The sequence below is a fragment of the Theropithecus gelada genome, chromosome 16 (genome assembly GCF_003255815.1).
Source record: "Theropithecus gelada isolate Dixy chromosome 16, Tgel_1.0, whole genome shotgun sequence".
In the NCBI taxonomy this organism is placed as follows: Eukaryota; Metazoa; Chordata; class Mammalia; order Primates; family Cercopithecidae; genus Theropithecus; species Theropithecus gelada.
In genome coordinates, this window is record NC_037684.1 from 66975522 (window position 1) to 67044985 (window position 69464).

Here is a 69464-nt window from a genome sequence, read left to right on the forward strand (position 1 = left end):
CAATTTTTCAGTAAGGTTTATTGAGGTATATATATTACAATTCACCCTTTTAAAGTGCACAGTTGAGTGAGTTTTCACAAATGCACACAGTTTTGCAGCCACCACTACCAAAACACAGATCATTTCCACCACTTCCCAAAATCCCCTCCTGACCCTGGCAATCATTTGCCATCGCAATATTATTAAGCCTGTGTTGAAGACTGAAGTTATGAGAAAACTGACATATTTACGTTGAGTCTTCTCACCAAGGAACAAACTATTTTCTTAATTAGCATCTCAACATTTTTTTCAAAATTTTTATAATTTTCTTCCCCTGGATCTGAGTCATTATTACATTGATTCTATTTATTATAGATTCTATGTGGCTATTGTGACTTTAATACTGTTTAAATACAGTAGGCATTGATTTTTGCATATTTACAACTGGATGCTGAGTAGATACATAAAACACTCAAAAGACAGTTGAAGTTTAGGTGCACTCGTTGACACTTTGCTTGGGGCGTCGTGTCTAAAAGCTGCCCTACTCTTTTTTTTTTTTTTTTTTTTTTGAGACAGAGTCTCGCTCTGTCACCAGGCTGGAGTAGAGTGGCACGATTTCAGCTCACTGCAATCTCCACCTCCCAGGTACAAGCGACTCTACTGCCTCAGCCTCCTGAGTAGCTGGGACTACAGGCGCGTGCCACCACGCCCAGCTAATTTTTGTATTTTTAGTAGAGACAGGGTTTCACCATGTTGGCCAGGATGATCTCCATCTCTTGATCTCGCGATCCGCCTTTTCTTTATCTTGTCTGGTGATTTGCATCCCAGAGGCACTCTCCAGGGTCTAATTTTTGTATCCCTCGTACTCAGCCTCACATAGGTACTCGGCAATGTTGACGTCATCAGTCAATCGGTGAATGACTGTTTTGTGCTGTGATCCCGCACGTTCCCTAAAGGGTTTTCTGAATGTACAGGGCTGAGGCTGGTAGAGGGAAAAGTGAGCCATCCAAAGGCCCGCCCTGCTTCGGGCACTGAACGCTTACCTGTCTCCATTAGGAGTGGAATTTAATTCTTGCAGGGCTCTCTGGCCCCACCTTCGTCTGTAACTAAGATCGCCTTAGCAGAACCTGGGCTGACAGGGAGACAAGCAGTTAGTCTCTTTCAGTCTGTTACATGGGCGGTTCTCAGCAGCCTGCTGCACTAAGGCCCACAGAGATCAAATGATCCTCAATCAGGTTTCAGCTGAGTATTTGAGAATGACTACATGGAAAGACTGCATTGAGCCCCGATAAGGTCCCACCGGGTAACCAAGCAGCATCTCTGCTTTTTGATCATATTACATCAACTCAGTGGAGAAACACGTGGTGTGCTGTGCTGAATAGAAGTTCTGACAGGGAGTGAGTCGTCTTGGATGAAAATTTAAAAAGTGGGGCAATTAAATAATTATCAGAAAATGGAATTTGTTGACTTGAGAGACTCTTCATATTGCATTTCATGGGAGCAAAATTAAATAAAGAGCTTCCCGGAGGGGGAAAGATTACTTAATTCGTTATTCTTTCTTGACTTTTTTCCCCTTCCCTATTGGGTAAAAATTAATAGACTCTGTGGTATTGGGGGTGGGGGAGAACCCATGTGCGTAACACCGAGGTGGGGATCTTGTTAAAATACAGACTGTGGGCCAGGCGCGGTGGCTCACGCCTGTAATCCCCAGCACTTTGGGAGGCCGAGGCGGGTGGATCACCTGAGGTCAGGAGTTCAAGACAAGCCTGGCCAACATGGCGAGATCCTGTCTCTACTAAAAATAGAAAAATTAGCTGGGCATGGTGGCAGGCGCCTATAATCCCAGCTACTCAGGAGGTTGAGGCAGGAGAATCGCTTGAACCAGGGAGGTGGAGGTTACAGTGAGCCAAGATCGTGCCACTGTACTCCAGCCTAGGCAATAAGGGAGAAACTCCATCTCAAAAAAAAAAAAAAAAAAAAAAGAAAAGAAAAAACAGACTGTGATTGAGGAGAGCTGGAATGGAGCCTGAGACGCTGCATTTCTGGTAAGTTCCCCGGTGGTGTGACACCGCCGGACCATGGACTACACTGAGTAGCAAGGCTGTAGAGGGAGTCCAAGTATTAGCTTTGCTACAAACTTGTAGGTAAGTCACCACTTGGGCCCTTCTTCCTCTGTCCAGTGAGGACATCCCAGATGGTGTGTGACACGTCTGACATTGTGATGGCCAAACCACCTCAAGGTCCTCACGAAACCTTGGTGGCCAAGGCTCTCGGTATGACCTCTTGAGACCAGGAGACTCTCACAGGCATCTACAGAGCTCAGTCTTGGCCCCTTACCTTTACGTCATCCTTGAATGGAAAAAGGATCATGGGTTGCCAACTGCAGACCCACCCAGGAATACTTCAGATGGCTCAAGCACAGTGGTAATGTCCCTGGCTTACTCCATCAAAATGCAGCGAATATCATTGGAGCAGTCCGGAACTTGACTGACAGGGACCAGCTGCTGCTCACCACGGCAGCCAACAAGGAATGTGCCCACTCTCTCCTTCAATTTGCTCCTCCTCAGTGTCGGGGTCCCAGGGCCCTAGAAGCCTCTAAAAGCCTCTGAGCAAACTTCTTTGCCTCTCAAAGCAGTGACAACTTTAGGTCCCGTCCTCCAGCTTGGGGGTCACTAGAGTTATTGATTTCCTGTCCCTTCAAGCGAGGATGAGAAGACGCTGTCTCTGGGGCTTAAGTGTGGCTACCCTGCTCCGTCCACACCACACCCCAGGTCCACTCTCCTCCTATCTGCCCCCTGATTTTGCTGAAGCTTGCTGACACTTCCTCCACGCTGTCTTCTTTCAGGCCTTCTCTCTCCTGGGCAACCTGATGTTGGCATTAGCTTTTATCACTGCCCAAGCTACAGCAAGTTGCTGAGAGCTGTCCAATGCATTCTCCACATCACAGACTTGCTTTCTTTCAAGGCTGCCTTTTGCAGGGATTCTTTTTCCCCTCCACTTTTCTTTTGGAGTTATAGGGTGCAAACAGTAAAAGGCATACATCTTGAGTTCAAAGTTTAATACGTTTTTATGTATGTAAGTCATCACCCAGCTCAAGCTACTGAACATTTCAGTCGCTCTGGAAGCTTTCCTGGCACCGCCCTCTGAATTACTAACCATCCCAGCTCCTGCCGGGGGTAAGCACTATTCTGACTTCTATCACCATGGGTTAGTGTTCCCTGTTCTCATAGCATCATACTTCATCCTAACCAATTATACCTGTTTTATACATTTAAAGAAAAAAAACCCCCAACAACGAGGATAAGTGGGTCAGTCTTTCCAATCTGGTCCAACCTGAATACCGCCACCCTGTGTTTGAGAATGGGAAGAGAGGCTTGGCGGGGAGGGCTGTCTTCCCCTAGGGTTGTCTCTTCCTTGAATTGGGTGCAAACATGGGCAAAGTCACATGTATCACATGGAGACAACACATCTCCACAACGAACCGCGTCGTAGCTCCTTGAAATCAAAGGACCAAATTATAAATGAGTTTACACTGACTGGATATTTGATGATATTAAGCAAAAACCAAACAACAACAAAATCCAAGAGCAAAATCAAAAACCTTTTTGCTGCGCTGGTGAAACTGTCGTTCTTTCCCTTCCCCTTCCTCTTTCTTTTCTTTTCTTTTTCTTTCTCTTTCTCTTTCTTTTTCTCTTTCTCTTTCTTTCCTTCCTTCCTTTCTTTTCTTTCTCTTTCCTTTCTTTTCTTTCCTCTTTCTTTTCTTTCCTTCCTTTTTCTTTCTTTCTTTCTCTTTTTCTTTCTTTCCTTTCTCTCTCCCTCCCTCCCTCCCTCTCTTTTCTTTTGAGACAAGAGTTTTGCTCTTGTTGCCCAGGCTGGAGTGCAGGAGTGCAGTCACGTGATCTCGCCTCACTGCAACCTCCGCCTCCCAGATCCAAGTGATTCTCCTGCCTCAGCCTCCTGAGTAGCTGGGATTACAGGCGTCTGCCACCATGCCCGGCTAATTCTTGTATTTTTAGTAGAGATGGGGTTTCTCCATGTTGGTCAGGCTGGTTTCGAACTCCCAACCTCAGGTGATCCGCCCGCCTTGGCCTCCCAAAGTACTGGGATTACAGGCATGAGCCACCGTGCCCAGCCAACTGTGGTTGTTTCAAAAAGACAAAGTTGGTCTCTTTCAGAGGCACATGCTGGGAATGGGCTGGGGTGGCAATGGGTGGGGGTGCAGACAAAGTTAAATGTTGGTAATTACTGAAGCTTGCTGATGGGTACATCAAGTTAATTAGTTAACTCTTCTTCTTTTTGAATAAGTTTCAAATTTTCCACAATAAAAAGGAAAAAAAAGAAAACTCAAGTTTTCTTTCAGTTAAACACCCACATAAATGTTCTCATGAAATAGTACACAGAGTGAGTGACTTTAAGCCCCTTATGAAGGGGGACATTAGCATCCTCATGTTGAAGATTGAAAAGAAATACCTCCAAGTATTATTTCTTGGTAGTGGAACAAAAGTGATTTAAAAATTTCTTCCTTCAACTTTTCCGTATACCAAACTTTCTTTACTGAGGATATAGTATAATTATGGAAGAAGAGCTAACAAACTTTCAAATACATTGGAAAAGTGTATAGAAAATAATTACCCCCATAAAGTCTAAAGGTGTTACTAAGGAGTATGTGGCTAAAGAGGCTATTACTTGCATCTTATTAATGAATAGAAATAACCATCCATTTTGTTACAGAGTAATATCACCCCTAACTGGTAAGTAAAAAGCACAAACTAGGCTGGGCGCGGTGGCTCACGCCTGTAATCCCAGCACTTTGGGAGGCCAAGGCGGGCAGATCACCTGAGGTTGGGAGTTTGAAACCAGCCTGGCCAACATGGAGAAACCCCGTCTCTACTAAAAATACAAGCCGGGCGTGGTGGCACACGCCTGTAGTCCCAGCTACTCGGGAGACTGAGGCTGGAGAATCGCTTGAACCTAGGAGGCAGAGGTTGCAGTGAGCCAAGATTATGCCATTATTGCATTCCAGCCTGGGTGAGAAGAGCGAGACTCCATTTCAAAAAAAAAAAAAAAAAAAAGTACAAACTAAATGGGTAAAAAATGCTTGTATGGGTGACTGCTTTTTTTAAAGGTAGCTTATATACACATACACAAAGATTTAAATTGTGCTAAATATAAAACCAAGAAAGGTCTGGGAGATTATAGATGATTTGAAAATATTAATGTAAATTTTTTTTTTTTTTTTTTGAGACGGAGTCTCGCTCTGTCGCCCAGGCTGGAGTGCAGTGGCGTGATCTCAGCTCACTGCAAGCTCCGCCTCCCGGGTTTATGCCATTCTCTTGCCTCAGCCTCCCGAGTAGCTGGGACTACAGGCGCCCACCACCTCGCCCGGCTAGTTTTTTGTATTGTTTAGTAGAGACGGGGTTTCACCATGTTCGCCAGGATGGTCTCGATCTCCTGACCTCGTGATCCACCCGTCTTGGCCTCCCAAAGTGCTGGGATTACAGGCTTGAGCCACCGCACCTGGCGTTAATTTCTTTTAAGCATAAATTTAAGAACAATAAAAGCTATTTTAAAGGATCTTATGCAGATGCATTTACAACTTAAAATCATTTCACTTGGTACACATTAGCCTCCCAACTCGCATGTTTTACTGGTAGTCAGTAAATCTCACCTCTTACACTGAAGATATCAGCTGCTTCATGAACAGCCGGACACATGAAGTACATTCATGCCTACTGCATTGATAGGATTCTTATAATTTTCAAATAAACAAGTGGCATTTTTTTTTTTTTTTTTTTTTTTTTTTTTTTTTTTTTTTTTTTGAGACGGAGTCTCGCTCTGTAGCCCAGGCTGGAGTGCAGTGGCCGGAACTCAGCTCACTGCAAGCTCCGCCTCCCGGGTTCCCGCCATTCTCCTGCCTCAGCCTCCCGAGTAGCTGGGACTGCAGGCGCCCGCCACCGCGCCCGGCTAGTTTTTTGTATTTTTTAGTAGAGACGGGGTTTCACCGTGTTAGCCAGGATGGTCTCGATCTCCTGACCTCGTGATCCGCCCGTCTCGGCCTCCCAAAGTGCTGGGATTACAGGCTTGAGCCACCGCGCCCGGCCCGGCATTTCTTAAAATATGAATTCGATTGAAGAGTCTAGTGAAAACACTGTAACCCACCCAGGTAAAGATTTGCAAGTGATAATTCATTGAAAGACAGCCTTGCAGCCAGGTGTGGGGGCTCACACCTGTAATCCCAGCACTTTAGGAGGCCAAGGTGGCGGATCATCTGAGGTTGGGGGTTCAAGACCAGCCTGACCAACATAAAGAAACCCAGTCTCTATTAAAAATGCAAAATTAGCCAGGCGTAGTTGCACATGCCTGTAATTCTAGCTACTTGGGAGGCTGAGGCAGGAGAATGGCTTGAACCTGGGAGGTGGAGGTTGCAGTGAGCTGAGATTCCACCATTGCACTCCAGCCTGGGCAACAAGAGTGAAACTCCATCTCAGAAAAGAAAAGAAAAAAGAAAAAAAAAAAAAGACAGCCTTTTGATTTCCCAAGATTCGCAGTTGAAAGAGGTTTCCCCACTGGCATGGCACCTTTGTTTTGGTTGGATTCACACAGTCACCATAAGTGCACGATAGCAGCAGAAGAAACAGGAACCTACCCTAGAAATTGGGACCTGAGATTTGCACCCTAATTCTCTGAGATTGTCCCCTTGTGCATAAACAGGAACATCTGGAAGACATCAACTCTAAGGTCGCCTTCCCCACTTCTAACATTCTGACTTCAAGCCTTTAAACTTGACATTAGAATGAAGAACAAATAAAAGTTTTCTCCAAAAGCTGCTGTTCCCTTTCTGGATCATTGCACAAGTCTTAACGTGCAACAGCTGAGAATGAAGACGGAATTTTATCTAAGAGCAAACGGAGCCACACAAATGTTTTCTGGCTTAAAACCGTTAATCTTTTTAAAGATTTGGCCTTTGAGATATTTAATATCTCTCTTGTTAAATGAGAATAGTCTTTTAGTAAGTTCCTTTCTTGACCAAATTCCTAGGAAAGTCATTCCAATCTTGCAGTTGTTTATTAAGGAACAGGCTATTATATTAGCTTGCTAGGGCTGCCTTACCAGGTTTGGTGGCTAAAACAAAGACATTTATTTCCTCACAGTTCTGGAGCTTGGAAGGCAAAAATCAAGGAGTCAGCAGGGTTTGTTTTGCTTTTTTTTTTTTTTTTTTCTCGCAACCTCTCTCTTGGCTTGTAAGACGGCTGTTTTCTCTGGCTTCTCATGGTCATCTCACTGTGTCTCCTACTCTTTTTGAGACAGCGTGTTGCTCTGTCGCCCCGGCTAGAGTACAATGGCGCAATCTTGGCTCACTGCAACCTCCGCCTCCTGGGTTCAAGCGATTCTCCTGCCTCAGCCTCCCGAGTAGCTGGGATTACAGGCGTATGCCACCATACCCGGCTAATTTTTGCATTTTTTAGTAGAGACGGGGTTTCACCATGTTGGTCAGGCTGGTCTCAAACTCCTGACCTCAGGTGCTCCGCCCGCCTCGGCCTCCCAAAGTGTTGAGATTACAGGCATCAGCCACCGCACCCGGCCCTTTTTTTCATGTTTTTTTGAGATGGAGACTCACTCTTGTTGCCCAGGCTGGAGTGCAAGGACACAATCTCGGCTCACAGCAACCTCTGCCTCCCAGCGATTCTCCCGTCTCAGCCTCCCGAGTAACTGGGATTACAGGCATCCGCTACCATGCCCAGCTAATTTTTGTATTTTTAGGAGACAAGGTTTCACCATGTTGGTCAGGCTGGTCTCAAACTCCTGGCCTTAGGTGATCTGCCTGCCTCGGCCTCCCAAAGTGCTGGGATTACAGGCGTGAGCCACTGTGCCCGACTAATCTATTATTTTAAGAACACCATTTAGAACTAGGGCCAACCTAGCAGCCTCATTTTAACTATCTCTTTAAAGACTCTATCTCCAATTACAATCACATTCGTAAGTACTGAGATTAGGGCTTCAATGTATAAAATTCGGGGGACATTATTAAACCTATAACTGGCATAGTTTTTTTTTTTCTTCATATACTTTTACTTTGATATAAATACTTAGGTTTCAGTATTGAGTACTTAAAAACCAAAAGGCCTCTACCATGTGCCTGTAGAAACATATCGTGTAAAAACAATCTGTTGTCTGTATCTGTTGCATCTTAGGATTTACTGAAAAACTTTCAGAGAACTTTGCCCCTAGGGCAGCAGCTTCTGGCGGAAAAAGACCAAACCTGGGCATCCAGAGCAGTTAAATTTAGAAACAAAAGCCAAGATTCACTCTATCATTCAATAATCATTTTCTTCAATGGCTGTCACACCAAAAGAAGGGTCAAATTTGTTTATTTGTAAATTCATTTTAATTAATTTACATATCTCTACATAGATATATATAGAGAGGGCCTCACTCTGTCACCCAGGCTGGAATGCAGTGGCATGATTATAGCTCACTGAAGCCTTGAATTCCTGGACTCAACTTTCATTTCAGTCTCCTGAGTAGCTGGGACTACAGGCATGTGCCACCATGCCAAAAAATTTTTTGTAGCGATGGGGAGGGGTCTCACTATGTTGCCCAGGCTTGTCTTGAACACCTAACCTCAAGCAATCCTCAGGCCCTGGCCTCCCAAAGTGTTGGGATTATAGGCATTAGCCATTGTGCCAGGCAAGTTATTTCCCCAAAAAAACACTTTCTTAAGGGATGGTCCCAGTCCGCCAGCATCTGAGTCACCTGGGATATCTGTTACGGAAGCCGGTCTCTGCCTCATACTGCGGATTCAGTGAATTCAGCTCTGGGTCTGGGAACCTGCACTTCAGCAAGCGTTGCACCCACCTGCCCGCTGGGGCCTGCGGGTCTCTTCCCTGAGAGCTGTGTGCAGCCATCTATGCACCCACTCATCACCCATGAAAAAGATCACGCTTGTCTGAACAGCAGAATCGAGTATGTTTATTTTACACAAAGTACAATTCAGTATATGCAGAGAGGTACTCAGCGTCACACCCATGATCAATATCCTCTTTATTTTCATTGGGTATGTCATGGAAACCCTGGCACACCACTTAGCTAAAAATCACACAAAAGACCCCCTGGAGACATCAAACTGATGTTTTTTTCCCCCAAATGATAGATTTCCTCTTCATTAGTCAAATCCGATAGTGATATTCATTAATAAGGAAAACTAAAGTTTTCAAGTATCAACTCTGAATGGCAGAGACCGTAATCTGTTATTAGCCACCAAGAGCTCAGAAGAGCAGAGAACTCAAGAAGAGGCAAGCAAGAGCACTACGAAAATTATATTCTTTTCCATGAAATTCAGTCCCACAGCTCTCTGAGCAAGGGTCCAAGACAATGGAGAGGCAGGAAAGCTGCTGGAAGGGCCTGTTTGCAGGCAGAAATGCACTGGCTGTGCCTCGCCCCGCCGTGTCCTTTCCGCAGGTGGGTTCTTTACTGGCTTCACTTTAACTTGGTCCTCTGACTTTGGGTTGTAAACTTTACAGTTCCAAGAATCAATTTTGGTTGAACGCAAGCATCCCCATCCAAAACAGAAGTGTTCTCATGATATGAAGGCCTTTCTGTAGACTGCATGTATATATGTTTATATTTATATAAGCTCCTAGGCGAGACAAAGTTTCCTTCCTCTTAGCAAGAGAATACTGCATCCAGCAACACTGCTTTGGCTAGCTCTTTTTCCTGTAAGGCCTCATGTGTGCGACAATTGAAGCAGCTATTTCTCCCTTCCTCTTGTTCTGGCCAAAATAATCTAGGAACTCACCATCTGGTCCAACCAAGTACATTATTATTGTGTGATCCACCTGCAGAGAAAAGCGGGGAGAGTGTGACAAAGATTACCAAAATAAGCTGCTTATTTTACTGAATGTATCCTGCAAGATAAGAGAACTTTACATTCATGCTTAAATAACCTTTGTAGCATCTATTATTCATGGAATAGGCTTAAGCCTATTATAGCAAATTCCTAACAAAAATTGTCTAAAATCTTTTGTGTCCTAAACATCTGCACTGGTTATTGCTTGTCACAGCTAGAACCTGAAATTCTTTTGGTTTAATCCTTAACACATTTACTCACACACTCTCTGAGAAAAGAATTCACCTTCTAAGAAATAGCTGCTGCAGGCTTTCATAAAGCAGTCAATATTTGTGGAATAGCAATGCTGTTGAAAAGTACCTTCATTTTTGAGTAAGGTATCTCCTCAGACCCTAAACATGTTACAGACATCACATGGAATTAAGTGTTGGTGAAAAACTGCTTTCTTTCGTAAGTTCTTGGGTTTATTCCTTTATGTTTTAGAAAGAACTGGTTGTCGTTCATTACCGCCAAAATTCTGCTTACCATGCTTTATGAGAAGAAATCAGAAAACTAATCACAAGTTTAAATAATCTATAAAGTTGAACAATATTTAGTTTTGATATCAGTAATTCAAACAGAAACAGGAAAAGAAACATTTTTCTCCCCAAGGCAATTTTTGTCTCCTCCACTGAATAATCCTGTCTGAAATCAATCCATCACCTGGAAAGCAAACCTTCAGAAGCCATAAATGCTGCCCTTCCCCAGCCCCCCAGCCCCCACCGCCAACTCACGGAGTCATCTTAAAAATCACCTGGAAAGCAAATCCTCGGGAGCGTAAATGCTGCTCCCCCCAACCACAGAGTCATCTGAAACTCAGCATCCATTTTCCCAGCAAAGTCCTAAAACGGTCCCAGCTCTAACTTTAACTAAGATTAGTCACCAGTTTTTTTAGTTAGACACTTCCATAAAACCCAATTTCAAGTGAGATTTGGCACTTAAGAGTCCTTGGAATTTATTGCAGGCTTGATTGCTATTTGGCAAGACAAAGAAAGACAGGAATGTGATTACAAATACCAAACTGGAGACACTGCCCAAATATACCCCAGCATGCATCATATGTCTGTGAGGGTATTATCTTTTATACACGCATTCTTCAGACAGCAAATGGAAAGAGCACCTGCTCCCCGCATAAGGAAAGAATGTGCACCAAAAGAGCGCCAACAACTGGATCTCAAGTGCTGCGGGGCAGTTCACTGTCGGAGCAACACGGGGAGCTCTATTTCTCCACACAATTGACACAGAAATCAGAAGTCAGTCTCCAGTTCTCTCTTCAAGCCTTACTCTGTAGCTTACATCACTCTTTCTCCCTATTTCTTCCTTTCCTCTATTCTCTGTTAAAAAAACAAATTACAGTATGTGGGACTTATTTTCTGAGTGTTCTCAATATAAATTACCTTGTAGTACACAACAAAAACATCGTTTTATCTGTATCTGTTCAACTTGTCAGGTCACTCCTCAATATTCCTTTGGGTTGTGACAGAGCAAATTGACATTTATTCTAATATAGAGGTCTTCCAAGTTCTAGTACTTCCTTGTATAGAAAAAGGACACTAGCATTAACTGACAGATTCTTTCACATGTCATCTTAAGCCATGAAACAGGTATTCTCCTCCTCTACAAATGGCATCACAGGCTGGAGAGAGTAAATTATATAATTGCTAAGTGCCAGGCCTAACTTTAAAAGCTAGAATCTGTCCAGTTTTAAAGTCCACCAACTTTTATCACTGTGTTGCCTCTAGCTCCAATTCTAGTGGAGGGCAGTAACTCAGTTTTTTTAGCGTGCAAGTTACGTTTTAGTGTGAGTTACGTTTTGAAAAGGTAATATATGCACATAGAAAAGGAATATCTAGTAAATTTATACAATGAAAATGTCCCTCCCCATCCTCACACCCAGAGTGCCTCAGTTCCCTTTAAAGGGAACCAATGTCACCAGTTCCTTCTGTATCCTTCCAGAGAAATTCTCTGCATCTACTATGTGTATATATCCACTTCCACTTATTTTTTTAATACACAAGTAACAATATATTATAGAGTACCTGCTTTCTCATTTAACAATATATTGGACATTGTTCTATATCAGATTATACACAGTGGTTAAAAAATGGTTACTGGATTTTCAGTCTTTTCTCTTTACAATGCCATAGGGTATATTTGTAGGATAAAGTCCAAAAGGTAGAATCTCTGGGCTAAAAAGTGTATCACTTTAAATGTGAGAGACACTGTTAAATTGCCCTCTAAGAGGGTGTATGAGTTTAATTCCTATCAACAATGCATGGGAGAGCCTGCTGTTCCAAATTCACTCCTCCAGTGTATTTCCTGTTTCTCCAATGTTGACAATGTTTTCAAATTTCCTGACCACTGCTGAGCTAAAAGAAAAATGTTACCTCATTATACAATTCACATTTTTTTAATTAGGAAACTGAACATTTAGGTTTGAAAGCCATTTGTATTCTTTTTTCAACAGTACTTTCTAACTAATACCTATATAATAATTATTATATATAAAAAATACAATAATGTGCAGATCCAGCTTTCTATGGAATCCCAAATATTTGGTATACCCAGTTCGATCAGTCTGAAGAGTGCACTCAAAAGCCAGAAGCTTACCTTTTGTTGCTGTTGTTTCAGATTAAGAAAATTTCATTCCATTACATCTCAACGTTAACCTTAAAGGTACCCCCTTACTTTCTGCAGGTCCTTAAATGTTAATAGAAGTTTCCCAAACTGTCTTATGGATGAAAATCTGTGACCTCAAGGGACTGAAGTCACACTAATGAAAAGCCTAAGAAGCTGGAGAGTGTCTCCCCCTATTGGATGTTTAGCAAATGTACAGCAATGAATTCCCCATCGAATTTCATCAGAAGTCAAATTCTTATAGCAGTAGGCCAGTATTTCTAAAAATGGGGCCAAAGATACATTCTACAAGGTCCAAGAAGTCTCCATAAGACTTACATATTTTCGTTTTCATTTGTAATTAAAAAAATGAATATCCATATTCTGGATTATCTGTGTTGTGAGTATAAATTTCAGTGCCCAGGCTTGTATTTGCTTCATGATCTCACTGGCACCTAGCTGTCCACTGCTGTTACAGGCAGACATGAATATGATACATTCTTGCCACATCAATACTAAACAGGCAAGGCAGGCTACACAATGAAAGGTTTCAAAGTATTTTAAGTAGAAAATGCAGAGGGGCAGTTGAGTAGCGCTGGGTATGTGACAGCAGTCTGACCGTAACCCCCTTCCTGCCGTGAGCAGCACTTTGGTTTCAGCAAAATCTCTTGTCACTGTAACTGAATGTTTTCAGTTTAAGTTTTGCAGGCTGTTTGGGTTTACTTGTACAACTTCTTTCTGATTTATGACTTTCTGACTCTGAGTTATGAGTTCTAAGCATAAGACTATGGAGTGTTACCTAGTTTAGGACTGTCTACATTTAAACAACTTAATATAACTCATTTAATGCTGGAAATCAGACTGATGAGCTCATGTATTCCTGCTGTCATCATCAGATAAACTCCAAACCAGTTAACACAACTCTCTGTAAAAAAGAAGTCTGGAAAGTCCTTTTCCTATGGTTTCCTCTCTCGGTCACTGTGGCTCTCTGCACTTCTCTTATTCTGCTAGAGCAGCAAGAGGAAAACAGAGGAGGGTCCCTCTACTTTCCTTACAATTAAGGCTTAAGGAAAAATGCTCATGTTTCTCATCTTTTGCTCCAAGGAATCCAAGTTTCCCTAATTCTACAAGGCAGCACAACTGGAAGACAAGATTACTGTGTAGGCTGAATTAAGGCAAACGGGCCAGAAGCTTGCTTTTAATTTCGGCTGTAGGCTCCAGGGGCACACGTGTTCCAGGTTCAAAGGGACAGAGGAACCACGGCTGGCTGTCGAGACAAAGCACTGCACTGAGACATCCCACCCGCTCTGCGTCTCACTCTTCGGACGGGCCATGGGGAGCTGCTGGATCAGTGATTCAGGGTCTTGGCCATCTTTCTTTCTAGAGAGACAGCTTCACAGCTAGAAAGATCTTACGATTACCCTGCCCAAACAACATTATAGAAAAACCAGAGTGTGACAACTAAGAAAACAACTGAAATAATGCTAAAATACAATGCCGACTCTTAATGTGACAGGAGAAAAATGTCCAAATTGAGAAGAAAATTGGTGGATCATGGTGGTGCTAATGCCCGTTTTTGGTGCTTCCCTGTGAAACCACTGACAAGAAAAGAAACACAGTAACTCGGGCATGACCCTAAGGCTTCTGGGGCAGTGCTGATGAGTATGAGGATAGTTCATATAAGAGCGACACCAGTACAACAGAATTTCTGTTCCTTGTCATTAAAAAGCACACATTTAACACCTAACTGTCCAACGCATATAGTCAATGGGCAAATAAACCTTTTATCTTTTGCTTTTCAGAATTCTCATTCAACCTAAAAATGCAGTTCTCCATGGCCTAAAACTGGTTCTCCAAAAGAACAATTTCTGATACCTCTATACTGGGGACACAGTGAGAACCAATACAATCTCTTCGAAATAAGTGTTGTTCCAAATGACGGCTTCTCTTTATTTACAACATGGCACCCAAGTATCTGGTTTTAAATTGCCCTAAAATTCTATATGTCACTATAAGAGAAAAACAGGCAACTGAATTATCAGAATAGTGAATACAAATCAAACAATCATCTTTTAAAAAGCGTGCTTCTGGCTGGGCGCAGCGGCTCAGGCCTGTCATCTCAGCACTTTGGGAAGCTGAGGTGAGCAGCGCAGATCACCTGAGGTCAGGAATTCCAGACCTCTTGGCCTCGCCTGGCCAACATGACAAAACTCCTTCCCTACTAAAATTACAAGAATCAGCTGGGCATGGGTGGGCGCACGCCGGTAATCACAGGGTAATCTCAGCTACGCGAGAGACTGAGGGAGGAGAACTGCTTGAATCCGGGAGGCGGAGGTCGAAGTGAGCCGAGATCATACCACTGCACTCCAGCCTGGGTGATGGAGTGAGACTCCATCTCAAAAATAAATAAAAAGTAAAAAACATGCTTATATTATCCTTTCAAATATTCAAAATTCCTAAGGAGGCTGGGGGCAGTGGCTCCCGCCTGTAATCTCAGCAGTTTGGGAGGCTGAGGTGGGAAAGGCCAGGAGTTCGAGATCAGCCTGGCCAACATGGTGAAACCTCGTCTCTCCCAAAAAATATAAAAAAGTAGCCAGGTGTGGTGACACGCACCTGTAATCCCAGCTACTCGGGAGGCTGAGGTAGGAGAATTGTTTTAATCTGGGAGGCGAGGTTGCAGTGAGCCAAGATCGTGCCACTGCACTCCAGCCTGGACAACAGAGTGAGACTCTGTCTCAAAAAAAAAAAAAAAATTCCTAAGGACTCTGCAATAATCTTAGGTTTTCTCTCTTCTCAGAAGCCAGTCAGTCATTGAAAGTCTTATGACTATTTGGGATCTGGGAGCTGATCCATGGGTTAAAACTGGAGCATTTACTCACTATGTAGTCTTCATCTTCATCCTTGGGGCCAGGGCTGTAATACACTCTGTATGCTCTGGCCACTTGATCGACTTCTTCTCTCGTGCCAGTCAAGCCAACCAGTTTGGGAGAAAATTCTAAATAAAAAATGAGACAGACAGTGAAACTGACAGGGGTTAAAAAGGGCAAAGGAAAACTTTTGAGGGTAACAGGTATATTCATTTTCTTGACTGTGGGATGGTTTCAGTTACAAAAGGCAACTAATTATATACTTCAAATACCTATACTTTATTGCATGTCAATTATACTTTAATAAATGTGTTAGAAGTAATTATACATACAGCAGATCCTTCATAAAACATATTTTTAAATAACCTCAAAGTTTTAGAAGACATGTATTTGAATGTGTCATATAATAAATATAAATATAAAACTATTCTTTAGTGCTTTTAACCAGTTATTAAATCAATGTTAACATAATTAAAATTCAGATTCCTGATTTTTAAGCACATATGCTGAACTTGAGTCTAGAGAAATTAAACTTGCCCACTCTCACAGCTGAATTAGACCCTAAGCATCCACTCTCAATTCTACTATAATTTGTAGTCTTTAAAAGTGCCTAACAGCTTTTAAACAGCATACAGAGATGTTTGATTGAAATTCCTCCATTGAAAGTAATACCTTCCTTAGAAGCAGAAAAAACAATCCTAAAATTCCTATAAAACCACAACAGACCCCTAATAGCCAAGGCAATCTTAATAAAAAAGAACAAAGCTGGCAGGATCACACTACCTGACTTCAAAACATAGTACAAAGCCATAGTAAACAAAACAGCAGGGTACTGGCATAAAAACAGACACACAGACCGATGGGAACAGAATAGAGAACCGAGAAATTAAGCCAACTGATTTCTGACACAGACACCAAAAACATACACTGGGAAAGGACAGTCTCTTCAAGACACGGTGCTGAAACTACATCCCTATTTTTATCATATACAAAAATCAAATATAAATGTTGGAAAGACAAATGTAAGACCTGAAACTATAAAGTTAGTAGAAGAAAACATAGGGGAAACACTTCAGGACATTAATCTGGGAAAAAATTTTGTAGACAAGGCAAAATTTTATAGAGCACAGGCAACAAAAGCAAAAATAGGCAAATGGGATTATATCAAAACAAAAAGCTTCTGCGCAGCAAAGGAAACAATAAACAGAAGGAAGAGACAACCTGAAGAATGGGAGAAAATATGTGCACACTATTCATCTGACTAGGGAGTAATATCCAGAATGTACAAGGAACTCAATCAACTCAAAAGCAAAAACAAAAATAACATTTTTTAAAAGGGCAAATGATCTAAATAGGCATTTCTCAAAAGAAGGCATACAAATGGCCAACAAGTATATGAAAAAATGCTCAACATCACCAAACACCAGGGAAACGCAAACCAAAACCACAATTAGGTATCATCCCAATTTGAATGACTATCACCAAAAATACAAAAAAATAACCAATGCTGACAATGATTCAGAACAAAGATACCTCATACACACTGTTGATGGAAATGTAAATTAGTATAACCATTGTGGACAGCAGTATGGAGGTTCCTCAAGAAACTAAAAACAGAACTGCAATACAATCCAGGAATCTCCCTATTGGGTATATATCCAAAGGAGATGAAAACAGTATATTGAAGAAACGTCTGCATTCCCATGTTTACTACAGCACTAATCACAATAGCCAAGATATGAAATCCAACAGTACTCATCAACAGGTGAATGGATAAAGAAAATGCGGTATACATACATCATGGAATACTACCCAGCCATATGAAAGAATGAAATCCTGTCATTTGTGGCAATGGAGATGAGCCTGGAGGATACTACTAATATGTTAAATGAAAAAAGTCAGGCACAGAAAGATAAATACTGCATGTTCATATTCATATGCAGAAGCTAAAAAAGTTGATCTCATAGAAGTAGAGAGAAGAACTGTGGACACTAGAGGCTGGAAAGGATAGGGGAGGAGAGGGACTCTGTACCCCATAAATACGTACAACTGTTATGCGTCAATTAAACAATAGTTACGTGTTTGTCATAGTAAATGTTTTATTTATTTTTAAGACAGAGTCTAGTTCTGTTGCCCAGGCTGGAGTTCAGTGGCGTTATGTCCGCTCACTGCGACCTCCGCCTCCCGGGTTCACACAATTCTCCTGCCTCAGCCTCCCAAGTAGCTGGGATTATAGGCGCGCAGCACCACGCCTGGCTAATTTTTGTATTTTCTAGAGACGGGGTTTCACCATGTTGGCCAGGCTGGTCTCAAACTCCTGACTTAAGGTGATCTGCCCACCTTGGTCTCCCAAAGTGCTGGGATTACAGGCATAAGCCACCATGCCTGGCCTGTCACAGCAAATGTTTTAAATTTATAAAACATGTGCTGAGTTCAAAATATGTTTATATTTAATTATTCATCTTTAATCTCCCAATGAACATACTTCCAGAATATATGTTTGTCCTAATTTTACCAAGAAGAGAATGAGTTACAGCGCTGGAATTAGAAGCAATGTGTCCTTACTCTCAACTCAAGGCTTGATTAACTTAGTTGATACATGAAGGCCAAGTTCAAATCCTTTCTCTGTGACAAAACATAAAGAGCACTGCATCAGGAATTGAGAAACCCGTTTCTTACTTATGCCCTGACTATCCACAGTAATAATTCCTAGCTTCATCTTTTTATTTGCCCATAAAATTGGTGATAATACCATTTGTCCTATTTCACAAGGCACTGTAAGGTTCAAATGAACTGATATTCCAAAAACTTTAAAGCTAAATAAATGTAAAGTATGATTTAAAAAACATACCTTTCACATACTTTGCGATGGCTTCTTTTGTGTCCCTCTCTGGGTCAATGCTGATGAAAAGTGGAGTTAGATCTGGCAGAGTTGTAATGCTATCTGAAAGAGAGTTCCAATTAGTCCGTATTCACACCCTAAGGGGAAAGACAAAGAAAACCAGCAATAACAGTAGAGTAGAGGACGTGCTGGACAGCTAGGTGTTTCGAAAACAGACGGACATCTTAACATTCAGGTGAAGAGGAAGACGACGGGGAAGGGAATGGGGATGGGATGGCCTTTAGGAGGAGCAGACTCATACACAGTAGTATTGTCTGTGGTGGATAATACAAGGTTACATATCCTGTCAACTGCCTGCGCCAGCGCGTAAGTGTTCTTCCCCTGGATAATATCATGTGGCTATCTTATCTCTTAATCCACTCCAGTATCTGTAGTTTTTTTCACTCCCACCATGTCTCAAGGGCAAGAAGGTAAACTGTTAATAAGAACTGAATATCCTGAAATGATACACTTTATGGAGGCACCCTTCCTTCTTACTGGTATCAGTAAAATGCCACAGACTGCAAACCATTGCAAAGATTTCCTAATTTAATTGTCACAATCAGTGGGGAAGAGGCAATGGCGGCCTCACTGATGCAATAAAAGAAGGAAAACAAAAGCCGAGTTAAGGGAGACACACTGACATTTTTAAGTGATCTAACATTTCACATCAAAACAAGCTTCCTTCAGTGGAGAATAAGGTCACAAGACTCAAAGCAACAAACAAGCCAAATGCTGAGATTTTATGTTCTTACAAATCACATAAATGCAAAACCCCACCTAACAATAATACGAGAATGTGAAAAACCTAGTAACATTAAGTAAACATATACTTTGTATAGTTAGTGACGGCTTTCTTACCTATTTCATCCACGACTTGAATCATCTTTTCTAGTTCTTCTGGACAGACATCAGGGCAATGAGTGAAGCCAAAATAAATCAATAACCACTGACCCAAGTAGTCCTTGTCAGTTTTATGCTCCCCAGTATGAGTTGTGAGGGAAAAGGGTCCGCCAAGTAAAGGCTTGCCGATCTGTCGCTGCCGTTCCTTCTCTAACTCTTAAGGAGACACAAACATACACACCAAAAAAAAGTCAGTTTAATCAGAGGTACTCAAATACCTGACATATGGCCAGTACTATGTTACTCCCGGTGGGGGCACAAAATGTGGAAAAACTAGTTTGTTTTCAAGAAGCTAAAAAAATCTTTTGAGAAAAATAAGCACGAAACATTAAAACAAAATCAAATGAACTACTATGGTATGTTGTAAAAAAGGAAACAATATTTCTTCTTTTTCAGGAACAATTCAGTCCTAAGCCATTAGGTGTGTCCATGCTGGGGGCAGGGAGGGGCTGCAGTGGCCTACAGCTGCATGTCTGAACCCAAGTGGGGTACGGTGGGTGGCCTGGCATATGGAGTCTGATCCTGCGTGGCGAGGTGAGAGTGGCGATGGGACCTTAGTTACACACAGGAAATTGATGAAATAAATGAATATATTAAAGACAAGAGAGTTACAATAGGAAATGGAATCAACTATGGAGAGGAAGAAAGCTAGGCTGAACCCTGTAGTACTGGAAACACACTGGAGGTACTAGTGTGAGCTTCTATCTATATAGATAAAAAATAAATATAGATATACATAAATACATCTATTTTCTCACCATGTCCACTGAGAGGACCAGGGAGCAGACACACTCCAAGAACGATGAGCCCAGAACCTGACTTCTAAATATCATTCCTGACTAAAAGGAAACAGCTTTTTGGAGAAATGGCTGATACCAGGGTTGCGGCAAAGAAAGTGGAAAATGAGGCTGGAACCTCTTGTTGTGGCAGAAGGAAAGCGGAACTCAGAGAACATGTCAAAGCCACAGAAGCCTGCTGCAAGGGGGCCACGGCTGATCAATCTGGGACAACTTGGGCATCAAAATAAAGAGACTATGGATTGAAACTGAATGAATATACAGCAAACAAGTCCACAGATATAAAGAAACGAATGCATTGATAGTGTGATGGGGAACAGAATATTTAAGTATACATATGCTAATACAAATCACGAAAGACCATTAATTACATGAGTAACTTTTCAGTAGAAAACCTGTTAGACACACATTAATCAAGTGATCAAACTGGACACTATCAGTAATGGGACAACTGGTACTATGTGGTATCTGACCAGATGCAAGGAGAACACAGCATCACTTTTGTGATATTCCTGCCAAAGTTGAACAACCCGAATGACCTGAATGAGGAAACATCAGACAAATCCAAGCTCAGAGGCAGTCTGCAAAATAACTCTCCTGTAACTGTCAAAGCTGTCAAGATCGTGGGGGTCAGGTGAAGTCTGGGAAATTGTTACAGATGAAGGAGGCTAAGGTGAACAACTAGGTACAAGGTGGTGTGGTTCTGAAACGGATGAAACGGATGTCTTTTGCTATGAAAAACGTCAAGTAGCAAAACTTGGAAGACTGAACTGTAATCCAGCCTGGGCAACAGGAGCAAAACTCTGTCTCAAAAACCAACCAAACAAACAAAACCCTGTCTGAAGACTGAACAGTAGCAAAACATCAGTGTTAATTTTCTAATTTTGATGGTTGTATCGTGGTTACGTTCGAGAAGGTCCTTGTTTGTAGGAAATACACCAAAAAGTGTTTGGAGCTGATGAGGCAACATGTCGGCAAATAAATACTCTCAAATTATTTAGGAAGAGTTTTAAGATTATTTCATAACACATTTTTTAAAATAAAACAAACGTTAGAATTGCACTTGAAATTCCAAACTAAAGTCAAAAAAAGCCTCCATATTCTAGAATTTTCCTGCCACAACTTTCCTAGCTTTTCTTTGTGAAACTAAAGGAACTTACTGCTTATTAGACTATGAAAATCTTACCAATACTACTTATTATGCCAAAAAGTCTGAGAGAGAGATATATATATATACACGTATATCAGTACAAAACTTACACTGCTAAGTTCCCAAAGCCTATGAATTCCCAGATTTAATCATTGGCCTTTGTCTATAATGTTATCAAAAGAGACTCCAAAGAATGGGAAAGATTTAAGCAATACTTTAAAGATTTACCTAAAACCTCTAAACCAAATCTTAGAGAAGTCCTAGGATATTCACTAAAATACAAAGTTCTTATAAACAATTTCTAAATATTTCAAGATGCTAATCCAGAGTAGTTCCTGGCATTTCCTGACCAGGCTCTCTTCACCACTCCCTCATCCACAGAGGGCATGCAATATCTACTCGCACCATGCTCCTTGCCTGATCCCTGGGAAGCCTTCTCAAATCCCAAGGCTGGGCCTCGCTTTTGCTCTCAGAACATGCTAAGCTTCCTTCTGGCCTGGCAGAACCGCATCTAGTAAAATCCTTTACTTCTGTGTCAGTTTCCCTGCCGTGTGCACCTCAAAGGCTGGAGTGCATCTTAGTCATCTTTGTACCCTCCAGATTTCATCTTGCCCAGTCAAATCTATCCACAGTATATCTTTTAACACTCTTATGCAGTGGTATCCTAGCTTGGGTCCTGGAACAGATAAAAGACACTGATAGAAAAACAAGTGAAATCCAAATAGAAGCTGTAATTTAATAGTTGTGTGCCATTTTAAATTTCTTAGTTATGAAAAATGTGCCATGGTTATATAAGATGTTAACATTAGGGGAAGCTGGGTGAAAGGTATATAGAACCTATGCTATCTTTGCAATTTTTTTGGTAAATCTAAAGTTGTTTCAAAACAAAAAGCTTAAAAACAACGAAAAAGGTGTTAGTCCATAGCCAGGAAGAACTTTATTTAGGGCTGAGCAGATGACAGCTACTTACTCTCTGCCTTTTCTTTCTTCATGTACCTCATTCCAGCCAGTAAAGCTCCTCCAATAGCAAATGTGATTGCTAAAGACTTCCAGGAAACAGGCTACTAGGGCAGGGATTTCAAACATAAAAATTCTAGTAAGATGCAAATATTTAACCATATAAACTTATGACAGTAGTTTTTAATAAATATACACACAGGCCATGATGTTGTTAAATGTGCAAAATGTTTCAGGGATGAGAAAATGCTCAAAGTTTCTGTGGATGCAGTTAGGTCTGGGATCTGAATTACAAAGACAGTCATCTCCAAGGGAAAGTTCCCTAAGTCAGTTTCTCTTCATGTTTAAAAACCAAACAAACAAAAATACAACCTCAAGTACCATGATTGTTACAATGTGTGACCCTGGCTCCAATCCTGACTTAAAAACCAATTATGGCCCGGCGTCGTGGGTCACACCTGTAATCCCAGCACTTTGGGAGGCCGAGGCGGGTGGATCACCTGAGGTCTGGAGTTTGAGACCAGCATGGCCAACATGGTGAAATCCCATCTCCGCTAAAAATACAAAAATTAGCCGGGCGTGGTAGCGGGTCCCTCTAAACCCAGCTACGTGGGAGGCTGAGGCAGGAGAATCGCTTGAACCGGGGAGGCGGAGGTTGCAGTGGGCCGAGATCGGGCCACTGCACTCCAGCCTGGGCAACAGAGCAAAACTCCGTCTCAAAACAAAATAAAAACCAAAAATCCAAACACACACACACAAAAAACCATTATCTGTTTATGCTGATACTGAGAATATAAACAAACCAAACGAAATTTGGGAGGTTAACCTAACTCTAGCTTCCAGAAGTAACAAAGCCAAAGTACAAGAGGCATCTAAAAGTGGAGCTTCCCGCAAATTACTGCCATTATTTCTTTGTACCCTTATTCAACTCCCCAAATGAGGAAGAAGCTGGCCAACTAGGCCTAACTCATTAACCTTCCCGCAGCTCCGAAAACCCACTTCTTTTACCACAGAATAGTGGCTCTCAAGTTCTTTCTGGGTCAGAACCGGAACTCGAGAGAACCCCAAGAAAAAGCACATCCACACATAACTAAGTTCCATTTTTTGTTTCAATTTCAACGTATACATGGAACTCTCGATGAGGCTCAAGTGACAAATTATAAAAGTCCTCTGACTCCTCAATCACAGTCAACTTTAGGTTCACACCCTTAAGAAAATCTGAAACTGGCCGGGCGCGGTGGCTCAAGCCTGTAATCCCAGCACTTTGGGAGGCCGAGGCGGGCGGATCACGAGGTCAGGAGATCGAGACCATCCTGGCTAACACGGTGAAACCCCGTCTCTACTTAAAAAATACAAAAAACTAGCCGGGCGTGGTGGCGGCGCCTGTAGTCCCAGCTACTCGGGAGGCTGAGGCAGGAGAATGGCGTGAACCCGGGAGGCGGAGCTTGCAGTGAGCTGAGATCCGGCCACTGCACTCCAGCCCGGGTGACAGAGCGAGACTCCGTCTCAAAAAAAAAAAAAAAGAAAAGAAAAAAAAAGAAAATCTGAAACTTATTTATTTTTTTTTTTTGGTGGAAACGCTAACATAAAATCCAAGTCCGGGCATCCAGCCACGTGGAGAGGGTGTAAGTAAGGTCTCAAGTTCTCTCTGGAGAACTGGGACTACCGGCAAAGCACGGGAAATGCAGGATGAAATTCCATGACGCAGGTAAGGCGCCCAAGCTGAGGACAACTTTAAGGGAGGCGGAGTAGTTAGTGTTTGAGTTTAGTTACGATCAAGTGGGATGTGGCGGCTGGGCTGGCCGACAGCAGCGACGAGCACCAGAAGGGTTCCAGATGTGCACTCACCCCGGGCTTCGAGGGGCGCGTGGAGTCTCTGGGGCCCTTCTCCGACCACGGGGGTGGGGGTGGCGGCCTCGCCGTGCTGAGGGGCCGGGTTCCTAAGCAGTAGCCAAGGAGCCCCGAGGCACGCCACACATCCCCTTGCTGCGCGCAGAACTGCCTCAGCAAGACTCTCGCAGTCCCCTCGGCTGGGCCCCAAAGCTCGAGTCCGCGAGGCAAGAAGCGCCAAAGTTGGCCACCCAGAGGCCGCATAACTCGTCCGGGTACTAGCACCAGCATCGCCATGAACTTCGGAGACCCGGTATCCTTTGACCCTCCCCGCGATTTCCGGTAACGTTTCGCTTCCTCCGGAAGTCTGAAGGAGCCGCTCTGTCCGTCCCGCTCGTTGGTGGCGCGGTTGCTTATCCCGTAGTCAGGATCCTTTCAGCTCAGGGGCCGGCGCACGGTAGGTAGTTCCTTGCGGCTGGAGGCGGGTCCGGCGCGGGCTGGGCGGTGCCACGGGACCGCGGTGCCACGGGACCGCGGTGCCACGGGACCGCGGAGCCACGAAAGGGGGATACCTTAGGGGTCCAGGTGGGCGGCTGGGCCGAGGCAAGGCGGCCCCAAGCGCTGGGGGCGCGCCGCCTTGGTCGGGGGCTTAGGTGACCACAGCCAGCTCCTCGCCCCGGGGACACCCCAACCTCGGAAGAGAGAACACACTGCCTAGAAACCCACAGGACTAGGCAGCCCCCGTAACCCTTCCTTGTCTGGCCGACTTTGTCAACGTCGTCTTGCCGGCCAAGAGGAAGTGCAAGATTGTTGACTCTTTTACATCTTTGAAATAGAAACCGACCCATTGCAATTGAAATAATCTGTAACTTAAAAAAAAAAAATTGCTAATTAGGATAATTTGAGTGGTTTGGGTGGTCTGGAAGAACTTTAAATGCCCAGCGCTTCTAGTTATTTAATATTATATTGTACCCTAATTAATAAAGCATAGCAGTGTATAAAGAAGTGTAGATGGCATGATATCCCGTCCCTTAACTTAGTCTTTCTGGGCCCCAGTTTCTTAAAATACTCTCACGGACTCCCTTGCTTCCTAAAGTTTCGTGATTTGAAGTTTGTTACGGGTTCCTCGTCTGGAACTGCTTATGTTCCTTACCAATGAGGCCAAGAGTATCCGTATGTTTTTCGTTCCTTGTGCAAGTCTAACTTCATTCCATCTGCCTTATAATCTTTAAGATCCGCAATATTAACCACTTCCTCCCCGCCCCTACCTCGGTGGTTGCTTTGCAAAAACCTCTAATGACTTAACTACAGATCTCGCTCCTGTGTGGCTTTTTTTTTTCCCCCCAAGGGACCGACACCGAGTAGGAGAAACTCGTGCTCTGGTGAGTGCTGGACCAGAGCATGGTTGGTTTGCTTGTTTTCTATGAATTGGCCATACTAGCCAACTGTGCTGCTCTCTAACCCAGTAACGGAGCATCCTGTTACCTGTGTTTTTTGATTGTTGGTTGGACTAGGATTTTCAGAAATTTCTGCCAGAGTTCTTAAATGTTTGTTCAGCACTTCAAGTCGTTAATCAAACTATTTTTTTTCTATCTTAAAGTTGCCCGTGGGTAAGATTTTTACTCTTTTATCTTTGTGTATTTGTTTGCCCAGGGATAATTTTTTCCTGTAATTGACAAAAAGACATAAAAGTACCTTGTGTAGTCAGGCAAATAGCATACAAAAAGTATTGTTCATCTCTAATTGCCCAATTGTAGGTTACCTGATCAGACACCCAAATTAAGATTGAAGTCAGTGTTTCTAGCTCATCTATTAAATTTTATTTGCTAAAGTGCTTCTTTTAGTAGCAACTTCTTCATATTAATTTTATAATATTAAATAAAATACTATCATTGAAAACAGTTCTTGGGGCCAGATGTGGTGGCTCCCGCCTGTAATGCCATCATTTTGGGAGGCGGAGGTGAGTGGATCGCTGGAGCCTAGGAGTTTGAAACTGCAGTGAGCTGTGATCAGGCCACTGCATTCCAGTCTAGGCAACAAAGCAAGATTATGCCTCTAAAAAATAAATAAAATAAAAATAAAATAGTTCCTGACTCAAAGTAGGTGTTTTATAACTGCATTTTGGATGAATTGCTAGTAACACCTGAGCCTGATGGCAAGGACCCATGAAACCTTAGTGTCAGAAGGTGCCTACAGTGTTATCGTGTATATCCTTATCACTTTTATTACTGCTGTGAAACCACCAAAGTTAACAAATGAGGTTTATGTTTTGTTTTCCAAGTTAGATATTTTTCTTTTTTCTTTTCTTTCTTTTTGTTTTTTGAGACGTAGTCTCCCTCTGTCACCCAGGCTGGAGTGTGCAGTGGTGCGATCTCAGCTCACTGCAACCTCTGCCTCCTGGGTTCAAGTGATTCTCCTCCTTCATCCTCCCAAGTAGCTGGGACTACAGGCGCGTGCCACCAGCCTGGCTAATTTTTTTTTTTTTAATGTATTTTTGGTAGAGACAGTGTTTCATCGTGTTAGCCAGGACAGTCTCAGTTTCCTGATGTGATCCGCCCACCTCAGCCTCCCAAAGTGCTAGATTACAGGCGTGAGCCACTGTACCCGGCCCCAATTTAGATATTTTTCTTGAGAGAAGCAGGGCATGGATTAGTATCATCTGATATTGGTTCTATCAATAGTGATCAGATTTTGTTCTTGACATAACTTTAGGCTGGTTTGACTGGGACAGCTAGGCCCTAACTTTTTGTGAACTTCCCAGCACCCTAATGTGTTTACTGCATTTTTGTTCCAGACCCCTGCCCCTTGGGCCTAACTCCTAACCACAAACATTTCCTGCCCCGACTTAAGTTTCCTTTTGGTATGCTCTCTGCATAGAAAACGTCTGCTGCACCCTTAGGCTAGGAGCCTCTGTTAACAGTAGTTTCTCTTAACAGAGTCTCCTTTATTAATCTCTAGACTTCCCCTGCTGCCCCCTTCACCTTTGACAATAGAGTGAAGGAAACATACTTTTTTCAGGATAGAGCTACTTCTTTTACAAGTTCATTATTGATGCTTGAAGGCTTTCCACAAGGAACTTCAGCCTTCTGCCGATCTTAAGTATTGGAGAAGTTTTATTAGTATGATCTTGTAGCAACTTTTCAGTAATTAAGCATCCTTGGATATGGGAGGCCTGAGGCAGGTGGATCACTTGAGCTCAGGAGCTTGAGACCAGCCTGGACAACATGGCAAAACCCTATCTCTACAAAAACAAAAGAAAAAAGCCCCCCAAAAAAGCCAAGTGTGGTGGTACATGCCTGTAGTCCTAGCTACCAGGGAGGCTGAATTGGGAGGATCACTTGAGCCCAGGAAGTCGAGGCTACAGTGAGCCGTGATTGTACCACTGCACTCCAGCCTGGGCAACAGGCAACAGAGCCAGACCCTGTCTCAGAGAAGAAAAAAAAAAAAAAAAATTCTCTTATGCCTAAGGTGGTTTTCTCAAAATGCTGGCTACTTACCCTGTACCATGACTTGATGGGAATTTTGAGAGCAACTCTTACAAACTTTTCTACATTATTCTCTTCTATTAAAATGTTGCAGTAGTTTCAATTATCTGAGGCTCATTAGACAGATTTTCAGATATATAATTTTAAAATTATTTTCCTTTTTTTTTTTTTTTTTTTTTTTTTTGAGACGGAGTCTCGCGCTGTGTCACCCAGGCTGGAGTGCAGTGGCGCGATCTCGGCTCACTGCAAGCTCCGCCTCCCAGGTTCACGCCATTCTCCTGCCTCAGCCTCCGAGTAGCTGGGACTACAGGCGCCCGCCACCACGCCCGGCTAGTTTTTTGTATTTTTAGTAGAGACGGGGTTTCACCATGTTAGCCAGGATGGTCTCGATCTCCTGACCTCGTGATCCGCCCGTCTCGGCCTCCCAAAGTGCTGGGATTACAGGCTTGAGCCACCGCGCCCGGCCTAAAATTATTTTCTTAACATGCATATAGTACTTTATGGTTTACAGAGATTTACAAAGTAATAGTTTACTGTGATCAGAACTCAGTTGAAGCTCACAATAACGTGTTGAAGGTTATTTTGCTCCAGGAAACACAAGGACTATAATTCAGTTCTGGGTCTTTCCTTTCAAAGCAGCTTTCAGCACTTTATAATACCTCTTTAAAACTTAGATAATGTAGCATATAATAAATGGTGCAGGCAGACTTTGAAAACAAAGTTCACTAAAAACTTGCCATTCTCCTTTCTATTCAAAAGCGAAATATTTCCTTAGGTCTTCTAATTTTTCCAGGTTTGATTTTCTCTAAATTTTTGAATTTTTTTTTTAACTTTATAATTTTTTTTTTTTTTTTTGAGATAGAGTCTCGCTCTGTTGCCCAGGCTGGAGTGCAGTAGCACCATCTCTGTTCACTGCCAGCTCCGCCTCCCGGATTCATGCCATTCTCCTACCTCAGCGTCCTGAGTAGCTGGGACTACAGATGCCTGCCCCCACACCCAGCTAATTTTTGTATTTTTTAGTAGAGATGGGGTTTCACCATGTTAGCCAGGATGGTCTCGATCTCCTGACCTCGTGATCCGCCCGCCTCGGCCTCCCAAAGTGCTGGGATTACAGGTGTGAGCCACCGTGCCCGGCCTATATATACATTTTTAAACACACATAAAAGTAGTTAGAATAAACCTCTTGCACCCATTCCTAGCTTCAACAATTATCCTCTACTCATGATTTTTTTTGTGTGTCTGTATTTGGTGGAGGGAGGGAGCTATTTTGAAAAACTTTCTGACATTAGAATGCTTATTAATTCTAAATTTCCTCACTGGAGGTGGCTTTGAGTTTTTGATCTCTCTGTTCACCAGGACCAATCTTTCTGAGCTCCCCCAACATCTCCCTGAACCAAGAAAGGAAAGGCTAAACTCGCTAGGAGAGTCAGTTCCCTAACCACCTGGTTCTTTTTGCCCTGACATACTCACTTCTGATCCTGACTGTCTTCCCTGAATGTGTTTCTGAAATCTGAAATGCCCCCAAATCAGAAACTTGAGCACCAACATAAAGCTCAAAGGAAATGTTCATTGGAGCATTTTGGATTTTGGATTTTCAGATCAGGAATGCTCAACTGTTAAGTATATTCCAAAATCTGAAAAAGTTCGAAATCTAAAATACTTCTGGTCCCAAGCATTTTGGATAAAGGGATACTAACCTTATTTTTAAAAGCCGTGTATATTCAACACTTTGGATCTCTCTTTTTCCCCCAGAACACATTGCTATTTTGAAGTGTGCCCCTTGGTGCTTCTCTCCACATTAACTTTCCTTAAAAATTGCCAGTTCTTAGGATAGCCTTGAGTTTTTCTAAACTAAACTGTGTTCCAGTGGAAGGTGTATTTGAGAGGATTTTTGTATCAATGACAGAAAATACATTTGATTTAGCTTTAAGCCCAGGAGAATTTATGTGCTGATATGTGTAACTAAATGACCAGAGATTGTTCTAGCAGGGACAGGTGAATTTAGGTATTCAACTAATGTTTTCAGAAATCTCTGTCTTTCCATCATTCAGAATTGTTTCCTTCTGTGTTGGATTTCTTGTCCGTTCATTTTTCTCCAAAAATTGAAGCCTTAGTTTATCAGCATAGGAGACAGTGACAAATTTTGCTAGTAGTGCCAGCGCCTGTCCCAGGGCTGATGCTTATTGTGACCTAGCTTGAGTTGCATGCCTACCCCTAACTGGCCAGAGGAAACTGGGCTTTTATTGGCCAGGTCTGGGCCATGTGTCTGCGATTTCACTTCCCCAGCTGGTGAATGGAGATGGAGGTCAGACCACAAGAACTGAGAGTGGGAAATTGGAAAAATGCCTAGAGAAAAATTGGGGTGCTGTCACCTTAAGAACAGGAAATGAATGCTGGGTAGGCAAAAATAACAGCTGTCTTCTGGAGAGAAGATCCAATTCATTGGGACTAAATCCCCTCGAGGAGATCCACAACACATATTGTCACCATAAAGGCTCTGAATTTAAAGACAAAAACAAGCTCACTTGGCAGGGGATAAGATCACCCCCCAGAAATAGTTTTCTCTTAACCTTGGTGATAATATTCATGTTATATACTTGCTAAGTTATCTTCTGATTTGATTCTTCTATTAATCTGAACTTGGAATCGCAAATATTTGAAACCTAACATAAGGCTAGAGATTTTTAAACTGACTTAGATGGATTTTTGTATTTCCTGTAATTTATTGAAGTTACCCGCTTTTCCAATCAGATTACCTCTAATTTACACACCCTCATACATACTTACTGACTTGATATCTAATGAGATTTTCAGATGGGGACTGCAGGAAGAAGTGGGCAAATTAAAAAAAGTATGAGAACACCATGTGTAAGGATTTCCATCTCTTTCTGGTGCTGTTACCTATTTTAGGGCTAGATATGCCCAACCAGATTAAGGAAGAAAGTAGCTGAAACTCATAATTAGGTGGATTAAAGAGTGTATCATTAGTAACAACAGTTTTAGGATGAAAAGAGGCCCCTAATTCTCAGATAAGTCAAACTGAAGTCTTATCCTTATTCCAATTGTGGAGTTGTTTTCATCTCTTATAGGAGTACTCTTAGAGTTGTTGTAGGAGTACTCTTAGAGTTGTTGTAGGAGTACTCTTAGAGTTGTTGTAGGAGTACTCTTAGAGTTGTTGTAGGAGTACTCTTAGAGTTGTTATAGGAGTACTCTTAGAGTTGGGATTTTACATGTCCGTAGAGGTTTCAGTAGGAACTCTGTAGATACATTTGTCAAATGACTAGAGATGAGGAGTCTGAAAGTAATTTTGGAAAGACAAATGAATTTTTAGGTTTTAAATAATTCAGACACCACAGCAACAGTTTATTACTATAGTCTTTATGACAAAAATTGTTGACAATTTAGGATCTTGGCCTTTGATTTTTGTTTGAATCATTAGCGTTCTGGGCTCATTTAAGAGATTATAATTTACAGTTTAAACAATCGAATAATAGTTTTTTCAAGGTTAAATCTTGCTCTTTTTGGCCACTGAGGCAGGGCAGAGATCATTTATAAGAAGAAAAGATTTCATCTTTTCTGTTTTGATGTGGGGTAGGTTAATATTCAAGTTTAAAAGAAAAAAAAAACCCTGGTTCAAATTAGGATCCAGGGCTGGTGTGGTGTCTCCTACCTGTAATCCCAGCTACTTGGGAGGCTGAGGTGGAAGGACTGCTTGGGTCCAAGACCAGCCTGGGCAGCATAGTGAGACCATGCAAAAAAAAAAAAATAACAAAAAAAACCACAAACAAAAAAAGCAAATTTTAATCCCAACTATTGAAGAACCAGGAACCACTGCTCACAGAAATGATAATAGTCACGTCAGTTGGTTTTTGTGCTGGATGTTTTTGTTATTGTTGTTTCAAATTATTCCTCTCCTTTCATATCTGCATTGCCTCCCCCTCACCTATTACTTCAGATATAAAATATGAGAAACTTATTTTGGGTGACCTACCCACCAAGGAAGAGCAAAGATTCAGCCTGACACAAAATAACCCATAATAGGAATCTTGCAAAGTACATACAGTGAATGAATGTAATATACAGCTTTCTTAAAAAAATAATAATCTTGAAGTTTTTGATAGAATTATTTGGTGTTTGTGGGACAGGTGTGTGTGTGTTTAAAGTGAATATTTCTTAAAAATCAGCAATTGTTCCAGACTTAAATTGGACTTTATTAGCATTAGAATGTCTATTTATTGATAGGATAGTACCTTTTGTAAATTGTTACTCTTCTGAAAGAGATTATCTGTTTTCCAGAAGAGAAAGCGAGTGTTTTAGATGGTTAGTAGTTTAGACCTAAGACTGTTGGACTCTAAAGCCCATGTACTTTTTCCTGTACCAAGCTGTCTAATGAATTAACCTTTAACATTCCCTTTATCATTTTCTGCAGTGAAATTGAGGAATTAAAACGTTTATAATTTAGCTGTCTTTTTTTACTTTAGTTTATTTAGAAACCTGTTTGGAGGTTATGGATGATAAACCCAGCCCTGAAGCCCTAAGTGAGAGTTCAGAGCGTCTTTTCTCCTTTGGCGTTATTGCAGATGTTCAATATGCTGACTTAGAAGATGGCTTTAATTTCCAAGGAACCAGGCGGCGATACTACAGACATAGTCTTCTTCACTTACAGGGCGCCATTGAAGACTGGAATAATGAAAGCAGCACGCCCTGTTGTGTCCTTCAGCTTGGAGATATCATCGATGGATATAATGCACAGTATAATGCATCCAAAAAGTCCCTAGAACTTGTTATGGACACATTCAAGAGGCTTAAAGTGCCAGTTCATCATACATGGGGAAACCACGAATTCTATAACTTCAGTAGAGAGTATTTAACACACTCTAAACTTAACACTAAGTTTCTAGAAGATCAGATCGTACAACATCCCGAGACCATGCCTTCAGAGGATTATTATGCTTATCATTTTGTACCATTCCCTAAATTCCGGTTCGTTTTACTTGATGCGTATGACTTGAGTGTCTTGGGCATGGATCAGTCTTCTCCAAAATACGAGCAGTGTATGAAGATATTGAGGGAGCACAATCCAAATACGGAACTGAATAGTCCTCAAGGTGAATTATTCCTTTGAGCTGAGAATCTAATAGATTGTCTTTAAATTCTTCAACTACCTTTTATTCAGCAGGAAGATGGACAATTAAGGTAAAAGAATATTGTCACTTGTTCAGGGTCAGGATTTCTCACAAGCCTGCTCTCACATGGATTGGTTACAGCTTATTCAAGATTGATTAACAGATATTTTAAATGCCTATTCTAGGCTGGGCACTTTTTCCAGAGGTAGCTATTCTGAGCTGTAAACAATACTAACAATATTAACTTTTTTGATGGATGGAATGGAGGGAGCAAACACAGTAAGTGGGCAAGACATGATAAATGAAACAGAAACAAGATTATTTCCATGGTCATAAGTGCTGCCAAGGAAATAGCATATCATGTTATAGAGTGTTGTGGAAAAGGATTAGGGTTACTATTTTAGATTAGGTGATTAGGGAAAGCCTCTCCAAGGAGAAAGATACTTAAGCTGAGACCTAAATGACAAGGAGGAGTCTCCCTGGGAAAGAATGGGCATAGGGAGTTAGCAGACTGAGGGAAAAACATGCACAGGCACTAAATGGAATAAGACTTGAACACTGTTGAAGAGCACAGGAAAGGGCCAGGGAGGTACAAGATGATTTTGGAGTGTAAACAGGGCCAAGACTGTGTAGTGGCTCAGTGGATTTAATAAGAGGTTTGCATTTTTAGTCTAATGGAAAGCCAGCGAAGTAAGCAGGGGACTGTCAAGAGTGAGATGCAGTGTGATGTATTTATGTATTTCTCTAAATGCTTGTGATTTCCTATTTTAAGTTGATTATTGCTAATCAGATGTTCGTAAAGAAAAACAAGTGTCCCTACATTAACTAAATTTGAATGTCCAAATGAGGGGAAAAAATGACTTTTGATGGGTCTAACTTACTGCATTCATTTCAGGACTTTCTGAGCCCCAGTTTGTCCAGTTTAATGGAGGATTCAGCCAAGAACAGCTAAACTGGTTGAATGAAGTGCTCACATTCTCTGACACAAACCAAGAAAAGGTGGTGATTGTGAGTAAGTATTTAAATTATCTGATTACACTAACATTTCAGAGATTGCGAAAAGTTAGGTGTTAAAGCATACTAACAATATTTGTGTTTTGCTATCCTCTTTCTATAAAATGGACACTTAGTTTAAACATTTCTATTGAGAAACCACCTGAATATAAGATTAACATTTAAGGATGAACCAGGAAAACGTAAATAACAGAAACATCTTGCCATATATTGGAGCCTGTGAGTTGGTCTTTTAGGTTCAAAGTCGAATTTCCTCAAATGAGATCAGTTTATGAAGTAATTTCTTTTTTAAACATTAATATTATTATTGAAATCATTTTAGATTCGCATGCATTTGTAAGAAATAATTCAGAGCAGTCACTCCTATGCTTTGCTGTTTCCCCCAACGTTAACATTTTGTAAAACTTTAGTATAATATCACTAGCAGAATAGTGACATTAATACGAAAATAAACCCTCCAGAAGTTTGGCTTTTTCTTTTTTTTTTTTTTTTTTTTTTTTGAGACGGAGTCTCGCTCTGTGGCCCAGGCTGGAGTGCAGTGGCCAGATCTCAGCTCACTGCAAGCTCCGCCTCCTGGGTTTACGCCATTCTCCTGCCTCAGCCTCCCGAGTAGCTAGGACTACAGGCGCCCGCCACCTCGCCCGGCTAGTTTTTTGTATTTTTTTTAGTAGAGACGGGGTTTCACTGTGTTAGCCAGGATGGTCTCGATCTCCTGACCTCGTGATCCGCCCGTCTCGGCCTCCCAAAGTGCTGGGATTACAGGCTTGAGCCACCGCGCCCGGCCAGTTTGGCTTTTTCTAAGTTGGTTTTTTTTTTTTTTTTTAAACCTTCTCTCCATGAGAGAAGGAAGAACCCAAAGGTGAGATGACTTCACCATGATAACGAAGACATAAAAATTACCAAGAAACTTGACTCAAAATTAAAAACAAGCTGAATTCAGCCTGGCCAACATGATGAAAGCCCATCTCTACTAAAAATATAAAAAAAAGTTAGCGGGGCGTGGCGGCGCATGCCTGTAGCTCCAGCTACTTGGGAGGCTGAGGCAGGAGAATTGCATGAACCAGAAGGTGGAGGTTGCAGTGAGCCGAGATCATGCCACTGCACTCCAGCCTAGGTGACAAAGATCTTATCTCAAAAATAAATAAATAAATACATAAATAAAGCCAAGCACAAAGAAAAAACACTGAGCTGAATTCTGAAGTGTGGAATCCAGGATGCAATCAGCTTACAAAGGAGCTTGACGCCATACTAAACAATTTGTTGGTGGAAGTCAGTACCAGGGCGTAGATCTTTTCCTCAAGGTAGGAAGCCCTGAGTTTCTTAAGCTCTAATGAAGTAATTTCTAAGTGAGAAATTCCGTTCGGGGACCATACCAAATCTCAGCCTTCGAGACCTGCCTGTCAGCAAAGTGGCCACCAAACAGAGGCCACTGCTGCCTAGATGCAGCAAAATGCATCCCCTGGTATCACAGGGGATGCGGGCTAAAGGCTCGGCTGGCAGGGAGCACTGTGCAGTTCTCTAGCTGTGCCTCCCACACAGTCACAAGGAAGTTAGATTTGTATAATTTTCATTTAGAATCATTTTTGATGGATACACTGCCATCAGAGATTGTAGGAATCCAGGGGTGCTTAAAACGCGTGTGCGCGCGCATGCGCACGTGAAGACACACATACACGGGACTGAATTTGGATTTGCAGCATGATGGGGAGACTTGGTTTGGAGGTTGAGATTAGAGCCCTTGGTTTAGAATTAGAATTGACGTGGGGTAACAGGTGAGAAGGCTAGACTGAGAGCCGGAAGGACAGGATGCCATTCTGGCTCTGGTTTATATGAACTGTGTGGGCCTGGGCAAATAGCAAACCTACAAACTGCAGTGTTCTCAATAGTGTATCTAATGAAATTATGAATATGAAACCCCTGGCCAAGCATGGTGGCTCATGCCTGTAATCCCAGCACTTTGGGAGGCTGAGGTGGGCGGATCATGAGGTCAGGAGTTCGAGACCAGCCTGGCCAACATGGTGAAACCCCCTCTCTACTAAAAATACAAAAATTAGCCGGGCGTGGTGGCAGGCGCCTGTAATCCCAGCTACTCGGGAGGCTGAGGCTGGAGAATCGCCTGAAACCAGAAGGTGGAGGTTGCAGTGAGCCAAGATCACCCCACTGCACTCCAGCCTGGGCAACAAGAGTGAAACTCTGTCTCAAAAAAAAAAAAAAAGAAACCCCTTCAAAAATGATAGGCTATTCAGATAGTTGATTATATAAAACTATATTTCTATCTGTAAAGGTAGTTTTTACTTATTAATCTTCCACTGATGTGGTAAAAACACATAGAAGGAGCAGAAGTGTTTCTGCTACCACTCGAATACCAAATGTCATTCAAGGGTTGGAAGAGGTGAGTGCCCTTGGGTTGCTGGAATGATGTGACACCTTTTGGTTCTATAATAACTGGTCTCAGAAACTAGGATACTTCTTGACTTGTGTCTGCTTTTAAGTTTTCCACTGTCAGCCTGTTCTGGAGCTGAAAGGAAGCTAGAGATCATATAGCAAGCCTTTGAATTGTAAAGATAAGGAAACTGAAGCCCAATGAGACTGAATTGCATAGCAGAATCATGGAGCTGCTGACAGCACTGAGACTAGAATCCATGCTTTATGTCTCCATCCCCTTTCCCATGTGATCCTGTGTTCTTCCCTTTTCTTTTTACTCATGGCGGTACACCTATCTAGCTTAGCAGTCTCTTAAATTTCTTCTACCATTTGATGTAAGCCTAGAAACTGGAAAGGCAGACTTTTAAAAACGGAATGATTGAAGTTTTCTTTAGTAAAATTTAAAAGTTAAAGTGTAATAGACATTTTCTTTTGCTTTTTAACTTTCATGGTGGCTACTCCGAGGTCACCCTACTTTTTGAATTTTGGCCATGCAGTTGGAAGGATAGAATTGCCATTAGCTGAGATAGGGGACACGGCAGGATGAGGGGTGTGAGTGGAGAGGGCAGGGGTTCAGGTTTGGAAATAGAAGTTTCAGATGCCCACCAGACATCAGTGGAGATGTTGAGTGGGCAGTTTAGACATTAGTAGTCTGAAATTCAGAATAGAGATTTGGGCTAGATAATAAATGTGGAAGTTGAAAGAGTATAGATGACATTTAAGGCATATAAATCACTAAGAGATCACCAATGCATTAGGTATAAATAGAGAAGTCCGAGGACCAAGCATTCAGGTACTCCTGGTAAGACGTTGGGGAAATGAGGGGCAACTGGCAAAGGAGACTGGAAATTAGTGGCCATCGAAGTTGGGGAAAAACTAGAAAGACACCACTAGGGGAAACAGTGGGGTCCTGGAATCCAAGCGTTTCAGGGAGACGGGACAACTAATTGTGTCAAATGCTGCAGGGACTTGATAGATGAGTCAGTATGGCTTTGAGGTGCTGGAAAGCTGCACACGCCTTTGGATGCTTAGCCCTTAGGTGGTAATCAGTGCGTGTATGCACTTTAAAAAAAAAAAGCAACTTGTATTACAGATAATAAATAGAAGCATGTTTAAATTTTAGAATAAAAACGAACAATAGAAAAAAGTGATTTAATGGGAAGATGCAACGTGAGCTGTACTTCAGAGTGAGAACCGTGGCTTGATCATAGATGTGTTGCTGTTAGAAATTCCAACTTCTTCTCACTCTGCTTCCACATATCTCCTGTGGACGCCAGTATAAATCTTCCCTGTTTTAACTGTTTTTCATCTGTAAAGTGGGTATGGTTACCTTGATCTCATGGGTGTTTAAAGTCTCACAGATCAGTTCTGAGACATTGTTTATGTCAGTGACACATAATCCATGGCCCATCCCTAAACTGTTTGTTTATTTATTTATATTTACATTTTTTGAGACGGAGTCTCCCTTTGTCACCCAGGCTGAAGTGTGGTGGTGTGATCTTGGCTCACTGCAACCTCCGCCTGCTGGGTTCAAGCAATTCTTCTGCCTCAGCCTCCCGAGTAGCTGGGACTACAGGCACCCACCACCATGCCCGGCTGATTTTTATATTTTTAGTAGAAACAGGTTTCACCATGTTGTCCAGGCTGGTCTTGAACTCCTGACCTCAGGTGATCCAGCTGCCTTGGCCTCCCAAAGTGTTGGGATTACAGGCGTGAGCCACCACACCCGGCCTGCTCTTTAATTATTTAGTGTTACATCATTCTATGTATATAACATTCATATTTAAGGAAATCAATGGGATTGGATTCCAGCACAGCACCTGCCCAATTTCGGGCTGCCTTTGCAGACTGCCCTGCATAGGACACCCTCGATCTTCCTCAGTGTTTGGACAGCTTGAGACCACGTAGGCCTCAGAGATTCAGGGTTTTGCCTCTACAGCAGCCTGTCGCACCTCATGTGAACCGTCTCACCCTTCTGTGCTCCAGAGACGTGGCTGTAGATGGCCTAGTTTTCTCATGTGTGTGAATTCTCTCTGGTCTCAGTTTATTTGCATAATGAGATAGCAATTTTTTTTTTCTTTTTCTGAGTATTAGCCTTTAGCCATTTATTTTTATAGAAGAGATATTTCTTGGCTCATAACTCTTCTTTTCTTTAACTAACAGGCCATCTTCCCATTTACCCAGACGCCTCTGACAGTGTGTGCCTGGCCTGGAACTACAGAGATGCCCTGGCAGTCATTTGGTCTCATGAGTGCGTGGTGTGTTTCTTTGCTGGTCACACCCATGATGGTGGCTACTCTGAGGATCCTTTTGGTGTATATCACATCAGCCTAGAAGGAGTTATTGAAACAGCTCCAGACAGCCAAGCTTTTGGCACCGTTCATGTCTATCCTGACAAAATGACGTTGAAAGGGAGAGGCAGAGTTCCAGACAGAATTATGAATTACAAGAAAGAAAGAGCCGTCCATTGTTAGTCTAATTTATTTTGTTTAACTTGATAGAAAATGAGCTTTGTATGTGTTTGTCCCTCCTAAACAAAAAAATAAAAATCCTCTGTCTCATTGTTTAGTATTCAGCTTGCATAACAAAATATATTTATAGTTTCAGTGTGTGTTGGTTGATAAAATACTCAGAAATGTTATATTGGCTCATGTATCCATTGTAAGTTAGAAACAAAATAAACCAGGGAGGAGACTGAGGCAGGGGCGAATAGTCTTTATAAGGGGTATATAGTCCTCATGAGGGATTTTATTTGGCCTTACCTGATTTTTTTTAACTTTTTACAAGGAGAATGTATTCACATGTATTAACTATGTAACTTCAAGTTCACCATATAAGCTCAGGTAAACTTTTTCTATTCACCCTGCTGTGTAAACAAGCTTTGGACAATTTTTGTTCAGAACACCTATACTTCGATTTTTATAGGCTTGTAGTCCCATTTTGTAAACAAAATTACCAATAGTTATTTCACGGGTAAGCGTGTGGCGCTCCCATCCCTGTAAGAAGGGCCTCCAGAAAAGTCATGTAGTCCTCTTGGGATTCACAGGACCAAGTGGCAGTGCAGCCATGTGCCAGCCAGCTTGGTCTGTTTGGGCCACCAGCCACTGCTGTGTGAAGCTACAGCAGGTAAATGAATTTACACTGACTCCCTTTATACACTAATGGGACATGTTTAACACTGTTTTCATATATGCTAAGGCTTATGTGCAGAAACACTAGATGGCAAATGGGGACTATTCAGACGTAGAGAAAGTTTGATTCAGGGCCTAAACAACTATAAGATATAAGCATGCCTATTGAATACATGGGCACTATAGGGATATAAAGGAATATTAGCTTTCTATGGCTGCTGTAACAAATTCCCACAGACCTGGTGGCTTAAATCAACACATACTTGTTCTCTTGCAGTTCTGGAGGTCAGAAGTCTGAAGTCATTTCCACTTGGCTGAAACCAAGGCGCTGGCAGGGCCGTGCTCCCTGAGGAGGGTCTAGGAGGAATCCTCTCCAGCCTCCAGAGCTGTACTTCTTGCATTCTGTGGATCATGGCCCCTTCTTCTATCTTCAAAGCCAGCAGCGTAGCATCTTCAGATCTTTCTTTATTGTCGTATCATATTCTCTGCTGTCCACAGTCAGATCTACTTCAGCCTTTGTCTTGCAAGGACACTTACAGTAACATTTAGCGCCCATCCAGGTAAACTCCATCTCAGGATGGCTTAATCACAGCTGCAAAATTTATTTTGTGCTATAAGGTAACATAGGTTCCAGGGATTAGGACATGGATCTCTTTGAGGGCCATTGTTCAGCTGACCACAGAGGTGACTATAATATACTCTTGCACTCATAGACCTTACCATGAATTGGACATCCATCATTCAAATGTGTGAAATTTGCTGTTACACAAAGAAAGGACTGAGGGAACATGGAAGATGAATTTAATTTTGTTTGAAGGGATTGGGGATGACATACAAAATGAAGAAAAATGGCTTGAATAAGTGGGGAAGAGTATATCAAGTAGAATAGCAAAAGCAGAGGCATCGAAGGATATGCCAAAGTTAGACATGGCCAGTCATGCTGTGACGATTCACCAAAAAGGTGCCGGGCTGGGGGCAGGGGGATATGGCAAGAAGTACGGCTGAAAAGGGCAGGCTGGGGCTGTATTATGGAGAGCCTTGAATGATGAGCCAAGAGTTAGAATTTAACTTGCCAGATAGTGTGGAGCCCTTAGAGCTTTCTGAGCTGGGGAAATACATGATTAGATGTGTGTGAAATAGAGAACAATGGAAGAAAAATGTGAAGGTGAGAAAGATTTTAATAATAGAGGCTGGGCATGGTGGCTTACGACTATAATCCCAGCACTTTGGGAGGCCGAGGTGGGTGGATCACTTGAGGTCAGGAGTTCCGGACCAGCCTGGCCAACATGGTGAAACCTCGTCTCTACTAAAAACACAAAAATTACCTGGGCATGGTGGCAGGTGCCTGTAGTCCCAGCTACTTGGGAGGCTGAGGCAGGAGAATCACTTGAACCCAGGAGGTGGAGATTGCAGTGAGCTGAGATCGCGCCACTGCACTCGAGGCCGGGGGGACAGAGCAAGACTCCATCTCAAAAAAAAAGATTTTAATAGAAATATTAAATTTAATAATACTTAAATTCAATTTCATTAATAAAGACTTCAGGCCGGGCGCGGTGGCTCAAGCCTGTAATCCCAGCACTTTGGGAGGCCGAGACGGGCGGATCACGAGGTCAGGAGATTGAGACCATCCTGGCTAACACGGTGAAACCCCGTCTCTACTAAAAAAAAAGACTTCAAAAGACTTTTCCACCAAAAGTTAGTGCCTTTTATATGCTTAACTCGAAATGTAAAAGAGACTATGAATATTCATATAATTTCATAGTCTGATATGGGAGAGGCAGACATGATGAAAGCACATCTTGAACATGACTGTCTTTAAGCACAGAAGTAAACATGACTTGGTCAATGGGTAGAGACCATAGGGAATTTGCAGATGAGTCTGTTTCTTTGCATGTGACTTCAATAGTTAATTAATACTAAAGGAGTTATAAAAGCCACAAATATGTAAGCAAAATGTACACTGGAAAACTCAAATCCTTGATGTGTATTTTACTGACCCTTAAGTTTCACTTTGTTTTAATATCAACTAGATTTGTTTTCTCCCTTTTTACTCATTCAAGTCTTGATCTTAGACAATTTCTCACCATTCGGTGGCCACTGTGCCAATAGCAAAAATGAAATACACATACCTCCTTTAACAAATATTTATAGAATATTTACTACAGTAATAAAGACAATAAAAATAGACAAACTACCAGACTCATTTACACTCTCCTAATCTGTGGACGGTACTAGTCATTCTTTTTGAGTGAAGTATTTCCCAGATCTCTCTTTCCTAGATCAGACAAAACAGTATCTGACCACAGAGTTTGATGCTTGTGTATGTAAAAAGTTGCCATCGGCCGGGCGCGGTGGCTCAAGCCTGTAATCCCAGCACTTTGGGAGGCCGAGATGGGTGGATCACGAGGTCAGGAGATCGAGACCATCCTGGCTAACACGGTGAAATCCCGTCTCTACTAAAAAAATACAAAAAACTAGCCGGGCGTGGTGGCGGGCGCCTGTAGTCCCAGCTACTCGGGAGGCTGAGGCAGGAGAATGGTGTAAACCTGGGAGGCGGAGCTGGCAGTGAGCTGAGATCCGGCCACGGCACTCCAACCTGGGCGACAGAGTGAGACTCCGTCTCAAAATTTAAAAAACAGTTGCCATCCAGATGCTTAAATATAGGACTGTCCAACAGAAATGCAATGTAAGCCACGTAAATAAAAGTAAACAGAAACAGATAAAATCAACTTAACAGTATATTTAACCCAATATAGCCAAAATATTGTTTCAACATGTAATCAATACAAAAAATATTTTACATTCTTTTTCTACCCATGTCTTTAAAATCTAGTGTATTTTACATTTAAAGCCCCACTCATTCGGACAATAAAATTTCACTGAAAATACTTTATCTGTATTTAGGTATCATAAAATTTGCAATTGGAAAGTTAGATTCAAATACCCAAGTTGTTCCAAACACGGTAAGTTTTCTAATAATCAAGTACCCATTTTAAAATGGAAATGAAAAAAAAAAAAAACCTCTCCTCCCTAGGGTTACTTTGGACATCCATTTATAAAGCATGTGTATAGATTTTGACCTTATTTCTCATTTAGAAGGTACTTATATTCCCTATTTTCTTCCCGATTGGTCCCTAATTCCTTTATTCTATCTAGCTTCCCTTTCTTTCCAAGACATGCCTGCTCATTTGGTTCATCTAGAGTTCTCCTTGAGTTCACTGCACTGTGCCAGATCTGGATAAGATTAGTTTAGGGCTGGGCTAGGCATGGTGGCTCACACCTGTAATCCCAGCACTTTGGGAGGCCGAGGTGGACAGGTCGCTTGAACTCAGGAGTTCAAGACCAGCCTGGGCAACTTGGCAAAACCCTGTGTCTACGTAGAATTTTAAAAAAATCAGCCAGGCGTGGTGGTGCACACTTGTAGTCCTAGCTCTTTGGGAGGCTGAGGTAGGAGATCACCTGAGCCCCGGGAGGTCCAGACTGCAGTGAGCCATGATCACACCACTGCACTCCAGCCTGGGCAACACAGTGAAACTGTCTTAAAAAAAAGAAAGAAAGATCGGGGTATAGCCCTCTCTTGAACCTCTATTTCAGTATATTACCCAATCCCTGCTCCCCTCTATTTTAATCATGGACAGCCCTCCGTAATCTTTCCGAATACTTTATAGCTTCAGAGTGTTCTTACATTATCTAGATTGATCCTTGCTACTGTATAAGTAGATGTGGCATTAATCCTATGTTATAAAGAAATATCCACTAGGAGGTTTATATATTTGCCCAAATTACATAGTTACAAAGTTGAGTTAGAACTCGTATTTTTACACTTCTATTCTCTAGCCTTTTCCACTACATTATGACACAAGACCCTGCAGAAAGTCTTCTGAAAATATCAGACCGTCTCTGACTTGTCCCATCCAATCTTATATCAAATTATACGCATCCTTAAAAAGTTATTTGGAGTTTTAAAAAACTCTATTAGCCCAAATTACCTGAAATAAACTCCTGGCTTGTTCCTCTAATGTTTATAAAAAATTGATTGAAAATATTCATTTTAAAAACAAAGTTCTTGAATTTATTTAAATTACTGTCTTGCAATGAGTTGGCCAGGAGGACCGCATTTCCTTGTTAATATATATGTAGACCCATGAAATAAATGGGAAAAGTGTGATTACAATGGCAATAGCCAACTGAATTCTTCCACCAACTGGAGTCCTATAAAGACACAAAAATTATTATAAATAAAAGTCCAATAAAAATTATGGATTGCTTTGGAAACAAGTATAAAGACTGAATTGATAAAACACATAATTACATTTTAGTATGTTCTCAGGTGTTTTATTGAAATATAACTCACTGATTTATAGAAATTAATTATATATATGCTAAATATAAATCCTTGTTTATATGTGTTACAAATACCTCGTCCCACTTGATGTCTTTTGAGGAAGTCAATGATTAATTTGACAGTGTTAAAGTTGATCTTTTCCTAATGATTTTTGTGTTCTGTTTAAGAATTTCCCTCACTAAAATGTTGAAGGTATTATATTCTCTAGAAGTTTTATTGTTTTTTTATCACATATTTATTAAAGACATTTATAGTTTGTTAAAAAATACTGCCCTGATATACACAACATTTTCTTGATAATGGTAATTAAAAACTACCCCCACCCCGCCATGTCCACACCAATATTCAATGTAGATTGGTTTAATCTTGAAGTGTAATCCAGTAAGACTGAAGACCAAACACTTCAGGTCCTGGGCAAGACAATAAAATACGCGTAAGCCGTCCAGATCCTTGGATTGATTGACGTCAATAAGGGAACCAATTTTTGATGTTGTAAAAGAAATGTGTTCATCTCCAATAATGATTTCAAGCTCCTGCCAGCCCAGTTGGTTGGGAGGAGGCCATAACGCATCATCCTCTTTGATAATTTCCCTGTCATAAATTATACTCTTCAGTTCCTCCATCACGCTTTTATGTACATAAGCCTCTTTTCTGATCATGACATCATTCTTACAATTGCTCTTGTTGGCTTATCTTAATTTCCCGTCTGGTCAGAACTCAAACTCCAGAAACTCGTGGCTGAACTTGCCCTTGTGCGCCACGTAGTAATGTAGATAAAAGTCACTCTGGATGGCTTGCAAAAGACAACCGAGACCGAACTTCTAAGAGAAAGCCGCACCTCCGCGGTCTGTACCCGACACTCTGTTTTGCTTTTTTATAATAGATCTGTGATCCCCTTGGAATTGATTTTTATGAAAGTTGTGAAGTAGGGGTTGTTTCATTTTTTTCCAAACGGATATTGAATTTATCCAAGCCTATTTATTGAAAAGACTGCTTTCTTAGATACCGTGAAGTATCATCTTTGTCATAAGTCTAAACTCTACATATGTATAGATCTGTTTCTAAATTCTACTGTTCTATCATTTTATTTATTCATCCTTTTGTCATTATATGTTTAGCCCTCCAATTATTTAGGTCTTCTTCAATTTCTCCCATAATGTGTTATAATTTTATGTGTAGAGATTTTGCATATCTCTGCTAGATTTATTCCTAGGGAGTTGATTTTTTGAATGTTTTTATAAATGTTAACTTTTTGTTTTATCACTTTCTGTTACTTGCTGAAAGAAATGCAGTTAATTCTTGTGTCCTGATCCAGTGATCATATAAAACTCACTTATTCTAGTGATTTCTTAGATTCTTTTTTATTTTCTACACACGTATTCATATCACCTACAAATCATGAAAATTTTATTTCTTCTTGTCCAATCCTCGGGCATTTTATTTCTTTCTCTTGCCTTATTTTACCGGCTGGGACAACAGCTAGCATGGCATTGAGTACAAGTGGCCATATGGCCAACCTCATCTCATTCCTGATCTCAGAGGGAAAGTTTTCAACTGTTCACCATTAAGTCTCAGGCTTCAGTGTGGATCTCTTCTATCAGGCTAAGTTCCCTCCTACGCCATTTTCTGAGCGCTTTTAACATGAATGGATGCTGAATTTTATGAAATGCTATTTCTGTATGAATCTACAAGATAGTTTATTTTCTTCTTTCATTCCATTAATGTGGTGGAAAACATTGGTTGGTTTTTTTAAATGTGAAACTAACTTTGCATTCCTAGAATAAACCCAACTTGGTGGTTGGGTTATATATTGCAGGATATGATTTGCTAATGTGTTGTTTAGTTTTCCATCTGTGCTCATGAGTGAGACTGCCATGTAATTTCATTTTTTTGTCATGTTCTTGTCAAGTTTAGGTTACCTGTCCTCATAAAATTAGTTGGAAAGTGTTTCTTCTTTTTCTGTTCTCTGGAAGTATTTATTGAAAGTTGGTATTATTTTTTTCCTTAAATATTAGGTAGACTTCTCCAGTTATGCCATCTAGGTCTAGAGTCCTTTAGGAAAAATTTAAATTATGAACTCCAATTTTTTTTTTTTTTTTTTTAGACGGAGTTTCGTTCTTGTCGCTCAGGCTGGAGTGCAATGGCGCGATGTTGGCTCACTGCAACCTCCACCTCCTGGGTTCAAGCGATTCTCCTGCTTCAGCCTCCCGAGTAGCTAGGATTACAGGCGCCTGCCACCACGCCCAACTCATTTTTTGTATTTTTAGTAGAGATGGGGTTTCACCGTGTTAGCCAGGATGGTCTCAAACTCCTGACCTCAGGTGATCAGCCCACCTCAGCCTCCCAAAGTGCTGGGATTACAGGCGTGAGCCACCGCACCTGGCCCTATGAACTCAATTTCTTTAATAGTTATGAGACTGTTCTGAGTATTTCTTCTTGTGTAAATGTTGGTAAACTGTATTTTTTCAAGACATTTGTCTATATTTTCAAATTTATTGGTGTAAAGTTCTTCATAATATCCACTTATGATTTTTACAATACTTATTAGATATATAGTAGTATTCTCTTTTTTATTCCTGATATTTGTTATTTGTACTTCCTCATGCTTTTTTTTCCTTTTTGTCTTGTCAAGGCTTATCAATGTTATAAATCATTTTAGAGAATCAATATTTGACCTTGTTAATTCTCTATTTTTATGTTGATTTTCTTATTTCACTGACTTCTGCTTTTATGTTTATTTTCTTCTTGTTTCTTTGGGGTTTAACTTGCTGTTCTTTTCCTAACTTCTTGAAATGAAAAATTTCTAACTTGCTGGAAGCTTAAAAAAAAAAATGTACTTACGGCTATATGTTTCCCTCTAAGCAAGATTTTTAGCTGCATCGCACACATTTTGATACGTAGTATTTACCTTATTCAGTTCAAAATATTTTCTAATTTCCATTGTGATTTCTTCTTTGACCCAAGTGTTATTTGAAAGTGTATTTTCTAACTTCCAAATATACAGGAATTGCCTAATTATCTTTTTGTTAATGATTTCTAGTTTAATTGCACTGTGGTCAAATAACATACTCTGTAGGATTTCAGTCCTTTGAAATTTGTTGGTACTTATTTCATGGCCAAACATACAGTCTTTTTGTAAAATACTGAATGTGCACTTGAAAAGAATGTGTATCCTGCCATTCTTGGTTTATTGTGTGGTTAAAATCTTTTATGTCGTTATTTTTCTTTTTTGTGTTTGTTTGTTAGTAACTGAGAGAAGTGTGTTAGTCTCCCAAGATGATTGTGGCTTTTTCCATTTTTCCTCTTAGTTCTGTCATTTGTTGTTGTATTTATTTGGTGGCTATATTATTAGGTCCATAGAAATTTAGCACTGTTATGTCTTCTTGGTGAACTGAACCTTTTGTCATTGAAAAGTGTCTTCCTTCGGCATCTTAAATCTACTTTCTAACAAGTGGTGTTGAGATAACCAGATAGCCATATAGAAAAATATAAAATTAGACCTGTTCTTCATACCATTACACCAGGATAAATTCTAAACAGATCAAATATTTAAATGTGTAAATGAAACCATGCAGGTATTAGAAGAAAACTTAGGTAAGTTACTTTACAACCCGAGAGAGAGAAGGTTTTCCTAACTATGACTCCAAATCCAGAAGCAATAAGGAAAAGGACCGATAAATACAATTACATGAAAACAACAACAAAAAAAGACTTTTTCATGGCAAAGTACACTTTGCATAAGCAAAGTTAAAGGAAAATAACAAACTGCAAAGAAATATTTTCAGCTTACATCACAGATAGAGCTTCTAAAAATAGAGAAGACCAGCAACCTTAGAATCAGGTTAAACCTACATTGCTCAGAGATATACCAAGATTTTTACAGACAAAGAAATATAAATGGCTCTTAATCATATGAAAATGTGTTCACTTTTGCTCTTAATAAGAGAAATGCAAGGTAAAACTACCCCTTTCTCAACTATCCAATTAGCAAAAATTCAAGATTTTGATAACGTACTCTGTTGGCAAGGCTGTGGGGAAACAGACACTGTTAGCCATGGCTGGTGGGGATGCAAAATGGAAGAGCCATCTGGAGGGGAATTTGGGAGTACATAGAAATATTAACTATGCAATTACACTTTGACCCAGCACCTCTCACTTCCAGGAATTCATCTCAAAGACACGCTGGTAAAAATATGTTAGATATATGCATATGGCTATTAATTGCAGCACTATTTTTCATAGCAAAAGCCTGGGTACTATCTAAATAGTAGAGGACTGGTTGATTAAGCTATGGAGCCATCAGCAGAGTAAAAAAGTTTTTCTATACTATAGAATGATCTCCAGGATGTAGGAACTGGTAAAGCAAGTGGAATACAACTGTGTACAATACACTGCCAGTTACCTAAGATAAGCAGGAATACAACGAAGTCACACATGTGCTCCACTGAGAAATCGTGGAGGGATAAACTATTAAAACTGAAAAAAGTTTCCCCATAGGGAAAGGGAAGACATAGGGTCAAGGGGATGGAGAAGCTAGATTTCTTTTAATATATCTTATTTTATAGATTCAACTTTTGAGCCATGTAGATATTTTACATAACTATAAAATAATATCCATATATTTTCAATACAATTAGCCCTAGAAATAAATGAACCTAACTTGCTGGCATTAGCATACAAAACAACTACACCCAGTAATTTGAGTATACATTCCTTTAGTAGGTTATACCTTAATAACAAAAACAAAGAAAAGAACCTGTTTTTGGTAGTCATATTATTATTCTGAGTTTGCGTTTGTATTGTAGAAATCAAATGGGTGATTATATTGAGGTCACTGAGACTAGAGGTTTTGCCATGATTAAAAGGAGATACAGATATAAAATATCCAATAAGGTTAATGAGAACTGGTATTTCTGAATTTTAGTAGTTAGGATAAACTCATATTTTAAGTGTGTATGTGTACATGTGTATATATATCTATGTATGCATATACATTTATGACATATATATAAATTCATAAACATTGCAAACACTGTTGATTCCAGGTCTGTGGCCCAAAACATGATCCTGGGTATAACATGCGCCTGGAATATCTTGTCATACCAGAAAGCAAGGAAGCTATCAAACGTTTACTAGGGTCATGTCAGAATTCAGGAGCAAACCTGAATAAGTGCCACTGGTCAAAAATGGGACAGTCTGAGCATCAATAAAGACAATAACTGTCATGGTCTGAAACACATCACATATGTTTAAATCAGCCGGGCGCGGTGGCTCATGCCTGTAATCCCAGAACTTTGGGAGACCAAGGTAGGCAGATCGCCTGAGGTCAGGAGTTCGAGATCAGGCTGGCCAACATGATGAAACCCCGTCTCTACTAAAAATACAAAAATTAGCTGGGCATGGTGGTGCATGCCTGTAATCCCAGCCACTCGGGAGGCTGAGGCAGGAGAATCGCTTGAACTCAGGAAGCAGCGGTTGCAGTGAGTTGAGATCGTGCCACTGCACTCCAGCCTGGGTGACAGAGGGAGACTCTGTCTCAAAAAAAAAAAAAAAAAAAAGAAAAGAAAAAGAAAAATATGTTTACATTCATAACTTTTTAATGGTACTAAACAAAGAAATAAAGCAACAAAACTCACTGGTCACCTTTGGAGGATGCCCAGGTAAGAAACAATACATTTTAAAAACTGGTAACTAGGCCGGGCACAGTGGCTCATACTTGTAATCCCAGCACTTCAGGAGGCTAAGGTGGGTGGATCACCTGAGGTCAGGAGTTCGATACCAGCCTGGTCAACATTGCCAAACCCTGCCTCTGCTAAAAATACAAAAATTAGCCAGGCATGGCGGCACACACCTGTAGTCCCAGCTACTTGGGAGGCTGAGGCAGGAGAATCGCTTGAACCCGGGAGGCGGAGTTTGCAGTTGCAGTGAGCCAAGATCTTGCCACTGCACTCCAGCCTGGGCGACAGAATGAGACTTTGTCTCAAATAAAAAGAAAACTGGTAACTAAGGGAGAGAATCAGCTGCTTTTCATTTCACTTTCTTCTGATGATCTGTACTCTAGCATGGCCAAAGGATAAATAAGTGGACATTTTTCTTTATGGAAGTTTTCCAGCTAATAAACAACTAGTGATATATTATCATTAGAATATCACAGTTTTGCAACCAAAATGAACTAATGGATTTAGGCAATACTCATCAAAGACTATTAACATCACAGATAAGCAGCTAGGTGTTAGGTATATTATGATGGGAGTACATAATGCCATTACTTAACATGAAGTAGTGAATACTTAACATGAAGTAGTCAATAATACCAGAATCTGGTCAAGCCTCTAGATCTAACCACCAATTTATAAGGTGCAGAAGGACAGACATTTAAAACTCACAATACCGAAGTTATTTCTTCATTTTTTGTATGATCATGGTAGAGTGGTTAGTTTTTAAGTGCTTATCTTTTAGAGATACATTCTGACACACAAAGGAAACAATGTGATGTCTGGGATTTATTTCAAAATACTTTAGCAAGCCAGGCACAGTGGCTCACACCTGTAATCCCAGCATTTTGGGAGGCTGAGGCAGGCGGATCACTTGAGGTCAGGAGTTCAAGACCACCCTGGCCAACACGGTGAAACCCCGTCTCTACTTAAAACACAAAAATCAGCTGGGTCTGGTGGCATGTACCTGTAATCCCAGCTACTTGGGAGGCTCAGGCAGGAGAATCACTTGAACCTGGGAGGCAGAGGTAGCAGTGAGCTGAGATTGTGCCACTGCACTCCAGTCTGGGCAACAGAGCGAGACCGTCTCAAAAAAAAAGAAAAAAAAAAAGTTTGGCAGTGTGGCGTGGATAAGGTTTAGATAAAACAAGATTGGATATACCAATAATCATTGAAGCTGGGTGATGAGTGCATCTGATTCACTATATTAGTCTCTCTGCTTTTATATATGTTTGAAAATTCCCAGTAAAAAGTTAAAATGAAAAAAATTAAAAATATTCACAAAAAGTTGTTTTTCGCCAATAATTGCCTTAAATTCTACTTTGTTGTTAAAATTGCAATACTGTATTTCATTTGGCTGGTGTTGTAATTTTTTTCATCTTTTGACTTTAAATCTTTTTATATCAGTATAGTTAAGGGTTTTCTTTTGTAAGCAGTGTAGAGCTGGGTCTTCCTTTTTTTTTTTTTTTTTTTTTTGAGATGGAATCGCGCAGACTGGAGTGCAATAGTGCTATCTCAGCTCACTGCAACCTCCGAGTCCCGGGTTCAAGCGATTCTCTTGCCTCAGCCTCCCGAGTAGCTGGGATTACAGGTGACCGCCACCACACCTGGCTAATTTTTTGTATTTTTAGTAGAGACGGGGTTTTGCCATGTTGGCCAGGCTGGTCTCGAACTCCTGACCTCAGGTGATCTGCCCGCCTCAGCCTCCCAAAGTACTGAGATTACAGGTGTGAGCCACCTCGCCCGGCCTAGAGTTGGGTTTTTAATCTTTTTATATACTTTGAAATTCTTTGACTCTTAACTGAAATCTTTACCTTTACATTTAATGTAATTTCTGATATCTTTGCATTTAAATCCGTATCTTAACACACACTTCCTATTTGTCCCATTGTTTCTGTTTCCCCTTCCCCTTCTTCTGCCTTCTGTACTCATTTTAATGCTCAGTGGTTACCCTAACAATTACAACATGAATCCTTGACTTATCAAAATCTAATATAAATGGATACTTTTACCTCATCTCACACAATTAAAGGACCTTAGAAGGCTTAAACTCCATTTACTCTTTTCCAGCTTTCATGCCACTGTTGTCGTGTATTTCTATCCTGTATATGTTTAATTAGTTAATATTCATTGATATGTACACATGCATTTATATTGTCTTTGCTCTTCATTCTTTCCTGAATCTCTAAGTTTCCTCCTGAGATCATTTTCCTTCACCCTGAAGAACACCCTAGACTGACAACTGCCCATGACTACACTGGGCCTTGTAGAAAACTACGGTTTTTGTGGACAAGAGTGACCATGACACTTTAAATCAACTATTATTAACTTCTATTAAGAAAAGAGAAGATTTCTTTCAAAAGATTCCTGTTTTTACTTGTATGGCAGTATTTTCACTTACTACCTGATTTTATCAGCCTTGAAGATATGATTCCTTTTTTTTTTTTCCTTTGAGACACAGTCTTGCTCTGTCACCCAGGCCGGAGTACAGTGGTACGATTAAGGCTCACTGCAACCTCTGTCTCCCGGGTTCAAGTGATTCTCCTGCCTCAGCCTCCTGAGTAGCTGGGACTACAGGCGCCCGCCACCACAACGGGCTAATTTTTTATATTTTAGTAGAGACGGGGTTTCACCACGTTGGTCAGGATGGTCTCGATCTCCTGACCTCATCATCTGTCCACCTCGGCCTCCCAAAGTGAAGATGTGATTTTAACTAATGAGTTGAATACTTACTTTGAGGAACTGCGGCACAGGATAATCCATGCTGTAATAATCACCAGACCACACAGCTCCCTATAAAAGGGCGTACATTTCAGATTTTGGAAGTGGCTACAAGTGAGATGGATATCATCACATTCTCTCCAGGACCACCTGATAGCGCATTCTGATCAAATGACTCTCCCTCAAGATCTATGGCATCGATGGAATATTTTCAAGTCTGACCATGATTCATACATTACTTTTTTTAGATAATTTAAAGCCTTGTATGAAAATACATTTCACCTTTTTTTTTTTTTTTTTTTTGAGACGGAGTCTCGCTCTGTCGCCCAGGCTGGAGTGCAGTGGCCGGATCTCAGCTCACTGCAAGCTCCGCCTCCCGGGTCTACGCCATTCTCCTGCCTCAGCCTCCTGAGTAGTTGGGACTACAGGCGCCTGCCACCTCGCCCGGCTAGTTTTTTGTATTTTTTAGTAGAGACGGGGTTTCACCATGTTAGCCAGGCTGGTCTTGATCTCCCGACCTCGTGATCCGCCCGTCTCGGCCTCCCAAAGTGCTGGGATTACAGGCTTGAGCCACCGCGCCCGGCAATACATTTCATCTTAAAAGGCAGATATGAGATCCCTGACTGTGCCCTGATTTATAAGTGGATCCCCCCAAAATGAAATGAATATTTTTAAAAATCCACAGATATATCACTTTTTTCAGGTCGCTGGAAGAAACAGTGCAATTAAGAAAATCCAGATTTGATCAGTCAATACTTTTACTTTTTTTTTTTTTCCTGAGCCGGAGTCTCGCTCTGTCGCCCAGGCTGGAGTGCAGTGGCGCAATCTCCGCTCACTGCAAGCTCCGCCTCGCGGGTTCACGCTATTCTCCTGCCTCAGCCTCCTGAGTAGCTGGGACTCCAGGCCCCTGCCACCAGGCCCAGCTAATTTTTTGTATTTTTAGTAGATTTGGGGTTTCACCGTGTTAGCCAGGATGGTCTCGATCTCCTGACCTCGTGATCCGCCAGCCTTGGCCTCCCAAAGTGCTGGGATTACAGGCGTGAGCCACCGCACCCGGCCAATACTTTTACATTTTTAAAGAGGCTTCAGTGTGAGGCAGAATGAGCCCAAACCAATACGTAATCTGTGTATATACTACAAGAGATCGGGTCACTTCTTAGGGGAGAGGAATGATTTGTAGTACAAATCAGACTAATAATTTGGGGGTGGATATATGCTTCTATATATATGTATTATACACACATATCTTTTATATAGAATAAAAAACAATCACTTCAGCCATAGTACACTAGAAGCTGCACCCTGAGTTCACTAGAACCCATGGGCTTCATGCTGGAAGTGATTTAACCCATTTGGTCTACATTCTCATCTACAGACCCAACCTATAGATTGGCCCTCCAGTGTTCTGAAGATTGGGGGTTATAACAAAGAAGCACCTTTTCAGTGATGTTTAACTTACAGGTCTATGAATTTTGTTGTTGGCAGATGTCAGCAGGAGTAGAAAAGAAAGGAAAGGCTATATTAATAAGTCCTCGGAGACAAGGGTGGGAGGAAGCAAAGGATGAAGTGATAACACAGGAGCAAGTGGTCATGACAAGGAAATGATACAAGACATACCAGGGCAAGCCTAACAGGTTGACTTAAAGTTTTGATCTCTAGGCTGAGCACGGTGGCTCATGCCTGTAATCCCAGCACTTTGGGAGGCCAAGGAGGGTGGATCATGAGGTCAGAAGTTCAAGATCAACCTGACCAACATGATGAAACCCTGTATCTACTAAAGATACAAAAATTAGGCCGGGCGCGGTGGCTCAAGCCTGTAATCCCAGTACTTTGGGAGGCCGAGACGGGTGGATCATGAGGTCAGGAGATCGAAACCATCCTGGCTAACACGGTGAAACCCCGTCTCTACTAAAAAATACAAAAAAAACTAGCTGGGTGAGGTGGCGGGCGCCTGTAGTCCCAGCTACTCGGGAGGCTGAGGCAGGAGAATGGCGTGGACCCAGGAGGCGGAGCTTGCAGTGAGCTGAGATCCAGCCACTGCATTCCAGCCTAGGAGACAGAGCGAGACTCCGTCTCAAAAAAAAAAAAAAAACAAAAACAAAAACCAAAAACCAAAAAAAAAACAAAAATTAGCTGGCCGTGGTGGCACACACCTGTAATCCCAGCTACTCAGGAGGCTGAGGCAGAAGAATAGCTTGAACCTGGGAGACAGAGGTTGCAGTGAGCAGAGATCATGCCACTGCACTCCAGCCTTGGCGACAGAGCAAGTCTCCGTTTCGAAAAAAAAAGTACTGACCTCTGAGATGGCTGATCATACTTGTAGATAAGATTCTGCCTTAAACCAGAACTGAATCAGAGGCTGACAGAGTTATCACCATATTAGATCGGACTGAGTATTACTGTATAATACCCTTGCTAGTTACAAGGGGGCCAAAGTCCAATGGCCTGACAGTAATATAATATAATATGTAATGACTGCCAGTAGCAGTGATAATGAAGTCTGATAGATGGGGCTGGGTTTGAATCCTGGCTCCATTATTTCCTCAGTTTCATCAGCTTATAAAGAAGATAATATCTTCCCTGCTCTGCAGGGTACATTGGGGCAATTGAGTTACCATTGTGCTCAGATGGGGTGTTACAAACAAGATTCCTCAGTTCCAGCCCACAGTTCTATCCCTCCACAGGGCAAACATCACCGCTCACCTGCCTTCTTCCTCATGTAAGATGTTCTGTTGTGTATGATGCAAGAGGTAGTACGCCAAGCCAACAGCCCACACCATACAAAAGAGTATGTGTATTGCAGAGATACTTTTCCAAATAACATTACCTAAAAATAGACATCCTGATGTTGTTAATCGTGGAACCACAGCCCACAGAAAAAATATGATCTTTTTGTATGTTTTGCCATAGTCTGCTTTCAAAAAAGACATTCAGACCCCCTCACCCCCATTGCCCTTTTTTTTTTCTAGGACAACACAGAGGTCATAGCACTAATTATAAACTTCAGTGGCCATTTCTTGTTTGGGTTGCTCAGCAGCTCCCCTTCCTAAGATGATTACCCTTATTTTCTTTGGGGATCCACCATGTCCACACTCCCAGTCCATGTTTCCCAGCAAACTGGACTTTGGCCAGGTCAATCAATGCATGTTATCTCCTCAGCCACAGTGATTTGGATCAGCACAAACGGACAAGCAATCAGAGCCAGCAACTGCATTCTGAGACTTTGGTAGAGTGAAGACACACAGTCCATATTCCACTGGACGTGGTATCGTGAAGATGTGAACAGGGGCTGCAGGGCCACTGTGTGGAGCCCAAGAGTGAAATTAGCATGACAGACGGTGGAACTGAGAGGTGGAGAGAAGTTAAAAGTTCCGAGGCCACCAGCCTAAAGCCAGCACCACCCCTCACCTTTTTCAGTAAACTGGACCAATGCCTTTTCTTCTTAGCTCATAGCACATTTGAGTTCTTTTTCTAGCTTGTATCTAAAGAGGCCCTAACTGATCTACCTTAAAGATGCAGATGGAATTCTAGCTCCGTACATCTCCATACAGGGAGCCCAGGCATCTAGGGAATTAGAATTTTCCCCACCAAGGTGAGACTCATTAGTCTTTATTCTAAGGCCCCTGAGAACATTTGAGTCCCACTAGGAGAAACGATTTTAAAGAAAGTGAAGAAGAATCTGTCCTGTCACTTCGGTAAAACAGAAGACGCTGTTTTATAGCAGATTCATACATTACTTTTTTCAGATAATTTAAAGCCTTGTATGAAAATACATTTTATCTTAAAAGGCAGATATGAGATCCCTGACTATGCCCTAATTTATAAGTGGATCCCCCAAAATGAAATGAATATTTTAAAAAATCCACAGATATATCACTTTTCTCAGGTCACTGGAAGAAACAGTGCAACTAAGAAAATCCAGATTTGATCAGTCAATACTTTTACATTTTTTTTTTTTTTTTCTGAGACGGAGTCTCGCTCTGTCGCCCAGGCTGGAGTGCAGTGGTGCGATCTCGGCTCACTGCAAGCTCCGCCTCCCGGGTTTACGCCATTCTCCTGCCTCAGGCTCACTAGTAGCTGGGACTACAGGCACCCGCCACCACGCCCGGCTAATTTTTTGTATTTTTAGTAGAAAATGTCCTTCTGACGTTTTCCTGAAGATGGGTAAGGATGATTAGAATTAGACCCTCTTATTATCAGAAACGAGAAGAAAGGTCTAGAGAGCCCCGTTTTACTTCTGGGAGTTGGGCAGATAGACCCTCGTTATTATGAGGAAATCTGATTTGCTGTCTCTCCATTTAGAATGCAAGGTTTATACCTGTGACTTGAGGGTTAAGTCCAACAAGCAGGGTCAGTACTGCAGGGATTGTGTACACCACCTGTTAGCAAAAAAGGGAGGAAATTAAGTGAGTGAAGATGTATGCCCAATATATGAGATGTTCAGAGATACGTAGGAAGTAAAGAAAGATGAGATCAGTAGCTGTTGTTCTCCATGATTTGCCTCTAGGTTTCAGTGGAGATGGACAAAGTGGTAGACTCTGCTTTTGTGGCACTTACCATGCCTGCCTGCAATTTTATCTACCTTCCTCCTAGACTATAGGCTATTCCAGAAGCTAATTTACCTTCGAGCTCTAGCACTGAGCATAGGGTTTGGGTCTTAAGATACACTAACTTTCCAGTCTCTCCCAAGCAACTTTCATGCCCAAATGGCCTTTCCCCACTTTCATAAAAGAAAATGTTCTTTGAAAAGTAGGGCAGGAGCAGCCACGATGCTAGATGGCCCTGCTGGTTTGGACCCAATGGACCATCCAGGCCAGTGCTGCATCTCTTTGAGACCACAGAAAGTTTTCTAATAATGCATCCACAATCAACTGTGCCCAGTAATAAGGTCAGGGTCTTCATTTTGGAAACTGCTGGTAAGTTGTTTGGAAATGAGAAGTCTGGCCCTAAGGAGGCCCTATTGCTAAGCCTCGTTCATAGCAAGCAAGCTCTAGCCAAACTTACTATTGGGTGTGCATGTGTTGTTGGCGGGGAGCAAGTAGGATGGGTGGGTTTCTAAGAAGGATGGTGACTTTCTGAGCAATGTAGCCATTTAATCACATCAATTTCTGTGCTTATGTCAGAAGAAGACGTTAAGGCAGGTGCCAGGGGTCCATGCGGGAGGCAGTGGAGGGCTGAACTGTGAATGAGGGAGGATGTCTATGGGAACGTGGGGTCTATTCTTCCTATTATATCATCTGAGCATGAGTGAAAGGTAAAATGTGCAGGTACTATGTAGATAAGCAATTAGACCTAGATTGTTTAATTATTTTATTTATTTATTTTTTTGAGACAGAGTTTCGCTCTTGTTGCCCAGGCTGGAGTGCAATGGCGCGATCTCGGCTCATGGCAACCTCTGCCTCTCGGGTTCAAGCAATTCTCCTGCCTCAGCCTCCCGAGTGGCCTGGATTACAGGCATGTGCCACCACCCCCGCCTAATTTTGTATTTTTTTAAGTAGAGTCGGGGTTTCTCCATGTTGCTCAGGCTGGTCTCGAACTCCCGACCTCAGGTGATCCATCCACCTCAGCCTACCAAAGTGCTGGGATTACAGGCATGAGCCACCGTGCCCGGCCTAATTAATTTTTTAGAGATGAGGGTCTCGCTATGTTGCACAGGCTGGCCTCGAGTCCTGGGCTGGAGCGATCCTCCTGCCTCAGCCTCCTGAGTAACTGGGACTACAGGTGCATGCCACCATGCCCGGCTCAAATTTATTTTGTGTTTCAAGGGGCTCTCCAAGGCAGTGGTAAGGAACAGAGGGATGTTAAAGATGACTGAGATTCTAAACAAGGACGACTCAGAGAATGATTCTGCTGATAACAGAAATGGGTGAGTCAGGAGAAGTAGATTTTGGAGGGAAAGATGCTAGGTAGGTCCTTGGGCATATCTGAGGAGCAGTGTGACATGCAGGTGAATATACGCAGCAGTCTTTTGGAAATTCACCATTCAGCTGGATGCCTGAGACTTGTCTTCAGGGAAATAATATTTGGAATTCAAGATATGGACCAGGGTGCCAAAGCAATGGCAGTTTGATTTGATTCAGAGGCATAGTGATCTGGATAGTAAATATCAGAATGTGGTTTTACTGCACTAAAAAGACAAAACCTAGATAGAATTTTGTGTTATAATTCCAAATACCATCATCCTTGTTGCTCCTCTGTCAGTATTATTCTAAAGTCTAAGAATCATCCCCTTGATGATACTGTACAGTCTTGTGTATCTATATTGAGAGAAACTGGGCAAAATTCAGATATTTTAGAAGATAAAAGATAGAATCAGGCACGGTGGCTCACGCCTGTAATCCCAGCACTTTGGGAAGCTGAGACAGGTGGATCACCTGAGGTCGAGAGTTCAAGACCAGCCTGACCACCATGGAGAAACCCCGTCTCTACTAAAAATACAAAATTAGCCGGGCATGGTGGTGCATGCCTGTAATCCCAGTTACTCAGGAGGCTGAGGCAGGAGAATCGCTTGAACCGGGAGGCGGAGGTTGCGGTGAACCGAGATCGCACCAATGCACTCCAGCCTGGGCAACAAGAGCGAAACTCCATCTCAAAACAAACAAACAAACAAACAAAAGATATTTAGAAGATGTATGGGACAATGTCCCCTTCCTCCAAATGGTTCAAATCAGAGCATTGCTTATATGAAGACTGTAGGTTTTACAGGATTTAATACTCTCTCTTTTTTTTTTTTTGAGATGGAGTCTCACTCTGTCGCCCAGTCTGGAGTACAGTGGCACGATCTCAGCACACCGCAACCTCTGCCTCCTGGGTTCAAGCGATTCTCCTGCTTCAGCCTCCCAAGTAGCTGGGGACTACAGGAGCATGCCACCACGCCCGGCTAATTTTTGTATTTTTTGGTGGAGATGGGGTTTCACCACGTTGCCCAGGCTGGTCTCGAACTCCTGATCTCAAGTGATCCACCTGCCTTGGCCTCCCAGAGTGCTGAGATTACAAGCGTGAGCCACCTTGCCCACCCAGGAGTTAATACTTTCTAGAAATGTTAAGTCACTGAATTAGCAGAACCACAGAACTTAAGCCTGCTATTTCCCAGTCAAAGGTTTGCATTGAGTGTCTGGCTAGAAACCGAAAGGAATGGTTCAACTGGTCTTGAGAGGCCTACTCTAGGTCCTCAAGAAAGTGTCCTCAGTTGGGCCATCTAACCAAAGGGAATACTGCAGAAAGACCTGTTTCCAGAAAGTTCGAAATTCACGCACAGATTACATTAGAACTCTGATCCTCTCTACTAATATTTTAGGAAAAAGAGCTTACCAAGGGTTTGATTTTTAAGTTTCTAAGAAAATTAGGCAGGGAGGAGGGGTAAAGACAAAACCGTGTGTTTTGTGCCATTCCCTAACTCTTCCAAACGGAGGAAATCCTGGAAGCGGCTCATACTCACCACCCACAGCTCTGCATCTGGATCATTTACCTGGAACATCAGAATATGGAAGTGTTAGCAGATATCCTGTGCTGTTCCATTCCTTTTAAATTCATTTGTTAAGTACTTTTTAAAATTAATGTGTTAAGTGCCAGACACTGCAATAGGCGTCGAGGATACAAAATCTGAACAGGATATAATCCAGCAGATGAGGGTGGGTGAAGGTATTTGTGACTGACACAACAGATGTTTTTCACAGGCATCCATACATTTTTGAAAAGCCTTCACAGGGGCTCTGGAGAGGACTCACCAAACCCAGAATGGGTATTTTAAGGGCCCTCCACCCCCACCCCCACCAGTCTCAAGAAATGAGGGAAATTACTATGAAGGGGGTCCCTAAGCCGACTAGAAAGTTTAATGATGCTATAAAGGGTTTTGTTCTGCTTCATCTCCTAGGCCCTGAGATGTGTCCAGTGTCGTCCGCGGGCTGGACGTTAAGGCAGGGGCCAGGGTCGCTTTTGCTGAAGTCCCCTGGGAAGTTCCACGCGCGGAACCAGCCCCTTCCAGGGTGTGAGCCCGGCTGTGGGACTCGCTTCCATGAACACATCCACGTCTCTTAGACGGCGGAGAAAGTGGAGGCTTCCCTAGCAGAAACCCCAAGTGCCGTCCTCCCCATGAACTGTGCGCCCCTGCGACTCTGCGGGCTAGTCAGTTACACGACCCGCCACGCCAGGGGGCGGAGCTGGGAGCCGGGCGGGTCCCCCTCCCACCGCGGCCGCCTGACCTGCACGAAGGCCGCCATTGCGAAGAAGGCGGCCATGAGCCCGTTGCAGGCCCGCCACAGGGAAGGCGCCATGGCTCGGGGAGCGCGGCGGCGCGGGGCGGCGACTCCTGCCTGGTACGGACCGGCTCCCTCCTTCCGCGGAGGGACCGAGACCCCGCCCCGGTTTCGGTCCCCTGGGGACACTGCCTTGGCAGTCGCTCGGCGCCGGGGGCGGGGAGGGAAGGGCGTGGCGGGAGCCAGTACTCGGCGTCCCATTCAGCCCGCCCCGAACGCCGCGGGGTGGAGGCGGCGCCGTCCCCGTTTCGCGGATGGGAAAGCGAGTCCCATCCGGAGCGCAGGTCTCGGTGGTGGACAGAACTCGAATTTGAACCCAAGTAGGTTCAACTCCAAAGCCTGTTTTCACTAAAGCTACCTTCCTCATATTAAAAAAAAAAAAAAAAAAAAAAGAAGAAGGAAAAAAGGAAGGCAGGCAGGCGGGAGGGAGGGGAGAGAGGTAGAAAGAGAAAGAAAGAAAGAAAGAAGGAAAGAAAGGGCCGGGCGCAGTGACCCACGCGAAAGAAAGAAAGGGTCGGGCGCAGTGGCTCACACCTGTAATCCCAGCACTGTGGGAGGCCAAGGTGGGCGGATCACCTGAGGTCAGGAGTTCGAGACCAGCCTGGCCAACATGGTGAAACCCCGTTTCTACTAAAAATACAAAAAAAATTAGTCGGGCGTGGTGGCGGGAGCCTGTAATCCCAGCTACTCAGGAGGCTGAGGCGGGAGAATTGCTTGAACCCGGGAGGCGGAGGTTGCAGTTAGCCCAGATTGTGTGCCACTGCACTCTAGCCTGGGCAACAGAGCGAGACTCCTCAAAAAAAAAAAAAAAAAAAAGAGGTTTTTACAAAAATAAGAAAGAGAAAGAAAAAGAGGGGTGTGTGTGTGTGTGTGTGTGTGTGTGTGTGTGTGTGTTCTGTTTAGTATTTATGCATTTCCTTCCAAAGCTCAGGAACTTTCAAATCCCTGTAAGCGTTATGGTAATTTCTAGAGTGACGACAGTTATATTAACATCTTATACGGCTCACAGCTTTTCCGCAGACAAGCTCATTTATCTTCATGGGCTTTTATTATAAAAGATATTTACATATTATACATATTTACAATTCTCTCCCGCCACCAAAACCAACAACATTTCCAAAATTGCTCATGAATTTCTTATGAACCAAAGACACTGAAATATTCACTGTTCTCCCCTAGTCTGTCTTGTCTTTTTCTGTTTTGTAATTCGCCCTTCTGCTTAGTTCCTCCCCGGGCTCATTTACACATCCATAGGCCTCATTTCTGCTGTTTTAAAGAGTCTTTATCGCTTCAAATCAGGAGCTTCTGTGCCTGTCCGCCTTTCCTTTGAGCTAAATCTCCTCAAACTGTCTAGTTTTTTTTTTTTTTTTTTTTTTTTCTTTCCCTCTGAATTTCATGCTTTTCACGAAACACTTATTTCAGGAATGTGGTCTGCTCTGTGCCTGGTGCTGGGACCATGAAGGTCAGGTGCTGGGACCAGGCAGGGAGCCTGGTGGCTGGCGGGGAGTGGGCACCCGTGTTTGCAGAGGTGGGGTGGGGACAGCAGGGACCAGCACTGGGTGGAGTACCACCACTAAATCAGCCCTGGGATTGGAAACAAACCAAGACTACTCTCACTGTCCTTTTCCTTACATAAAAGAAAAAAATGAAAGCTGCATTCCCCCTGCACCCCCAATTCGTATGCTAAAGGCCCTAACCCCCAATGCCTCAAAATGGGACTGTATTTGGAGACAGGGACTTGATAGAGATGATTAAGTTAAAATGAGGTTATTAGGGTGGGCCCTAATCCAGTATAACTAGTGTCCTGATATGAAGAGGGGACAGTTACAGAGGGAAGACCACATGGGCACACAGGGAGAAAATGGCTGTCTACAAGCCAAGGGGAGAGGCCTCATGAGAAACCAACCCTACCGACATCCTGAATTTGGACTTCCAGCTCCAGAACTGTAAGAAAATAAATTTCCGTTGTTTAAGCCACCTAGTCTATGGTACTTTTTTGGGGCAGTCCTAGCAAATTAATACAGGGAATGATTATAATATCCACAAGGAAACAATGGCATGGAAGTGCTTTTAAGCTCTTGAATGCCATACAACCACCATGAAGTTGTACAGTTTTCACTGTTGTCTGGGACTTTCTTTTTCTTTTTCTTTTTTCTTTTTTTTTTGAGACTAAGTCTTGCTCTGTTGCCCAGGCTGGAGTGCAGTGGCACGATCTCAGCTCACTGCAACCTCTGCCTCCCGGGTTCAAGTGATTCTTCTGCCTCAACCTCCAGAGTAGTTGGGGCTACAGGTGCCCACCACCATGTAGGGCTACTTTTTGTATTTTTTTTTTTTTTTTTAAGTAGAGATAGGGTTTTACTGTATTGGCCAGGCTGGTCTTGAATTACTGACCTCATGATGTGCGTGCCTCGGCTTCCCATAGTGCTGGGATTACAGGTGTGAGCCACTGCACCTGGCCAGGACTTCCAAAGTCACCTTAGTGAGCGTCTGTTGGTTTTGCCTTTGCAGGGTTCAGTCCCCTTTCTTCTAAGATCAGTGTCTTTAGTACTGTAGGTTACCACACGCACTATGGGTGGATGTGGACTACAGGGCTGACCATGCTCCCCTCCTTCTGGGGATAGGCAGGTGACTTTGGCCTGCCAGCTGACATATCCCCTTCTGCCGACCACTGTGATTGGGTCTAGAATGGATATAGGGTCCAAATTGCCCAGATTCAATACTAGGACCTGTATGGGACTTAGGGTTGTCAGTAAAGGACAACCTCAGTTGAACTGAATTTTGGATCATCAATGATGTGTTCCAAATATTTGCTAAATCTGGCAACCCTACTCAGACTATTAAAGAGAAGCTTTCTTTGTGATGAATATGTAGAGCTGGTAGAATGTGAGCCTGGAGCTGTCGGGAGAAAGCCTCACAGGGAGAAAGGCTTTCCACGGGTAAAGTCACTGTAGAGGAAGTGGACCTGAGATAAAGGCCTGGATCCAGCCATGCCTGAAGCTGGAACAATCTGAAAACCAACAGAGTCTCTTCTTTACATAAGCCTGTGTGAGCTGGATTTTTGTAATTTGCAACAAAGAATGATGACTTGTAAAGGCACGATTCAATAGTTAAGGCAATGTGTGAAATCCTCTCAAACCTTCTGCTATAGGTTTGTACGGCATTTGCAGAGACACGGAAGAGAAGGCTTAGTCTGAAAAGTAATGAAAAATACGTTTAAATGAGTCCAATACCTCAGACAGCACTGCTTGAAAAGTAATTTCGTTTTCCTTTTTAACAAAAGGCTGTGATAGAACACTGCAGAGAAGATGAAGTTTTAAAGGGAGTGGGGTCTTGTCAAAGCTGGCGTCCCTCTGCAGAAAGGGCCGCACAAAAGACCCTTCATCCTGCTGGACTCTCCCTGGCTGCCCAGTCAGTGACAGCATCATAAAAGCAACTGGAGCCACAGGAGTGAGGTGAGCTGGACTCACTTCCCTGCTGGAATCCGAGAATGGCTGGACATCTGTCCTCTGAGAACTTGGAAATAGAGATGCTTCCCTGAGAGTAGAGTTATTAATCCAATGCTAAGAGATGGAGCAGAGAGAGGAAGCTCATATAAAGACACAAATGGCCTCCCAGGGTCACAGGATTGAGAGAGAGAAAATGAATGCATGAAAGTGTGTAAAAGAAGAATGTCAGCAAAGGAGGATTGATGGGCTCAGAGGCTCCAAGTTAGGTCACCTGGAAGGCAAGCAGAGACCAAGTCCATCCTCACACAGACTGAAGAGAGTGCTTTGCTCCACCAGATGTGGACACTCACATTTCTTGGTCAGGCCAACCTCTTGGGGGCTGATGTGGGTTGAAAATTTCACAAGCTCAACCCTCCCCTTGCTGTGATTCCAGAAGGCCAATTTTGGAGACTTTGGCTTCCTGCCTAGCTGGCCTACAGAGTGGAGAATATGTGGTTCTTCGAGCCAGGTGGATTTCAAAGTGTGTATCGATGGAATGCCCATGCCATTCTCTTTTATAGACTTGTTTTCCTTGTAGCAGTCTCCATTATCTATCTTTCGAGGTGTGGTCAGCTACTCTGGAATGTGGCGGGGGTGGAGGCCGGACAAAGTCCGAAACAGGGTCATCACCAGTGAGTGGCTCCTGCCTTTGCTGGATGTCCAGAGTGTGCGTGTGCTGGTGATGCTCCCAAGGTGACATACTGGGAGCAAGGATTACAAGGATCGGAAACCACTGCCTGTGCCATCTACCTTCCTCTGTCCAGCACACCAGACACTAGATCAGCAAAGGCCAGGCCATACTGTCTCCAGGCTCTGCTGATTCCATGTGAATGAAGTGAGGATGTGACTATGACCTTGAGAGACACAGTGTTTGCCCTTGTAGAGCTTACAGGCCAAACAATAATTACATGAATAGGTAAGGGTTCTGGCCAGCAATGGTGGTGATGCTACGAAGGAGAAGTGAGGCTGCTATGGGAATGTGTGAAACCAGAGAATCTGACCTCTTCCCAGGGGTTCCAGAGACCTCCTGAGGAGGTGATTTTCAGGTGTGCCCTGAAAGATGAATGGGTGAGGACAGGTGAAGACTTTATGGACTGGTGCATAAGGCCAAGAGAGACGTGCTTATAAGAAGACCCCAAATCCTTAAGGTCTTCAGAGGTTGGCAGGGAATGAGAGTACAAGTAGACATAGATGAGGCTGGCACGGTGCAGGTAAGGAGTTTGATTTTATCCCGGCTGGGTGTGGTGGCTCATGCTTGTAATCCCAGCACTTTGGGAGGCCGAGGCGGGTGGATCATCTGAGGTCAGGAGTTCAAGACCAGCCTGACCAACATGGTGAAACCCCATCTCTACTAAAAATACAAAATTAGCCAGGCATGGTGGCGCATGCCTGTAGTCCCAGCTACTCAGGAGGCCGAGGCAGGAGAATCGCCTGAGCCTGAGAGGCGGAGGTTGCATTGAGCTGAGATCACACTATTGCACTCCAGCCTGGGCAACAGAGTGAAACTCCATCTCAAAAAAAAAAAAAAAGTTTGGTTTTACCCCAAGTGTGCTAAAGAGCCCCTGGAGCACTGAGCAGAGAGCGCGTGATGGGAGGTGTGTTTGGGCTACCCCGTGGAGGAGGATGCACTGGGAGAGGCCAGAGAAGAAGCAGAGACTGGCCATGAGGTGCTTGCAGCAGGCCGGGAGAGAGAGAATGCTGGCCAGGGCTAACAGGGTAGCAGTGGCCGTGGAGGGAAAGAAGCACGAATGAGTGATGTTGGGGAGATAAAGTCAATCGGGCTGTATGCAGGGAATAAAAAAACACTTCCACGCCTCATCTGATGACAAAATTAAGTTTTCGAGGCTGGGCATGGTGGCCTGTAATCCCAGTGCTTTGGGAGGCCAGAGTGAGAGGATCACTTGAGCCCGGGAGTTCAAGACCTCCTGGGCAACAGAACAAGACTCCATCTCTACAAACAATTTTTAAAAAATTAGCTGGGTGTGGTGGCATGTGCCTGTCGTCCTAGCTTCTTGGGAGGTTGAGGCAGGAGGATTGCTTGAGCCTAGGAGCTCGAGGCTGCAGTGAGCTGTGATTTGCACCACTGCATTCCAGCCTGGGTGACAGAGCAAGACCCCGTTAAAAAAAAAAAAAAAAAAGGATTTTCAAAATCATACATGGCAGATTACACAATAAATAAAAATAATTGATAGAAAATAACTTAAAAAAACAAGTTTTTGATTCTGCATGGCTGAGAACAGACTGCAGAAGGCAGGTGAACTCTTCAAGGGAATGGCAAAGCCCTTCCCAGTGTTGCCTTTGCTTCGTCCAGAATCAGTGACTGTCAGCCTTTGCTAGCAGCTACCTGGCCTCGATTAGAGTCACCTGATCTCCTTAGGTAGGAATGTGAATGCTCTTCTCCTTATACTTTCACTTTTTTTTTTCTTTTGTGGAAATTCTTAGGCTTTTTTTGTTTGTTTGTTTCGTTTTGTTTTGTTTTTTGAGACGGAATTTCACTCTTGCTGTCCAGGCTGGAGTGCAATGGCAGGCTCTCGGCTCACTGTAACCTCCGCCTCCCAGATTCAAGAGATTCTCATGCCTCAGCCTCCCGAGAAGCTGGGATTACAGACGCCCGCCATCACGCCCAGCTAACTTTTTGCATTTTTAGTAGAGATGGGGTTTCCCCATGTTGGTCAGGATGGTCTTGAATTCCCAACCTCAGGTGATCCACCTACCTCGGCCTCCCAAAGTGCTGGGATTACAGGCGTGAGCCACCACGCCCAGCTGGAAATTCTTAAGTTTTAATCTCGCAATGATTGTTCTGTGTGTATGTGTGTTGTTCATGCTCCTAGACTATGCCACGAATTTCAGAAGGTAAGGACTATAACCTATTAATTTTTTCTTCTCTGCAGTAGCACCTGACATACTTGGATATCAACAATATCCAAGGTGAATGGGGACACATTGAAATGTTGTAGGAATGTTGGGTTTGGTAGTGGGGATGTAATAGGTAGGGTCTTGAGTTTACTGAGTTAGGCAGTATTCTAATCAATTCATATATATTAATTCATCTTGTGCCCACAACAGATCAATTAGGTAGATAATACTATCATCCCTATTTTATGGATAGAGAAACAAGGGCACACACTAGCTTTTAAGTACCCTGTTTAAGAAATAAGTGAGTCAGAAATTAGACTTCTTCAAGCTCATGAGAGCATGAGGCCTCCTGCAGGTTTACGAAGGCAATGAGTGAAGTGGGCTCTCTCTCCCGTGAGAGTGGAGCATTTCACTCAACAGTGGCTCTGTTTCCATGAACTGGAAACGGTGGAAGGGGTCATCTGTAGGCCGAGGAACTCAATTCTCTAAAGGCTGAAGGGGTGATCTTTGAGGGCCTCCTTTGATGCCATTTTTCTTACATCTTAGCTATTTTAAAGACCAGAAAGATTCTCCACTCATGCCCTTGACCTTTAGAGCCAATTAGATGAAGCTGTATTTGGAGGTAGGAAGAGTAGTTGAGTGACTTTGAAGTCATCTTCTCTCTGATCTTGACTTTCTGATTTTGGCCTGGGCTGTTAGAATTGTATGTGTCCACAAGATGGCGGACTTCTGCTGGGAATGGAGTCGAGCGGGCGGGGAACTAGGAGAGGACGAGGGAAGAGTGGGCTGTGCCTCCCCTTGGCTCTCCCAGGAAGCTTGTGATGTAGAATTCTGGGTGGGTACGAGGTTGGTATCAGTTGGAGGTGAAGAAGTGCAAACAGGACTTTACACTTGATCTTAGTCAACAGGCGGAGAAGCGATTCAAATAGAACTTTGTACCAGGAAATATTTATGCCTAAACAAGGGTGTTGCAAGAAAAGAGCTAAGCCTTGCTGTGGTGCTGGCAGAGCTTGAAACTGTTTGCCACCCCAGTACGCCAGGAAATTCAGATATGCTTGAGAGGAGCAATCACTTCTAATGTAGGCGTACTCTAAAAGTAAATGATGATAACAACTATGAATTAATGAGTATTTACTGTAAGCCCGGCTACTGCCCTTTCGTCTCCTGACATCTGAAAGTCACCACAGTTTCTGAATTTCTACATGTAAACTGATACTCACCCTCCTATCCCACAAGCCTTGAGCCCCTCCAGTTTCCCTCTCTCCGTGAATGGCACCATCACCCATTCAAGTGCTCCTTGTATCGGTTGCCTAGGGCTACTTTAGCAAATTATCACCAACTTGCCTTAAAAGTAGGGGAATTTATTCTTTCACAGTTCTGGAGGCCAGTCACCCAAAGTCAAAGTGTCAGCAGGACTGCACTCCCTCTGAGGGATCTGGGGTAAAGTCCTTTCTTGCTTTGACAGCTTCCTGTGACAGCTTCCTGTGGCTCCTTGTGGCCACATGACTCCAATCTCTTCACATTACCTTCTCTGTCTGTCCTGCTCTTCTTTTTTTTTTTTTTTGAGATGGAGTCTCGCTCTGTTGCCCAGGCTAGAGTGCAGTGGCCAGATCTCAGCTCACTGCAAGCTCCGCCTCCCAGGTTCACGCCATTCTCCTGCCTCAGCCTCCAGAGCAGCTGGGACTACAGGCGCCCGCCACCTCGCCCGTCTAGTTTTTTGTATTTTTTAGTAGAGACGGGGTTTCACCATGTTAGCCAGGATGGCCTCGATCTCCTGACCTCGTGATCCACCTGCCTCGGCCTCCCAAAGTGCTGGGATTACAGGCTTGAGCCACTGCACCCGACCCTGCTCTTCTTTTATAAGGCGATGTATCATCAGATTCAGGACCCACCTGGACAATCCAGGATGTCTCATCTTGAGATCCTCAATGTAATGTCTGCAAAGACCCTTTTGCCAAATAAGGTCCCATTCACAGGTCCCAGGAGTTAGAATGTAGACATATCTTTGTGGGAGCCACCATGATCATTGTAGAAACCTGGAAGTTATTCCTGACATCTCGTCCTTCCTCCTCTCTCAGTCCACCACTGATTCAGGTGAACTTTTCTGCTCAGTAATCCCCCATTTTTATTCCTGACACCTAGTCCCAGCGATCAGCATTTCCCCCCTTTGAACACATTAACCTCCTAACTGGCTTCCCACCCTATCATGGACGGCATCCACTCTATTATGGACTGAATTGTGCTCCCCTGCACCCTCCAGTTCGTATGTTGAGTATTTGGAGATAGGATCTTTAAGGAGATAATGAAGGCTAACGAGGTAGTAAGGATGGGGCTCTAATCCCACAGGGTTGGTATCCTTACAAGAAGAGGAAGAGGCTCCACAGCTGGCTCTCTCCTGGCCCACACAGAGGAAAGGCCATGTGAGGACACAGTGAGAAGAGGGCATCTACAAGCTGGGAAAAGAGGCCTCACCAGACACCAACCCCAGTGGAACCTTGATCTTGGACTTACAGCCAGCAGAGCTGTGAGGAAATCAATGTTTAAGTATCATCCTAGTCTGTAGTGCTCTGGCAGCCTGAGCAGAAGAATACTTACTCTGTGCTCCCTCCCACCCAGTCTCCACACTGCAGCCAGTGACTGTATGAGACACAAATCTCCAACTTCTGCTTAAGAGCCTCCCTCCCTCTCCTTCCTGCCTCTCCTTCCTCCCTCCCTTCCTCTCCTAACTCCCTCCTTCCCTCCTTCCCTCCCTTCCTCTTCTCCCTTCTACTCTCCCTCCCTCCCTCCCTTCCCTCCCTCTCTCCCTCCCTTCCTTCCTCCCTCCTTTCCTCTCTCCCCTCCCTGCCTCTCTTCCTCCCTCTCTCCCTCCCTCCCTTCCTCTTTCCCTCCCTTCCTCTTCTCCCTCCCTTCCTCTCTTCCCTCCCTTCCTTCCTCTCCTCCCTCCCTTCCTCTCCTCTCCTCTCTTCCTCCCCCCTTCCTCCTTTCCTCTGTTTCTCTCCCCTCCCCTCCCCTCCTCTCCCCTCCTCTCCCCTCCCCTCCTCT

At 42.8% G+C, this 69464-nt stretch overlaps 3 protein-coding genes and 1 pseudogene across 9 annotated transcripts; 1 reads left to right on the forward strand and 3 right to left on the reverse strand.

Moving 5' to 3' along the window:
* Positions 1–8927: 8927 nt before the first annotated feature.
* LOC112609624 (protein SCO1 homolog, mitochondrial) lies at positions 8928–24630 on the reverse strand. 3 transcript variants are annotated; one of them, XM_025362576.1, is made up of 6 exons: positions 23885–24630; positions 22050–22140; positions 19184–19288; positions 18200–18292; positions 15361–15476; positions 8928–9815 (listed from the first exon to the last, which is right to left on the reverse strand). In XM_025362576.1, the coding sequence occupies exons 1-6, from the start codon at positions 24161–24163 to the stop codon at positions 9681–9683; spliced, it is 819 nt and encodes a 272-aa protein (XP_025218361.1). In that variant the 5' UTR covers positions 24164–24630; the 3' UTR covers positions 8928–9680. The 3 variants fall into 3 exon arrangements, with proteins under 3 accessions (XP_025218361.1, XP_025218360.1, XP_025218362.1); XM_025362575.1 differs by having other exon boundaries at positions 19091–19288; XM_025362577.1 differs by having other exon boundaries at positions 19091–19288; positions 22050–22143; positions 23885–24183.
* On the forward strand, positions 24234–38486 carry ADPRM (ADP-ribose/CDP-alcohol diphosphatase, manganese dependent). Its single transcript, XM_025362574.1, has 4 exons — positions 24234–24323; positions 31842–32459; positions 33373–33489; positions 38079–38486. Exons 2-4 carry the CDS (start codon positions 31859–31861, stop codon positions 38387–38389), a joined length of 1029 nt encoding a protein of 342 aa, XP_025218359.1. The 5' UTR covers positions 24234–24323; positions 31842–31858; the 3' UTR covers positions 38390–38486.
* TMEM220 (transmembrane protein 220) lies at positions 38381–60579 on the reverse strand. Of its 4 annotated transcripts, none has more exons than XR_003116226.1 (6): positions 60028–60579; positions 56145–56205; positions 54530–54653; positions 51839–51898; positions 40372–40514; positions 38381–39638 (listed from the first exon to the last, which is right to left on the reverse strand). XR_003116226.1 is itself a non-coding variant. In XM_025362578.1 (6 exons), the coding sequence occupies exons 1-6, from the start codon at positions 60280–60282 to the stop codon at positions 43123–43125; spliced, it is 666 nt and encodes a 221-aa protein (XP_025218363.1). In that variant the 5' UTR covers positions 60283–60579; the 3' UTR covers positions 43092–43122. The 4 variants fall into 4 exon arrangements, 3 of the variants coding, with proteins under 3 accessions (XP_025218363.1, XP_025218364.1, XP_025218365.1); XM_025362578.1 differs by lacking the exons at positions 38381–39638; positions 40372–40514 and adding exons at positions 43092–43258; positions 59265–59294; XM_025362579.1 differs by lacking the exons at positions 38381–39638; positions 40372–40514 and adding an exon at positions 43092–43258.
* LOC112609626 lies at positions 43379–44702 on the reverse strand (annotated as a pseudogene). Its single transcript, XR_003116227.1, has one exon. The product of XR_003116227.1 is annotated as a protein mago nashi homolog pseudogene (transcript).
* Positions 60580–69464: the final 8885 nt, after the last annotated feature.

Bases quoted from the DNA above. Each gene is read 5' to 3' on its own strand.
- LOC112609624 (XM_025362575.1), bottom strand. From the start codon at position 24,163: ATGGCGATGCTGGTGCTAGTACCCGGACGAGTTATGCGGCCTCTGGGT. The intron at 15,477-18,199 runs GTATGTTTTTTA...TTTTTTATTTAG, and splicing joins CATCGCAAAGTATGTGAAAG to AATTTTCTCCCAAACTGGTT. The intron at 9,816-15,360 runs GTGAGTAAATGC...TTTTCTCTGCAG, and splicing joins ATGAAGATGAAGACTACATA to GTGGATCACACAATAATAAT.
- ADPRM (XM_025362574.1), top strand. From the start codon at position 31,859: ATGGATGATAAACCCAGCCCTGAAGCCCTAAGTGAGAGTTCAGAGCGT. The intron at 32,460-33,372 runs GTGAATTATTCC...CATTCATTTCAG, and splicing joins GGAACTGAATAGTCCTCAAG to GACTTTCTGAGCCCCAGTTT. The intron at 33,490-38,078 runs GTAAGTATTTAA...TTTAACTAACAG, and splicing joins AGAAAAGGTGGTGATTGTGA to GCCATCTTCCCATTTACCCA.
- TMEM220 (XM_025362578.1), bottom strand. From the start codon at position 60,282: ATGGGACGCCGAGTACTGGCTCCCGCCACGCCCTTCCCTCCCCGCCCC. The intron at 56,206-59,264 runs GTGAGTATGAGC...TTTTGCTAACAG, and splicing joins CAGATGCAGAGCTGTGGGTG to GTGGTGTACACAATCCCTGC. The intron at 43,259-51,838 runs GTAAGTATTCAA...GTGTCTTTATAG, and splicing joins CTGTGCCGCAGTTCCTCAAA to GACTCCAGTTGGTGGAAGAA.